Source organism: Pan troglodytes, chromosome 10 (genome assembly GCF_028858775.2).
Source record: "Pan troglodytes isolate AG18354 chromosome 10, NHGRI_mPanTro3-v2.0_pri, whole genome shotgun sequence".
In the NCBI taxonomy this organism is placed as follows: domain Eukaryota; kingdom Metazoa; phylum Chordata; class Mammalia; order Primates; family Hominidae; genus Pan; species Pan troglodytes.
Window position 1 is genome coordinate 57,770,927 of NC_072408.2, and position 72,089 is coordinate 57,843,015.

The 72,089-nt window shown below is 41.0% G+C and overlaps 1 pseudogene; it reads left to right on the plus strand.

The window, feature by feature from the left end:
* The first annotated feature begins 33,155 nt into the window (after window positions 1-33,155).
* Window positions 33,156-56,119, plus strand: LOC129136614 (syncytin-1-like; annotated as a pseudogene).
* The last annotated feature ends 15,970 nt before the right edge of the window (window positions 56,120-72,089 follow it).

Sequence of the window (72,089 nt, forward strand, 5' to 3'; positions counted from 1 at the left end):
TGGAAAACAAAAAAAGGCAGGGGCTGCAATCCTAGTCTCTGATAAAACAGACTTTAAACCAACAAAGATCAAAAGAGACAAAGAAGGCCATTACATAATGGTAAAGGGATCAATTCAACAAGAAGAGCTAACTATCCTAAATATATATGCACCCAACACAGGAGCACCCAGATTCATAAAGCAAGTCCTGAGTGACCTACAAAGAGACTTAGACTCCCACACATTAATAATGGGAGACTTTAACACCCCACTGTCAACATTAGAAAGATCAACGAGACAGAAAGTCAACAAGGATACCCAGGAATAGAACTCAGCTCTGCACCAAGCGGACCTAATAGACATCTACAGAACTCTCCACCCCAAATCAACAGAATATACATTTTTTTTCAGCACCACACCACACCTAATCCAAAATTGACCACATACTTGGAAGTAAAGCTCTCCTCAGCAAATGTAAAAGAACAGAAATTATAACAAACTATCTGTCAGACCACAGGGCAATCAAACTAGAACTCAGGATTAAGAATCTCACTCAAAACCTCTCAACTACATGGAAACTGAACAACCTGCTCCTGAATTACTACTGGGTGCATAACGAAATCAAGGCAGAAATAAAGATGTTCTTTGAAACCAACGAGAACAAAGACACAACATACTAGAATCTCTGGGATGCATTCAAAGCAGTGTGTAGAGGGAAATTTATAGCACTAAATGCCCACAAGAGAAAGCAGGAAATATCCAAAATTGACACCCTAACATCACAATTAAAAGAACTAGAGAAGCAAGAGCAAACACATTCAAAAGCTAGCAGGAGGCAAGAAATAACTAAAATCAGAGCAGAACTGAAGGAAATAGAGACACAAAAAACCCTTCAAAAAATTAATGAATCCAGGAGCTGGTTTTTTGAAAGGATCAACAAAATTGATAGACTGCTAGCAAGACTAATAAAGAAAAAAAGAGAGAAGAATCAAATAGATACAATAAAAAATGATAAAGGGGATAGCACCACCGATCCCACAGAAATACAAACTACCATCAGAGAATACTACAAACACCTCTATGCAAATAAACTAGAAAATCTAGAAGAAATGGATAAATTCCTCGACACATACACTCTCCCAAGACTAAACCAGGAAGAAGTTGAATCTCTGAATAGATCAATAATAGGATCTGAAATTGTGGCAATAATCAATAGCTTACCAACAAAAAAGAGTCCAGGACCAGATGGATTCACAGCCGAATTCTACCAGAGGTACAAGGAGGAACTGGTACCATTCCTTCTGAAACTATTCCAATCAATAGAAAAAGAGGGAATCCTCCCTAACTCATTTTATGAGGCCAGCATCATCCTGATACCAAAGCCTGGCAGAGACACAACCAAAAAAGAGAATTTTAGACCAATATCCTTGATGAACATTGATGCAAAAATCCTCAATAAAATACTGGCACAATGAATCCAGCAGCACATCAAAAAGCTTATCCACCATGATCAAGTGGGCTTCATCCCTGGGATGCAAGGCTGGTTCAATATATGCTTTTTTTCTTTAAAACTTTCTCATCAAAGCTCTTTATGAATAATTATAATGTGTTTTCTTTGAAATGTTGCCCTAATTGTATCCAAACAATTCAAAATTCATGATTTTCGTGGATGCACAGTTAGAGTTGAAAATTGTAGTTATCTAGAATTCTTTTCTATGTTTATTCAGGATTTTATGGGTTAAAGTTTCTCTTCCTTATGTTTTGTATTTTATACTTCCGTATTTTTTAGAGTAGGCTGCCTCACATCAGTTGTGTTTCTAGTTTCTACCTATTTATTATGGTTTTGAATTACAGTATTCAAATCAGAATTTTGGGAGTTAATGTTAATTTTAACTTTGTTTGTAATTTTGTATTTCTGTGTTTCATTTTTTTAGGGTAGGCTACCTTACATGAGTTTACTGTTTTTAGTTTTAATTTATATGTTATAATTTTGTATGACAATATTCAACACTGTACACCTTAAGACAGTGTGGGACAAAAGTCAGCTATGAATCAGCCCTATGTCCTTTGTCAGTATAATTATCTAAATGTTTGTTTGCTTGTATAAATATTACACCTATTTTGTTTATTATTTGTATATTTTTCTTCTTGGCTCATGGCCAATAATTGATTCTGTCTAGGTGAGTAGTCATGGAAATATTGTCTTAATTTCAACATCTTTATCTTATATTATCTTAGTGTGAAAGAAAGAGTTTTGTGGTTTGAAGGTAATTTTTCAGAAAGTTTATAACTCTGTCTCTATTAGGTGTCTTATTTATTTATGTTTTTTAAGAGAGAGTCTTGCTCTGTCGCCCAAAGTGCAGTGGCACAATCTCCACTCACTGCAACCTCCACCTCCCAGGTTAAAGCAATTATCCTGCTTCAGCCTCCTGAGTAGCTGGGATTAAAGACATGTACCACCAGGCCTGGCTAATTTTTGTATTTTTAGTAGAGATGGGGCCAGGCTGGTCTTGAATTCTTAAACTCAAGTGATCTGCACACCTCGGCCTCCCAGAGTGCTGGGATTACAGGCCTGAGCCACTGCACCCTGCCCTCAGGTGTCATTTTTAATTTTAATTGTGGTAAAAATATGTAACATAAATCGAGAATCTTAAATATTTTTTCTTATACAGTTTAGTCATGTTAAGTGTATTTTCATTGTTATGCAACATATCTATAAAACTTTTTTATGTTGCAAAACTAAAACTCAGTATGCGTGAAATAAATTAGTAATACCCATTTTTTTTTACCACCTGGCTCCTGATAAAAACCATTCCATTTTCTGTTTCTAAGAGTTCCAATACTGTAGATATTACATATAAGTGGAATCATAGAGTATCTGTTTTATTGTGGCTAGGTTTACTTAGCATCATATGCTCAAGGTTTATCTTTATTGTGGATGTCACAAGATTTTTTGCTTTGGAAAGCTGAGTAGTTTTCCATTACTTTAATATTACAAATTGTATTTACTCATTCATTCAGTGAAGAAAGTTTGTTTTGCTTTCAAATATTGGCCTTTGTGAATAATGCTTCAATGAATATAGGTGTTCCAATAACTATTTGCCCATATGTGCGAGGTTTGCATCTGTGCTACATTGTGTTTTATTGGAAAACTAGTCTGTCTTTATGCCAGAACCAAATTGTTTTTATTACTGTAGCTTTTAATGTGCTTTGAAATCAGAAAAGATGAGGTCACTAACATTATTTACTTTGTTAAACATTTTTTGGCTCTTTATTGTCCCTTGAGATTCCATATAATTTGTTGGTTGCTTATTGGGGTAAATTCAGCCAGATATCGGGCAAAATTCACCCCCGATATTTCACATAGGTTCTTTTCTATTTTCCCCAAGTGCCAGCTGGTTTGAGAAATAAAGGGACAGAGTACAAAAGAGAGAAATTTTAAAGTTGGGCATCCAGGGGAGACATCACATGTCGGTAGGTTCCGTGATGCCCCACAAGCCACAAAACCAGAGAGTTTTTATTAGGGATTTTCAAAAGGGGAGGGAGTGTACGAATAGAGTGTGGGTCACAGAGATCACTTACTTCACAAGGTAATAGAATATCACAAGGCAAATTGAGGCAGGATGAGATCACAAGACCACAGGACCGGGGTGAAATTAAAATTACTAATGAAGTTTCGGGCACCATTGTCATGGATAACATCTTATCGGGAGACAGGGTTTGAGAGCAACCAGTCTGACCAAAATTTATTAGGCAGGAATTTCCTCATCCTAATAAGCCTGGGAGAACTATGGGAGACTGGGGCTTATTTCACCCCTACAGTTTCAACCATAGAAGATGGCCACACCCAAGGGGGCCATTTTAGAGGCCCACCCTCAGGGGCACATTCTCTTTCTCAGGGTTGTTCCTTGCTGAGAAAAAGAATTCAGCGATATTTCTCCCATTTGCTTTTGAAAGAAGAGAAATATGGCTCTGTTCCGCCTGGCTCACCAGTGGTCAGAGTTTAAGGTTATCTCTCTTGTTCCCTGAACTTTGCTTTTATCCTGTTCTTTTTTCAAGTTGGCCAGATTTCATATTGTTCAAACACACATGCTCTACAATTTGTGCAGTTAATGCAATTATCACAGGGTCCTGAGGTGACATACATCCTCCTCAGCTTATGAGATGACAGGATTAAGAGACTAAAGTAAAGACAGGTATAGGAAATCACAAGGGTATTGATTGGGGAAGTGATAAGTGTCCATGAAGTCTTCACAACTTATGTTTAGAGATTGCAGTAAAGACAGGCATAAGAAATTATAAAAGTATTAATTTGGGGAACTAATAAATGTCCGTGAAATCTTCACAATCCACATTCTTCTGCCATGGCTTCAGCTGGTCCCTCCATTTGGTCCCTGACATCCCACAACAGTTGATTTTCCTATTTTTTTTTTTTTTTAAAAAAGGTAATTTAAAAGGGATTGCATTGAATCTGTAGCACACTAGGAAGTATGAACATCTTCACAATATTAAGTCTTACAACCCTTGAACATGAGCATGCTCAAAAGTGAGTTGTTTAATTTCCATATATGTTGACATTTTTGTTTTCTTGTTATCAATTTCTAGTTTTATTCTATTTTGGTCAGAAATAATATTCTTTAAGATTTCTATTTTTAAAAAATTGTTAAGTCTTGTTTTGTGGCCTAATAGGCGGTGTGTCTAGGAGAATGTTTTATGAGCTATTGAGAAAATTGTGTGTTTTGCTGTTGTTGTATATTTTGTATATTCCCATTAGGTCTAATTTTTCTCTAGTGTTTTCAAAACTTTTGTTTTCTTATTAATATTTAGGCTAGCTTTATTATTTATTATTAAAAGTTTGTATTAAAGTATTCTACTATTATTTTTCTGTCTATTGTAATAATTATTTCAGTGTTTGCTTTATACATTTGGAAACACTGGTGTGAGAATTTTATATATATACACACACACACACACACACATATATAATAAAATTTCGTAAGTTCTCAGTGAATGAGCCCTTTTATTATTTAATGTCCTTCTTTGTCTCCTGTGACAGTTTAGACTTAAAGTTTATTTATTTTTATTTATTTATTTATTTATTTATTTATTTTTTTGAGGAAGAGTCTCACTCTGTCACCCAGGCTGGAGTGCAGTGGCGCAATCTTGGCTCACTGCAAGCTCCACCTCCTGCCTCAGCCTCCTGAGTAGCTGGGACTACAGGCACCCACCATCACGCCTGACTAACTTTTTGTATTTTTAGTAGAGACAGAGTTTCACCGTGTTAGCCAGGATGGTCTCCATCTCCTGACCTCGTGATCTGCCTGCCTCGGCCTCCCAAGTGCTGAGATTACAGGTGTGAACCACCGTGCCAGCAGACTTAAAGTTTATTTTATGAACTGTGACTAAAATGTATTTTGCCTAACAAAGCTGTGACCAGCACTGCTCTCATTCGATTTCCATTTACATCTAAAGTCTATGTTCATCTTGCTACTTTCAGCCTAGTTTTGACATTAGATCTAAAGTGAGTCACTTATGGAGAGGATAAAGTTGGGTTTTATTTTATTAATCCCTCTATTCAATTTACATGTTTTGATTGAAAAGTTTAGTTCTTACATATTAAAATATGTTTTTGAAAGTGAAGAGCTTACTTTTGTCATTTTTTATTATACTTTAAGTTTTAGGGTACATGTGCACAACATGCAAGTTAGTTACATATGTATACATGTGCCATGTTGGTGTGCAGCACCCATTAACTCTTCATTTAATATTAGGCATGTCTCCTAATGCTATCCCTTCCCCCTCCCACCACCCCACAGCAGGCCTTGGTGTGTGATGTTCCTCTTCCTGTGTCCATTTGTCATTGTTTTCTCTGATTTTTATAGTAATGTTGTCCCCTTTACCCACTCCTTTTAATCATCCCTCTTGTCTTGATTTTTGTAGTGACATACTTTAATGTATTTGTGTGTGTGTGTGTCTCTAAATATTTTCCTTGTGGTTACCATGGGGATTACATAAAACCTCTTTTTTTTTTTTTTTTGAGACGGAGTCTGACACTGTCACTCAGGCTGGAGTGCAGTGGTGCGATCTCAGCTCACTGCAACCGCTGCCTCCTGAGTTCAAATGATTCTTCTGCCTCAGCCTCCCCCAGAGCTGGGATTACAGGTGCCCACTGCCACACCTGGCTAATTTTTGGTATTTTTAGTAGAGACGGGTGGGTTTTTTACCATGTTGGCCAGGCTGGTCTCAAACTCCTGATGTTGGGATTTGCCCACCTTAGCCTCCCAAAGTACTGGGATTATAGGCGTGAGCCACCATGCTTAGCCCATAAAACCTCTTAAAGTTACAATATATTTTAAATTGGTAACAACTTAACTTTTTTTTTTTTTTTTAAATCAGAGTCTCTGTCACCCAGGCTGAGTGCAATGGCATGATCTCAGCTCACTGCAACCTCTGCCTCCCGGGTCCAAGTGATTATCCTGTCTCAGTTTCCCGAGTAGCTGGGATTACAGTAGCCCACCACCATGCCCAGCTTATTTTTTGTATTTTTAATAGAGAAAGGGTTTCACCATGTTGGCCAGGCTGGTCTCAAACTCCTTACCTCAGGTGACCCACCTGCCTCACCCTCCCAAAGTGCTGTGATTACAGGCGTGAGCCACCACGCCCGGCCAGTAACAACTTAACTTTAGTTGCATACAAACATTCTTTCTCTTTCCATCTGCCTCAACTGTATATTATTGATGTCACTAATGTCTTTTTATATTATATATCATTAACAAATGTTGTTGAATATTTTTCAGCTTTTTAAAATTATGTAACATAATTACATATGTTTTATGAACCATCATTTGAATTTATCAGAAGTTTATTTTTGTGCCTGTATATGCCTTTTCAGAGAGTTACATACTTTCATGTAATTTTGTGATGCTGTTTAGCATCACTTTATTTTTCATGAATAAACTCTCTTTAGCATTTCTTGTAGTGCAGGCCTAGTGGTGATATGGTATTGTAGTATGTGGTCATCATGAAAGGACTTTACTTTTTCTTTCTCTTGATAAATAGTTTATCTGGATATAGTATTCTTGCTTAAAAGTTTCTGTTCTTTCAGCACGTTGACTCTATTACCCATGTCCCTTCTGGCCAGCAAGATTCCTGCAGCTAGATGCACTTGTTATCTCATAGAAGCACCCTTATAAATGACACATAGCTTTTCTTTTTTGGCTTTCAAGATTATCTACTAGTCTATGACTTTCAAAACTTCGCCTATAATTTTTCTTATTATAAAACTTTTTCTGTTTATCCTGGTTAAAATTTGTTGAACATTTTAATGTTTACGTTTTTTTCCTTAAGCTTAACAATTTCTCAGGAATTGTTTCTTTTTATATTCTTCAACTCCATAATTTGCTTTTTAATATTTTTTATCTTATTGTTTATGTTCTCATTTTCCTGATTTTATTTAGTTGTCTGTGCTCACATTTTGCTCACTGAGCACCATTTACATAATTATTTTTAAAATTTTTAGATAATTTATACATCTCTATTTCTTTAGGGTAGTTTTCTGGATATTTATCTTGTTTTTCTTATTGGGCAATATTACCCTAATACTTTGTATATACTGTAATTTTTGGCTGATTATATTATATTACATTATATATGTCCATTAAACTTGGGCATTTAAAAAAATCACTAGTCACAATTTTCACATAGTGGCTTTGTCCAGAGAGAGTCTGACACAAACTGGTTGGCTTAGAAATTCTGAATGTCTCTCAAACCTTTTCTCAAGATTCATTTTCTTTTATTACCTTTGGTATCAGCCAAACTAATTTGTCATTTAAAGTATACCACCATGTCTTTGAGCATTCTGAAGCCAGGAGCTGGGAGTCCACTCCTAGATGCACCATGCTGTATTGGGAAGGAGAAAGAACTGTGGTGTGTAAATGTAACAAACATTCCTTTTTTTTTTTTTTTTTTTTTTTTTTGAGACACGATTTCATTCTTGTTGCCCAGGCTGGAGTGCAATGGCATGATCTCGGCTCACTACAACCTCTGCCTCCTAGGTTCAAGCAATTCTCTTGCCTCGGCCTCACGAGCAGCTGGGATTACAGGCATGCACCACCACGCCCGACTAATTTTGCATTTTTAGTAGAAATGGGTTTTCTCCATGTTGTTCAGGCTGGGCTCAAACTCCTTACCTCAAGTGATCCACCTGCCTTAGCCTCCAAAAATGCTAGCATGACAAGCATGAGCCACTGCACCTGGCCACAAACATCCCTTCTTGTGAGTGTGGAGGACATGCATGTCCCTGACAAAAAAAGTTTTAGACTTTAAAAAAATTTGATATGGGGTTGAGGGTAATCTAACCACTAATACCTGCAAGAAATCCTCATGGAATTTTGTCAACTGTGAAGCAACAGCACCCGTCCATATTAATAGGCTGTATAAAGTGTGTTTTCCCACTGAGTTCTCCAAAAATGTCCTCAGTGTAGAGATGAGTAAACACAGGCTTCGCAATTTCAAATGGCTGCTGAACAGCACGTGGGTCAGAACTAAGAACCTTTCACAGAGAGGGCTGCATGAAATTCCCTCTAAATTACCTGAAACATAGTGGCTTCTGACGTTGCGTGCAAGAACCTGGAGAAGCCTTATTTCCTCTTCATTTTGGAGACAGTGAAAAGGGCAAGACAGCTTAGAAGAACACTTTGAATTAAAGAAATATATTGTTTTTCTTTCTTTAATATTAAAGAAAGTCTTAAGAAACAGACACAACATTTTCAGACCTGGTAAGAAGACAAATGCTGGCAGACTCCAGGATTAATGACAGAGCCAAAGATCTGAGGGGGTAACTGGAGGAACAGAAAACCCAAATCCATATTTAAAATAACAACTAAAAAGTGACTCAAACATATCAGTTGGAAAACTGGAAATAAAAGGACCAATGTGTTTTTATCGGCCCCACAGACATGAGATTGTCAAAAAATTAAAAGAATGTTAACATCCAGGAGAGGCTGGGTCCAGAGAAGCAGCTATATTCAGGGACTGTTGATGACAGTGTAATTGACACAGACCTTGTGGAAAGTCACCTGGCTGTAGCTATAAAAATTTTACGTATATACATATGTATATATGTGATCACCTAGTATTTATTACTAGAACATATATTAGATTACACCTAATATATGTAATCACCCAGTAATCACCTTCCTGGCAATCTACCATTAATGCATATTATGTTCTAAATTGTGTCCCTTCTCCCAAATTTATATGTCGATATTCTAATATTTATATGTTGACATTCTAAGGCATATATAATGTAATCAGCCTCAAAGTGTGAGTGAGTGTTTGGACATATGGTTTTTAAAGAAGTGACTGTGATTGAGTAAGTTCAGTAAAGTGGACCCTAATCTAACAGGACTGGAGTCCTTTTAAAAAGAGTAAAGACCCAGAGGCTCAAGGGAAGACCCTGTGAAAACAGAAATAGAAGGTAGTCAACTAATCTCAAGTAGAAAGCGGCATTAGAGAAACCACTTCAGCCAATAGCTTGATGTTCAATTTCTAGCCTCCAGAATTATGAGAAACTCAGTTTCCATTAAGAACTTCAGTCCACCGAACTGGGTTATGGAAACCCAAGCAAACTGTTACAGCCAATCATGACACACAGATAATGTTTTCTGCATTACAGCTAAAATGAAAATAGAATGTTATCATGGCAGGCTCCACCAGCATTGAAAGGCTAACCCACTTTGGGAAATGATCTCCTTTTATAGAACATAACAAAGACATGTGAAAGCATAGCTTCTGCCCTGATGGGCTACAGAGATGAGTTCTCTGAGATGACACATTGCAGACAAATGCAGGGAACAATGTAAATTTATTTTATGTAACCTCTTTCCTATTTTTGTGTAAAAAGCTCCCTAGTAATAGTCGTGGATTTTTCATCTCAGAGAAAGTCTGGCAGTACAGTGAAGCTGCCTACTACAGAAGATACTTTGGGTAAATAGTTAAAACAATACAAACTATAGCAACATGAATAAATACAGCCTACTGTAAAGTAAAAACAACACAAAGGGCTTCTCTGGTATTTCTACAAGTATGTAAACAGGGACTTTACACCTAACCAAGTTGGCATTGGGATTAATGAAGGCCAGAATTTTGACGGCAGAACTTTGGTTCACTCAGAGACAAAAGCACTAAGACAGAGCCCAGAGGGAGTCCATGTTTGGGTCTGGGTTTTGGGCCCATCCTGGCCTTGTCAGGCCCCTGTCTCTAGAGACTCCCATGTGCCTGCTCTCACCATAGCTCACTGTGGGCCATGCTTGGTGGTATTGTGATCCTACCCCTTGTCCAAGGAGATGGGGAGTTGAACCCATTAAACAGCTGCTCACTGATTTTATTTATTTATTTATTTATTCAGGATTTTATTTCAATTTATTTATTTAGTGTACATTTCAGATGTACAGCATGATGTTTTGATACTCTTACACATAGTAAAATGACTACTATAGTGAAGCAAATGAACATATCCATCATCTCACATGGTTAACCACCCCTACTTTTTGTGACAAGAGCACCTATAATTCATAGTATTAGCAAAAATCGTGACTACAACACAATATTATTAACCTAGGGTCCTCACATTGTGAATTACACCTCTGGACTTATTCGCCTTACATATCCTTACATATCTGCAACTCTGTGTCCTTTGACCAACATCCCCTCATTTCCTCTCACTCCCAAACCCCTGTCTCTGTTAACCACAGTTTTATTTTCTATTTCTATATATTTTGGGAGATTTTAAGAAAGGTGGCAGTAGGATTTTCCTCTCTCCCTGAAAAGATTGTGCTAGCTGTGTTGGAGTGTGCTAGCTGTCTGGAGGCGGGCAGTGCAGCCAGGAAGCTGTGCAGGTGGACGGGGAGCAGGTGGGGCTTGGAGGTAGCTGCTCCACGCGTGCTGGCCCACAAACTATCGGCTACCTGTCTACAGTGAGGTATTGACAGAAATTTACCACTTAGAAACACAGCAATTTGGCAGAGTAATTTTATGTCTGTTGAGTCTAATAAGTAAACGTGGGGCTTATAGTTTGTATATCTAATTTGTCTGATAATTTGTATTTTTTTTCTTTTTTTTCTTTTATTATTATACTTTAAGTTTTAGGGTACATGTGCCCATTGTGCAGGTTAGTTACATATGCATACATGTGCCATGCTGGTGCGCTGCACCCACTAACTCGTCATCTAGCATTAGGTATATCACCCAATGCTATCCCTCCCCCCTCCCCCCACCCCACAACAGTCCCCAGAGTGTGATGTTCCCCTTCCTGTGTCCATGTGATCTCATTGTTCAATTCCCACCTATGAGTGAGAATATGCGGTGTTTGGTTTTTTGTTCTTGTGATAGTTTACTGAGAATGATGATTTCCAATTTCATCCATGTCCCTACAAAGGACATGAACTCATCCTTTTTTATGGCTGCATAGTATTCCTTGGTGTATATGTGCCACATTTTCTTAATCCAGTCTATCATTGTTAGACATTTGGGTTGGTTCCAAGTCTTTGCTATTGTGAATAGTGCCGCAATAAACATACGTGTGCATGTGTCTTTATAGCAGCATGATTTATAGTCCTTTGGGTATATACCCAGTAATGAGATGGCTGGGTCAAATGGTATTTCTAGTTCTAGATCCCTGAGGAATCGCCACACTGACTTCCACAGTGGTTGAACTAGTTTACAGTCCCACCAACAGTGTAAAAGTGTTCCTATTTCTCCACATCCTCTCCAGCACCTGTCGTTTCCTGACTTTTTAATGATTGCCATTTTAACTGGTGTGAGATGGTATCTCATTGTGGTTTTGATTTGCATTTCTCTGATGGCCAGTATTCTTATACACCAACAACAGTCAAACAGAGAGCCAAATCATGAGTGAACTCCCATTCACAATTGCTTCAAAGAGAATAAAATACCTAGGAATCCAACTTACAAGAGATGTGAAGGACCTCTTCAAGGAGAACTGCAAACCACTGCTCAAGGAAATAAAAGAGGATACCAACAAATGGAAGAACATTCCATGCTCATGGGTAGGAAGAATCAATATCGTGAAAATGGCCATACTACCCAAGGTAATTTACAGATTCAATGCCATCCCCATCAAGCTACCAATGCCTTTCTTCACAGAATTGGAAAAAACTACTTTAAAGTTCATATGGAACCAAAAAAGAGCCCGCATCGCCAAGTCAATCCTAAGCCAAAAGAACAAAGCTGGAGGCATCATGCTACCTGACTTCAAACTATACTACAAGGCTGCAGTAACCAAAAGAGCATGGTACTGGTACCAAAACAGAGATATAGATCAATGGAACAGAACAGAGCCCTCAGAAATAACGCTGCATATCTACAACTATCTGATCTTTGACAAACCTGAGAAAAACAAGCAATGGGGAAAGGATTCCCTATTTAATAAATTGTGCTGGGAAAACTGGCTAGCCATATGTAGAAAGCTGAAACTGGATCCCTTCCTTACACCTTATACAAAAATCAATTCAAGATGGATTAAAGACTTAAACGTTAGACCTAAAACCATAAAAACCCTAGAAGAAAACCTAGGCAATACCATTCAGGACATAGGCATTGGGCAAGGACTTCATGTCTAAAACACCAAAAGCAATGGCAACAGAAGACAAAATTGACAAATGGGATCTAATTAAACTAAAGAGCTTCTGTACAGCAAAAGAAACTACCCTCAGAGTGAACAGGCAACCTACAAAATGGGAGAAAATTTTCACAACCTACTCATCTAACAAAGGGCAAATATCCAGAATCTACAATGAACTCAAACAAATTTACAAGAAAAAAACAAACAACCCCATCAAAAAGTGGGCAAAGGACATGAACAGACACTTCTCAAAAGAAGACATTTATGCAGCCAAAAAACACATGAAAAAATGCTCACTGATTTTAATGCAGCTCTGTGAAGAGAATGCCCAGCACCTAAGCCAAGCCCCCCACCCCAAAAAAATAGTTAATCGTCTCTCTTGTTTTTACCACAAGGTGACATCTCCATTAGAAATTCTGCTCCCCAGATCAGACACATAGGAGCATCTGCATAGACCCCCAGCCCATGAGGAAAACAGAGGACAGCCTAAGGCCTTGGGATTTACATCTGAGTAGATACACTTGGTCCCCAACACTCAACTTTTTATTCAACTAGCCATTATCTGGGTGTGAACATGACAGACCCACCAGGGTTCCAGCGCCTGACAACCTGCCCATGTCAGGAAGAGCCTCCTCCTTTCCTGCTCCCCATGCAACAAATGGTTATGGTAGGCCAGGTGAGGGTTCCCAGATTAGGTGACAAGAGAGACCTGGCATGGTCAGACCTGCCCTGGGCTACACTGTGTTACCTGTGGGTGCCTCTTGCTAAATGGACAGAGGCGTCAATGATGCCAGCTGAGCCAATGTCTATATTATTAGAAAAGGCTCTCACTTGGACCTTTCTAAGGCAAAACCTTAGGAATGTCACCATACAACAAGAACATAGTGTTCTCTTAAGCATCTCCCATGAAATGAGCCAGGTACAGGGCTGTCTCTTGAATGTGGGTGTCTGGTTTTCAAAGTTCTAAATTTTGTCAGGTTCTGTCACAAGAGAAGTGTGTTAATTCTTCAAGGTTCCATCATCCCCTGAGTCCTTTTCTTCCATAAATGTATGCAAAGGCCCGGCACAGCTGCTGATTACTCACCCTCCTCTCCCATGTCAACTCTTCACCTGTAAACAATTATACAAACACAAGCCCCTTACCCCCTGAAAACATCTAAATGTAGCCAGGGCCCCAGGCTTGAGGGAACAGAGCTGGGTTAGAATATTCTTTTTCTTCTCATTTCTGTGATCATATAAAAGTCATTGTGTGTTTCAGGTCTCCCCAGCCCTGAAATATGCACAATGGGGATTATGCTAGCATCGACTTCCAAAAAAACTCTTTGAGTATATATGAGATAGAGTGAATAAAATTAAGTTAGGTGCAGTGGCTCATGCCTGTAATCCCAGCACATTAGGAGGCCAAGGCGGGTGGATCAACTTAAGGCCAGGAGTTCGAGACCAGCCATGGCCAACATGGCAAAAACTCAGGAGGCTGGGGGCAGTGAGTCACTTGAACCAGTGAAGTGGAGGTTGCAGTGAGCCGAGATTGCGCCACGGTGCTCCAGCCAGCCTAGGTGACAGAACGAGACCCTGTCTCAAAATGATAATAATAATAATAATAATAATAATAATAAAGATTATCTTGGCATAGTGGTGCATGCCGCTAGTCCCAGCTACTCGGGAGGCTGAGATAAGGAGAAGATCACTTGAGGCCTGAAAGATTGAGGCTGCAGTCAGCAGTGACCCACCTTAACCTGGGAAATCCTGTGAGAAAGAAAGAAAAGAAAGAAAAAGAAAGAAAGAAGAAGAAAGAAAGAAAGAAAGAAAGAAAGAAAGAAAGAAAGAAAGAACCAAAGGCAGGTGGATCACTAGGTCAGGAGATCAGGACCATCCTGGCCAACATGGTGAAACTCTGTCTCTACTAAAAATACAAAAATTAGCCAGGCGTGGTGGTGCTTGCCTGTAATTTCAGCTACTCAGGGGGCTGAGGTAGCAGAATGGCTTGGACCAGGGATTCGAAGACTGCAGTGAGCTGAGATCATGCTACAGCAGTCCAGCCTGGTGACAGAGCTAAAAAAAAAAAAAAAAAAAGAAAACTGTAATTCAAGCTTGGTAACCATCCCATGTGCATCTCATACTGAATCTACCCATTTGTCAACTCTAAGATCTATATTTTCCATATTTTCCATCTTTCTTTCCTTCTTTCTTTCTTTCTTTCTTTCTTTCTTTCTTTCTTTTTTTTTCTTTTTTTTTTTTTTGAGACGGAGTCTCCCTCTGTCACCCAGGCTGGAGTGCAGTGGTGCAAGCTCGGTTCACTGCAACCTCCACATCCCGGGTTCAAGCGATTCCCCTGCCTCAGCCACCCGAGCGGCTGGGACTACAGGAGTACACCACCAAGCCTAGCTAATTTTTGTATGTTTGGTAGAGACGGGGTTTCACCATATTGGTCAGGCTAGTCTTGAACTCCTGAGCTTGTGATCCACCTGCCTCGGCCTACGAAAGTGCTGGGATTACAGGTGTGAGCCACTGTGCCCGGCCTCATCTTTCTTTTTTTGAGACAGGTTCTCACTCTTTCACCCAGGCTGGAGTGCGGTGGCTCGAATTAGGATGGCTGCTACCTCCGCCTCCTAGGCTCAAGTGATTCTCATGCCTCGGCTTCCCTGAGTGGTCTTCCCCAGCGTGTGCCACCACGCCTGGCTGATATTTGCATTTTTAGTAGAGACAAGCAGGGTTTAGCCATGTTGGCTAGGCTGGCCCACTAGTCCTTTTGTTTGTTTGTTTGTTTTTAATTCATTTTTTTGGAGACGGAGTCTTGCTCTGTCCCCCAGGCTAGAGTGCAGCGTTCCATAATCTTGGCACACTGCAATCTCTGCCTCCTGGGTTCAAGTGATTCTCCTGCCTCAGCCTCTCCAGTAGCAGGGATTACAGGCTCCTGCCACCGCGCCTGGCTAATTTTTGTATTTTTAGTAGAGACGTGGTTTCACCATTTTGGTCAGGCTGGTCTTGAACTCCTGGCCTCATGATCCACCAGCTTCAGCCTCCCAAAGTTCTCGGATTACAGGCGTGAGCCACCACCCCCGGCCTCACTCATCTTTAAGATGACAACACTGTACAGTAATTTAAGAAAACAGGATCCGTTTACCAAATCCTACACACGTTCCTTCCTTTTGGGTTTGTGTACTTTTAGTCACCAGTCAAGGAGATACGCCTCCCCCCACCTTTTTCTTTTTCTTTCTTTCTTTTTTCAATCCTCCCGCCTTGGATTCCCAAAGTGCTGGGATTACTGGGGTGAGCCACCATGCCCATCTGGCCTAAAGAGACATCCATTGAAAGTAAGAAATAGAGAGCTCCTTTCAGTGATTTGATTGATTGATTTAGAGACAGCGTCTCACTCTGTCACCCTGGCTGGAGTGCAGTGGTGTCATCATAGCTCACTCATTGCAGCTTGGACACATCTTAGCTCAAGTGATCTTTCCTCCTCAGCCTCCATAGTAGAGTACCTGGAACCACAGGTGAAAAGAGCCGTGCACATTCCTCACCCCCGGGCTCAAAACAAACAAGCCCAGTACAAACACATCCCATCCTCCCATCCCACCACATATCACCATATATCTCTTAAACTTCCCCCGGGCTCAAAACAAACAAGCCCAGTACAAACACCACCAGGAAAGTCTCCAATAAGGGGACAGATGAGGGGACAGCCGTTCAAAGTTTTACTGAAAGAGCGGGAACCAAAAGAATTCCTTTGTTCCCCTGTAACTTTCAGGCTATAAAAAAAGCAAACACTCGCATTGTTCGGGGCCCTCTTGTATGCGGTGAAACGGAGGGACCAGGTTCGAACTTGTAGTAAAGATCCTTGCCACTTGGCTTTGACTCTGGACTCTGGTGGTCTTCTTTGGGGAACAAACGGTCTGGGCATAACATCTGGGGGCCTGTCCGGGATTCCCCAAGCCCACCAGACCCCTGGTCAACGGATCTGCTAGGATCGATCTACTGATAGGTGAGCTGGCTCGTCTCCGTTTGTCTGTCCGTGTCTGTTCTGAATCCGAATCTGTGACTCGCGAGGTCTGAAACTGGAGCTGGCACAGTCCTGGCGGACGTGCTATAGGACGGCCAGCGGAGACCGGTGGGAGACGTCCCCTGGCTCTCATCTGATCTATATTGCGATCTGAGCTGCCCCAGTTTGGCGGGCAGCAGCCGTATCTGAGCTGCCCGGTTGATCGGGCAGCATCTGTCTCTGATCTGAGCTGCCCCGGTTTGGCGGGCAGCAGCCATATCTGAGCTGCCTGGTTGGGCGGGCAGCAGCTGTCTCTAATCTGGGCTGCCCCAGCACAACCGCGATCCAGGCAGCTGACTCTGACCCGGGCTTCCGGTGCGCACTTGCGATCTGAACTGCCCCAGTTTGGCGGGCAGCAGCCATATCTGAGCTGCCCGGTTGGGCGGGCAGCAGCTGTCTCTAATCTGGGCTGACCCAGCGCGACCGCGATCCAGGCAGCTGACTCTGACCCGGGCTTCCGGTGCACGCTTGCGATCTGAACTGCCCCGGTTTGGCGGGCAGCAGCTGCCTCTGACCAGGGCTGCCAAAGTGCGCCTGCGATTAGATATCATTAATAAGTAAGTCAGATCAGATTTCCTTTACAGGGATTCAAACCCACATTCCTTTACAGGAAGAGACTACAAATTATTACAGGATGGGTAATACCCAGAGCACTCCTCTATCTCTCCTTACGAGTAATTTCAAAGAAGTTAGAGCAAGGGGCCATGATCTTGGTATAGAAATCAGGAAAGGAAAGCTAATTACTCTGTGTCACTCCGAATGGCCTGCCTTTGATGTGGGGTGGCCGCCCGAAGGGACCTTCCGACTTGCTGTCATCACTAGGGTAAAGTCCAAGATTTTCCTACCTGGGCGTGCGGGCCACTTAGATCATATCCCATATATCCTCATATGGCAGGACCTTGTTGAGAACCCGCCTCCTTGGCTGTCCCCTTTCCAATTGGCCTCTGAACCCTGTAAGGCACTAGTTGCTCGACCACTAAAATCCAAGCAACCAACTGCCCCCCCCATCCTGTTTTACCTGACAGCGGGGACCCACTGTTCACAGAACCACCTCCGTACCCCTCTGGGCCCCAGGCCCCAGCCCCCCTGGCTGAGCTGCGGGAGGGAGCAGGCAGACGGGAGGTGGCCGGCACTCACGGGCCCGCTGAAAGGGAAAGTAACTTTGAAGGGCCGGTGGGGAGGACGTGAGGGCGCACTTCGCGGACTAGCCCCCCTCAGCCGCCTGACTCCACGGTGGCTTTACCCCTTCGGGAAATAGGACCCCCGGATGACACAGGGATCCCCAGGCTCTAGTACTGGCCATTCTCCACCAGTGATCTGTATAACTGGAAAACTCAGAGTGCTCGGTTTTCAGACAACCCCAAAGATTTACTGGCTTTACTAGATAGTGTCATGTTCACCCACCAGCCCACTTGGGATGATTGTCAGCAGCTTCTCTGAATTTTGTTCACCACGGAAGAGCGAGAGAGAATACAGATAGAAGCTAGAAAGCTGGTCCCAGGGGACGACGGTCAACCGACTGCCAACCCCGACCTCATAAACGCAACCTTTCCTCTGACCAGGCCGGCGTGGGACTACAACACGGCAGAAGGTAGGGGACGGCTACACCTTTATCGCCAGACTCTAATGGCAGGTCTCCGGGCAGCTGCTCGCAAGACCACTAATTTGGCTAAAGTATATTCTATTCTGCAGGGAAAGACAGAGAGCCCAGCTACCTACTTAGAAAGATTAATGGAAGCTTTTAGACAGTACACCCCAATAGATCCAGAGGCTCCAGGAAGTCAGGCAGCTATTGTAATGTCTTTCATAAATCAGGCAGCCCCAGATATTAAGAGAAAACTCCAGAAATTAGAAGACTTGGAGGGAAAGCAGATTCAGGACCTCCTTCAGATAGCCCAGCGGGTTTACAATAACAGAGATACTCCAGAGGAAAAGCAATTTAAGGCCACTGAAAAAATGACTAAGGTCCTGGCAGCAGTGGTACAGAAAGAGCATCTACAGCCAGAGTACACCCAACCTAGGCGGCCCCCCCGGCATGATAATCTGAGCAAAGACCAATGTGCCTATTGTAAGGGGGCTGGCCACTGGGTAAGAGACTGCCCCAAAAAGAAACCACGAGGACAGGGACCCGGAACCCCTAGGTCTACACCCGTAGTAGTCACTCAAGATGAAGACTAGGGAAGATGGGGTTCAGACCCCCTCCCCGAACCTAGGGTAACTTTGCAAGTGGAGGGGTCCCCAGTCCAGTTCTTGGTTGATACGGGAGCACAGCACTCGGTCTTAGTTAAAACTAATGGGAAATTATCCTCCAAATCCTCGTGGGTACAAGGGGCCACAGGAGTTAAGAAATACCCATGGACAACACAAAGAACAGTAAACCTCGGAGCCAAGAATGTAACCCATTCTTTCCTGGTCATCCCTGAGAGCCCCTGTCCCCTACTGGGGAGAGACCTGCTAACTAAAATGGGAGCACAGATCCATTTCCTCCCTGAGGGGCCCGTCGTGACCAACCCCCACAATCGAACCATGTCCATCCTGACTATAAACCTAGAAGATGAGTACCGGCTCCACCAGGAGAAAGCGGCCCCTGACCAGGACATAGCAACTTGGCTCCAGCAGTATCCAGAAGCGTGGGCGGAAATGGGGGGCTTAGGTCTAGCAAAACACCGTCCTGCCTTATTTATTGAACTTAAGCCTGGGACAGACCCCATGCGGGTACGCCAATACCCATGCCCCTAGAGGCCAAGAGAGGGATTGCCCCGCATATCCGCCGGCTCCTTGACCAAGGGGTCCTACGCCCATGTCACTCACCCTGGAATACTCCATTGTTGCCGGTACGAAAACCTAATAGTGGAGAATACAGACCTGTACAAGACTTAAGAGAAATCAACAAGAGGGTTGTGGACATACATCCAACTGTACCTAACCCGTATACCCTCCTAAGCACCTTAAACCCTAAACATCAATGGTACACTGTTTTAGATTTGAAAGATGCTTTCTTTAGTTTGCCTTTAGCCCCTCAGAGCCAAAAGCTCTTCGCCTTCGAGTGGAATGACCCTGATAGGGGCATAAGTGGCCAACTGACATGGACCAGGCTGCCGCAGGGATTCAAAAACTCTCCTACCCTGTTCGATGAGGCCCTCCATGAAGACCTGGGTGAGTACCGACGTAAACACCCTGAAATAATTTTACTCCAGTATGTTGATGACCTCCTGATTGCTGCTGAGACCCAAGAAGCTTGCATCCAAGGGACCAAGGGTCTCTTACAAGCTCTAGGGAATCTAGGCTACCGAGCCTCGGCAAAGAAAGCTCAAATCTGTAAGACAGAGGTAATATATCTAGGGTACCTGCTTAAGGGAGGGCAGCGCTGGCTAACAGATGCCCGGAAACAAACTGTTCTGCAGATCCCCAGGCCACAATCCACCCAACAAGTGAGAGAGTTCCTGGGGTCGGCAGGATTTTGCCGACTATGGATACCTGGGTTCGCAGAACTGGCTAAACCCTTGTATCAGGCAACACGGGGGCAACAACCATTTAATTGGACAGATGAAGCCGAGTTGGCCTTCCAACAGATTAAAACCGCCCTACTCTCCGCACCTGCACTAGGACTACCTGATGTTACCAAGCCCTTCCACTTATACGTGGATGAAAATAAGGGTGTTGCCAAGGCGGTAATAACTCAGAACTTAGGCCCCTGGCGGAGGCCAGTTGCCTACCTGTCAAAGAAGTTAGACCCAGTAGCTGCCGGGTGGCCCCTTTGTCTCTGAATGATTGCGGCCATGGCTCTGATGGTGCGAGATGCTGATAAACTTGTCATGGGGCAAGAATTGCGGGTCGTTACTCCACATGCCATCGAAGGTGTACTCAAACAGCCACCTAATCGATGGATGAGTAACGCCCGGCTCACCCACTACCAAGGACTACTACTAAATCCTCTCAAGATAATTTTCCTGCCCCCAACGACCTTAAACCCTGCCTCACTGCTGCCCAACCCAGACCTGGACGCCCCACTCCATGACTGCACCGAGATACTAGCTCAGGTGCATGGAGTTCGAGAAGACCTGCAGGACCGCCCATTTCCTGACGCCGACCTCGTCTGGTTCACTGATGGGAGCAGCTTCATGCATCAAGGCCAGAGGTATGCTGGGGCGGCAGTAACTTCAGAGACTGAGGTAATCTGGGCGGAACCCCTGCCCCCGGGGACCTCGGCCCAGAAGGCCGAACTGATAGCGCTCACCCAAGCTCTTACCTTAGGGGCGGGGAAAAAGCTGACAGTATATACAGACAGCCGATATGCTTTTGCAACGGCGCATATACATGGGGCCATTTACAGGGAGCGAGGGTTACTGACGGCTGAAGGAAAAGAGATAAAAAACAAGCAAGAGATCCTAGCCCTGCTAACAGCCCTATGGAGGCCAGAAAAATTAGCCATTGTACATTGCCCAGGGCATCAGAAACTAACTACTCCAACTGCTCAAGGCAACTTTCTGGCAGACCAAACTGCAAGAAATGTGGCGAAGGCTCCCAGCCAACTCCTTGCACTCCAGCTCCCTGACCTGGGCCCCCGGGACTTGCCATATTTCCCTGAATATTCAGAACAAGATCTCCAGTGGATTGACAAACTTCCCCTGAAACAAATCCAGAATGGGTGGTGGACTGATACTAATGACCAAACCATCCTACCAGAAAAATTAGGACAACAGGTGTTAGAACACATCCACCGAACCACCCACCTGGGGGCCCGGCGGATGATAGACCTGATCAGACGCTCCAAGCTCAAAATCAGACATATAGCTGAGACGGCCAGCAGTATCGTGACAAGTTGCAAAGTCTGCCAGCTTAACAACGCATACCCCCAATCTCAAGCTGCAGCAGGAACAAGGCTCAGGGGAACCAGGCCCGGTATCTACTGGGAAGTAGATTTTACTGAAATAAAGCCAGGAAAGTACGGGTACCGGTACTTACTTGTCTTTGTAGATACTTTTTCAGGGTGGACTGAAGCATTCCCAACCAAAAGAGAAACTGCTCAGGTCGTAGCAAAGAAAATTCTGGAAGATATCCTCCCCAGGTATGGCTTCCCCATCCAGATAGGGTCAGATAATGGGCCCGCTTTCGTCGCTAAGGTAAGTCAGGACTTGGCTTCCATCCTTGGGGCAAATTGGAAACTACATTGCGCTTACAGGCCCCAGAGTTCAGGACAGGTAGAAAGGATGAATCGGACCTTAAAAGAGGCCTTAACTAAATTGACTATAGAGACTGGCGCTAATTGGGTAGTCCTTCTCCCCTATGCTCTGTTCCGGGCCCATAATACCCCTTACAAACTGGGCCTCACCCCTTACGAAATCATGTATGGCAGACCTCCACCCCTGGTTCCTAGCTTAAAAGATGACCTGCTTAAGTCTGAAACAGAAAATGTCTCTGAATTCTTATTTTCCTTACAAGCCTTACAGAAAATTCACCAAGAAATCTGGCCCAAGCTGAGAGAGCTATATGAGACCAGTCCCCCACCGACACCCCATCCATACCAGCCGGGAGACTGGGTCCTGGTTAAGCGACACCGACAAGAGACCCTAGAGCCCAGGTGGAAAGGACCACTCCAAGTACTCCTGACCACACCCACCGCCCTGAAGGTAGAAGGCATTGCGTCGTGGATCCACTACACCCACGTCAAGCCAGTGGACCCAACCTCCGACCTTCTGGGGCCAATCACGGCGGCGGCGGCTGAAGCACCGGACACGTGGACTGTGGACAGAGCTAAGAACAACCCCTTAAAACTCACCCTGCACCGGCAGCATAACTCACTGCAAACATGCAGTTAGGTAGTCTAACTCTAACATTAGTCGCCCTAGTGGCCGCTGGGGAAAACATAAAGCCAGCTCCTAATCCCTTTGTCTGGAGATTCTGGCTTTATGAAAACCAAACCCACCCTGGGCAACCTCATAAGCCCGGGAAATTAGTGGCCAGTGCAGATTGCCCCTCCTCAGGGTGCAATAGCCCAATTTTACTAAATTTTACCAATTTCCCAGTAGCCAAACCAGTGGCACCAATAATATGCTTCGAGTATGATCAGACTGAATACAATTGTAAGCACTATTGGTGGCACCAAAGTGCCGGCTGCCCTTATAACTATTGTAATATCCATAAATACCAATGGTGGGCTGGAGAAGAACAGATAGATCCCAGATGGCCCTTCCATCGCAGACGAGATAGAGACCTTTCATATACATGGATAGTTAGAGACCCCTGGAACTCCCGCTGGACCACGCCTCAACACGGGGCTGTATACTACTCCTCCGCCTCCACATGGCCTAGCAGTCACCTCTATCTGTGGCGGGGTCTAGTGCAGGTACGGCCCCTGGTCCATGGAAATATCCAGCAACAAGAAAACCGCCTGACACAAGATTTACGTCCTTTTTCCTGGTTAAAATTATTGCAATAAGGATTAGAACTTGCCAACCTTACAGGACTTCACAGCCTGTCTGGCTGCTTTCTATGTGCCACTCTAGGGCGTCCACCGCTAACCGCTGTCCCCCTGCCATGGGGATCATCCACCTCTGCCCAAGCTAACAACCACCAAAACCTCTCATATGCCCCTATCCCTAACGTGCCACTATACCTAAACCCCAGTCAAGAGAAGTTTCCCTATTGTTTCTCAGGAACTAATTCCAGCCTCTGCAACATCACTGCAACGCCCCCTAACGTCACCTTAAGGGCTCCGTCAGGCATATTCTTCTGGTGTAATGGAACATTATCTAAAAACCTATCAAGCCCCTCTGTTACCAACCTACTGTGTCTTCCTGTCACATTAGTTCCCCTGTTAACTCTACTTACTGCCGGCGAGTTCCTAGGGTATACCAGTAACTGGACTAGTGCTGTTATTCACCCAGACCCTAGACCGAGACCTGCACGAGCCATATTTCTCCCCCTCATTGCAGGAATCTCCCTCACCGCATCCTTCATGGCGGCCGGACTGGCTGGGGGAGCCCTAGGTCACACCCTTATAGAAAGTAACAAGCTGTACCAACAATTTGCCGTTGCTATGGAGGAGTCAGCTGAGTCCCTTGCCTCCCTCCAGCAGCAGCTCACGTCCCTAGCACAGGTAACCTTGCAGAACCGGAGGGCCTTAGACCTACTCACTGCTGAAAAAGGGGGAACGTGTATGTTTCTAAAGGAAGACTGTTGTTTCTACATAAATGAATCAGGACTCGTGGAAGACAGAGTCCAACAGTTACGCAAGTTAAGCACAGAAGTAAGAACACGGCAGTTTGCTTCAGCTGCAGACCAGTGGTGGAACTCATCTATGTTTTCTCTGTTAGCCCCCTTCCTTGGACCCCTGCTGAGTCTACTATTTCTGCTTACCATACCCAAGATTGGCTCTAAAAAAAAATACCTGGAAAGAAAGGGGGGGAATGAAAAGAGCCCTGCACATTCCTCAGCCCCGGGCTCAAAACAAACAAGCCCAGTACAAACACATCCCATCCTCCCATCCCACCACATATCACCATATATCTCTTAAACTTCCCCCGGGCTCAAAACAAGCCCAGTACAAACACCACCAGGAAAGTCTCCGATAAGGGGACAGATGAGGGGACAGCCGTTCAAAGTTTTACTGAAAGAGCGGGAACCAAAAGAATTCCTTTGTTGCCCTGTAACTTTCAGGCTATAAAAAAGCAAACACTCACATTGTTCAGGGCCCTCTTGTATGCGGTGAAATGGAGGGACCAGGTTCGAACTTGTAGTAAAGATCCTTGCCACTTGGCTTTGACTCTGGACTCTGGTGGTCTTCTTTGGGGAACAAACGGTCTGGGCATAACACAGGCACGTGCCTCTGTGCCCAGATCACTTTTAAATTTTTTAGAGTCTCATCACTTCATTGCAATCCTCCTGATTCAGCGTCTCAAGGTGCTGGAATGATGAGCGTGAGCCACTTCGCCTGGCCTCAGGGGAATGATTCACAACCACAACTAGTCTACTATTTTTTTTTCCTTTTTTTTTTTTTTTTTTTTTTTAGAACGAGTCTTGCTCTGTGCCAGGCGAGGCGCATCACTTTGGAAGCTACAGCACCGCGTTCCAAATCCCCATTAAAATGCACAAAGCTTTGTTCCCTTCCTGGAGTCAGAGCTGGTGACTTCCATAGCCTCAGGCCTCTCTCCATTCAGAAGCTTTTGCAGGCACCACCCCACCAGAAGCCTGGCTGCTGGCGACTGGGGGGTGGGGTGGGGCTAGAAAGTCAGTCCCCCACCTTTGCTAGTTTGGCCAGGACATACCCCGCCCCCCACCGCTTGCTCACCCTTTGAGATTCCCCGCCTCCACCGCTTTGGAGGCTGACCTTTACTTTCTTTCTTCCTTTTTTGAGCTTGAGTAGGGGGTACAGGGGTGAGGGTGTGTGTGGGGAGGGGGTGTGGGGTGAGGACGGAGGGGAGTGTCCTAAGGGTCGATTTAGTGTCATGCCTCTTTTATCACCATCACCGAAGATGAAACCAAAAATAATTAATACCTAGTGTTCTCATCTATAAGTGGGAACTAAATAATGAGAACACTTGGGGAGAAAGGGGGACGACAGACACGGGGCTCTACTTGAGGGAGGAGGAGTGGGAGGAGAGACAGTTTCAGATAAAAACACGAAAACTGTCAGGTATTGCGCTGAGTACCCGGTTGATGAAATAATCCGCACACTGAACCCCCAGTCAGAAGTTACCTATATAACAATCTTGCACATGTATGCTTGAACAAGAAATAAAAGTTGAGAGAGAGAGAGAGAGAGAGAAATAAAACCAAACACCACCTCCTTGACCTGAGTCAGGGTTTATCCGGCCTTGTGGGGGACTTTCAGCGGCAATGGAAGAAAGCCACAGTTAGCCCCATGGAATATTTTCTGCCTCTTAAGGGATCAGAAACTGCAAACCACTGTAGTTTCTGAAGGGGAAAAGGGAAGGAAGGCGGGGGAGTATTTCAGTCTTTTTTTTTTTTTTTGGAGACTGAGTGTCTTGCTCTGCTGCCCAGGCTGGGGTGCAGTGGCGCTGTCTCGTCTCACTGCAACCTCTGCCTTCCGGATTCCAGCGATTCTCCTGCTTCAGCCTTCAGTAGCTGGGATTACAGGCGCACACAGCCACTCCCCGCTAATTGTTGTATTTTTAGTAGAGACGGGGTTTTGCCATGTTGGCCAGGGTGGTCTCAAACTCCTCACTTGAAGTGATCCACTCTCCTGGGCCTCCCAAATTGCTGGCATGACAGGCGTGAGCCGCCCAGATTTTAGCCTTTAAAAGCGCGTGTTCTGCCGCCTTTCACTGCGGCCCTTATGCTCTGAATGATGTGTAATTTTTGCTATAGGTCGACTTCCTGAGTCCCCTCTCCCCGTTAGTTACTCAGTTAAGTAAGTTAGTTTTGTTTTCTATCTTCTTCGCTTTTAGACAGTGTGATCGCCACGCCTGTTGTCGGTGGCTAGCAGACTGTGTGTCGCCCCAAGACGGATGTACGGAATCCCACTGGGAGGGGAAAAACGGATCGGGGTATCTGGTGACCTTGGCCTGGGGAGACCGTCATTTTCCCTGCTCACAAAAAGGTCACGTGGGGGCAGAGGGAGCACTTTGCCTTTGGCCCTCTGAAGTTTCACCTGAAACCTCAACTCGTCAGAGGCAGATGAATAAAAGAATAGGCAGACATGTTTCTGGGACCTGTCTTCACAGGAGTCTGCAGAACGAAGGCCCTGAGATGACAGGGAAATTGTCTGTGTATATGCTTGGGTTCCATAGGGTGTGTCTGGTTTGACCGTAGGTCCTGAGACCCCCGTTCCGGGGAGGGCCCTGCCCCTTCTATGAAAGGAAGGAGCACCGTGCTTAGAGAGGACGAGAGGAATCTAGACAGACGGGCCTTGCTGGGCTTCCCCACTCGGTGTATGATTTGGGGAGGTCGAGGCCAGGTCTCAATTTGGATGAAAGGGGCATTTTCAGACTTTCCCCCCGTCACTTGTGGCATCTATACTTCTCATATTTCCCTGACAAACTCCTCCACTTAAAAATAAACGGTTAAAGAAAATTTTACCTAGTGAAACCAATTGTGAAGGTGCCGAGGAAGAAAGCTCATTATTGTGGCATAAAATTCTATACACATGGTGGGGTGCAGTGGCTGATGCCTGTAATCCCAGTACTTTGGGAGGCCGAGGTGGGTGGGTCACCTGAGGTCAGGAGTTTAAGACCAGTCAGACTCACATGGAGTAACCCTGTCTCTACTAAAAATACAAAATTAACTGTTCGTGGTGGCACATGCTTGTAATTCCAGGTACTTGGGAGACTGAGGCAGAAAATTCGCTTGAACCTGAGGGACAGAGGTTTCAGTGAGCCGAGATAGTGCCACTACACTCCAGCCTGGGCAACAAGAGCGAAACTCCGTAGAGTGATTTCTAATAAATGCCACAGTGTCGCTACCAGGCTAGGACGGCAGTGATGTTATTGTGGCGAGACACTGTGTGGAGCGATGTGTAGTGTGCGGACTCCGATCTTAGAGGTCGGATGTGGATGTTTTGGGATTCACCGAACTAGATTCCTGACTGATTCACCACAGGGTGGACTTTGGGGAACACGACTGAGAAACGGGTACTACGTCAGTGAAAACTGGCCCCAGAACAGGAGGGAGTGTGGTGCCAGCTGTCCTCTCTGTGAAATCCACGCTGTGTCCGGGAGCGTGGATTTCATGGAATTCCTCCCTTTGTGACAGGTATTGCCACTCTGAGGTCGTGGGTCTGGAGTATACTCTGAAACGCTATGGACTGGTCTTCTGCCTTAGATAGGTCCCACCTCGGGACCTAGTCTCAGTCCGCACGCCCGTGCTCTGGTGGTCCTCTTTTCTCTCTGGCGGGAAGGAAGTTCCAGACGATCCCATGAGCAGAAAGGTAGGCTGTGTCCCCTGAAGGCTCTGGTCGACTAGTCGTGGGCATCGGCTGGGAGGACTCCCTGGGCCCAGAAACGACCTGGACTGAGAGGGATGGGCAAGAGGTCAGGGAGTGGGTGTGCCTCTGCCGCCCCCCTCCCCAACCTCCACCGGGACCCAGAGAGATCCTTTGTTCGCTTCTTTTCCGTGCACACACTTGCAAGCATCGGTTGTCTTCCGGCGTCACCTAGCGGCCACTGTTATTGAAAGTCGAAGTGGCACGAAGGGAAGTCTGGCCGACTTTACAAAGCCTGGGGCAACTGGTTTCTCTCCCTCCCTTCTGGAGGCCCCTCCCTCTCTCCCTCGTTGCTTAGGGAACCTCAGCCTTGGCGGGGCCCCTATTGTTCTTTTACCAGCACTTTATTTTTCTTCGTGTGTTGGTTTCCTTAATGCGCATAGGCTCTTCCACTTTAGCTTTATGTGGAGTCACTTTAAGTCTCCCCCGGCCCCCCATGCCCCTTTACCTTAATTTAGTGTTAGTTAGGTGGGTTTCCCCCAACCCCCCGCCTCCCAGCATCCTGCTTGGAAACGTTCCAGAACCACTCTTGCTTGTCTCCGTCTTCTCTCCCCTTCCCCTACCCCTCACCGGCGATCTCATTCTGGCCAGGCTGACATTTGCATTGGTGGTCGTCAGGCATCACTCATTGGCCACCGTTTTTGAAGATGGGGGCGGCACGGTTCCACTTCCCCAGAGGCAGCTTGGGCAGATGGCATAGCCCTTGACCCGCCTGGGCAAGCCGGCTGGCGGGCCGGACTGCAGTTGTGGGTTTTTCCCCCTTCCCTCCTCAGGCCTCCCTACCTAGGAAAGCTTCATCCTGGCTGGGTCTCAAACAACTTGTCAAGATGTTTTATTTTCTCCTCCCTCAGGCTAGCATATTTTCAAAATGGAAAGGGTGTCACAGCTCTACCCTGGGCCTTATTAGTATTTGCCCAAAATAGAAACACTTTCTAAAACGCGTTTTGCTCATTTAAGATTTCCAGAGACGATGCATTGGCCCATGTTTCTTTGCTTGTTTATTTTGTTTTGTTTGTGTCTTTCCTTTTTCTTATTTATTTCTTTTCAGGTGAAGTAGAATTCACCAATTTTTAGGAAGACCGTATATTTTCCCCAGGACATGTTAGCTGCTGTTTTCTTCTGTTGTTAACTAGCGCTTTTGCGAATCTCTGAATGTGTAGTCAGAGCCAGTTAATGTAAACTGTAGTTCATAACATCTTATTTTCTAGAAATTCGTAAGTGAGTGCTGCTGCTGCCGCTATTGTTTTTGACGTTGTTGTTTTCGAAGCATACTCCGGCCACCATTTATGGCATCAAAGCTTTATAAAATATGTGTAATTATTTCTTGAGTACCCCCTTCCTCTTCCTCTCTCCATCTCTCTGTCTCTCTCTCTCTGTCTCTGTCTCTCTCACTCTGTCCCTTTCCTTGTCCCTCTCTCTCTGTCCTTCTCTCTCTCTCTCTGTCTATGTCTGTCTGCCTGTTTCTCTCTCTTCCTGTCTCTGTTTCTTAGTCTGTGTCTCTCTCTGTCTTCTGTCATTCTCTCTCTCTTTCTTTATCTCTGTGTGTCTCTCTCTCTGTCTCTCTTTGTCTCTGTCTCTCTCTGTCAGTCTCTTTCTCTGTCCATCTGCCTCTCTCTTTCTCTGTGTCTCTCTCTTTTTCTCTTTCTTTTTTTATGTCATCTCTCTCTGCCTTTGTCTCCCTCTTATTCTCTCTCTCTCTCTCTCTGTCTCTCTCTCTGTATCTTTCTCTCTCTGTCTTATTCTGTCCCTCCCTGTCTTTTTTTCTAAAATAGGCTCAGGTAGATCTAATCTAATCTATTACCAAAGGTGAATTCTTAACTTTAGAAATCCCAGATTTGATCTCCATACAGAATCCTGTACAGAACTGGTGAGTTGATTTCTGGGCTTGGATACCTCATAGATATTACATATTAATAAAGATCCAACCCTAAAATCTGAGTTTGATTCTCCCTCGCTTCAGCTGTGACCCAGAATTACTGTCTTGATAAATCATACCTCTGTTCACCTAGGATGCTAGGAGGGTTTTCTCAATCTGTATCACCCCATGTCCTAAACAACCCATGACTGAGCCCTGTCTGTTCTGTCTTAAATATGTATCACCAAACACTTTTCTCCATTTCCAAAACTACTCATGGCCCCTTGTTGAACCACTGGCTCTTTGAAAAACCTCCCAGAAGTGGTTTCAGCTTTTTGGCTAGGAGGCCTAAGCCTGCTGAGAACTTGCCTTGCCAGGATTCTGTGTGAACACAAGTGTCTCTGCTGGGGAGCTGTGATCCTCGAGACCATGCTTGCTAGCTCCCTCTGGAAGGATGCATGGGACTCCACAAAGCTGACCACTCCCAACGAGGTCAAATGCATAACTCTACATTGGCCCTTGGCCTCCACCTTGGCCTCTCACCATCACCATCAGCATTCTTGTGAGCCTGCCCAAGCCACCCACTCCAGGGAGATATTTGGGAGGGCTACCTTCCTCTGCTTAAGTCCAGCACGACAGCAACCTCCACCCACATGGTCTCCACTGCACTGTGAAGATGTGGAGAGTAGGGCAGACAGAAGAGCAGGAGGGGAGACGTCCTGACAGGTGATGAGTTCCCTAGACTCTGACCAATCCAACCACGTCCCATGTCTCTGGCACCACCCGGACACTGCCACTCTTTCCCCTCCTCTGTCTACAGCGTCCCACACCAGCACACACGTTGGAGGTTACAAAACCACACGGTGTGAGTAGAACCTTACGCTCTCCTTATGCGAGTGTCCGGAGCACATAGATGGGACGTTTGTTTGATCTTGGCATCATCTTTAACCTGTGGCTGCTTGCTGGGAAACAGATTCTCCCATTTTTATTGAATGGAGCGAGAGCCCATTTCACAAGGGGTTCTGTAGAGAGCCTGATTCTCCAGCATGGGTGGCTACAGGCTAGAAATGAATATGGCTTCTTGAGCGGAGGGAATTTCTTAGGCCGCCACTTGTGTGGGACTACCTCTCAAACCCTCCCTTGAGGCCACAAAATAATTTCCACCCCACCCCCTGACATTTCCCCGGGTGCTGGATGTATCCTGTCAGGAGACCTGAGTGTGACACTTTGAGTTAAACACCTTCATTGGCTTTGCCTGTTTGTTTGTTTCTGAGATGAAGTCTCACTCTGTCCACCAGGCTGGATTTACAGTGGCTCCGCCTTTTGGGTTCAAGCAATTCTCCTGCCCAGCCTCCTGAGTAGCTAAGATTACAGGCACACACCACCACACCCAGTTAATTTTTGTATTTTTAGTAGAGATGGGGTTTCACCATGTTGGCCAGGCTGGTCTCACAATCATGACCTCGTTATCTGCCTGCCTCAGCCTCCCAAGGTACTGGGATGACAGACATGAGCCACTGCACCCAGCCACCTTCACTGGTTTTAACTGGAGATTCTAGATTCAAACCACACCTCATTCTATGCCACAGAATGACCTTTATCCTGCCAATTTAGGAATGTCCGGCCCCTTGTCATCCATTTCAAACCACGAGTCACCTCATGTTTGGAAAATGGGTCTGCTCTCAACTTCAGTGGAGGGATGTGGCATGTAGGATGAGGGACTGTTCCTTCTGACTTGGTCTGTACAGTGGGGCCTAGGACTAGAACTCACTGAGGACCAATGGCTCCCTCTACCCTGGATTGCATCAACCCCACCATGGGACATAGGCCTTGGCAGATCCTGGCCTGTAAGACACTGTCAGAAACCCCATCCCTTGCTCGGATGCCCCGAATGACTGTGGCTTGTGCCTCTACAGAAACATTTGAAATCTATCCTCTACAAGTGGCCATGTAAAACCACAGGAGTGCGGCACAGTCGGCCACCAACCACCCCCACCCTTTCGGGAGAGAATGCTGAAAGTCTCTGGTTGACACTCCCTTGACTTGAGTTCTTCACGGGCATGTGTTCAAGATACAGTGAGACCAGATATATTAAGTCAGCCTGGGTGCAGTGGCTCACGTCTACAACCCCAACACTTTGGGAGACTGAGGCAGTAGGAATGCTTGAACCTAGGAACTCGAGTCAAGTCTTGGACAACACAGCCAAAACCTGAAGTACATGCCTGTGGTCCTGGCTACTTGGGAGGCCAAAGTGGGAGAATCACCTAACCCTGGAGAGGTTGATGCTGCAGTCACCCATAATGGTGTCACTGCCCTGCAGCCTGGATGACAGTCAGAGTGAGACCCTGTCACAAACAGATGGACAGACAGACAGACAACAGCTATATTATGTTTTTCTCAGGGTAGGAAGCAAAAATAACAGAATACAGCATTTAAGATTTTTTTATTTTAAATTTTAATCTATTTATTTATAATTTTGAGTCCAGATTATGAAACCAACTAATGTTTATATTTTTGTAGAGAGGAGGTTTCACCATGTTGCCAAGGCTGTTCTGGATTGCCTGGGATCAAGGGATTCACGAGCCTTCAGGTTCCCAAAGTGTGGGGATGACAGGCATGAGCCACTGCCCCTGACAGCATTGTTTTTGTTTTATTTCCTTTTTCAATCGCTTGTCCTTATGAGAGTTTCACTGCAGAGTGTTTGGCTGGCTTGTTTAAATTCAATCTAAATAGAAATTGAGGATGTCAGCTTCTGGCCTTATAGACTCTGAGGTGATGAGTCCCCTGGTCTGTCTATCACAGGATGGTACACGTGATGAGTAAAAAAAGTAACATTTACAATAAGTAATTTCATTATACAGAAATACACGGATGCACCCAAAACAAAGAAATGATTCTTTTAAAAATTGTCTTAGTCCTAGTGGGTGTGCCGGTGATTCTTTTAGGCTTGAACCTTGACTGAGAGAATTTCCAGTCTGTCTCTCATCTCTGAATGGAAGTTCCAGGTGATCTAATGACTGGGGACTTAGGCTGTGTTTTTCAGGGACCCTCATTGATTAGCTGTGGGGACCACCTTGGAAAGTATGGCTACCCACTGTGCTGTGGGGGCCTCTATCCTTCTCTTCCTCCCTCATTCTGGGCGATCTCAATTCACTCCAGGCTTACACTCTCATTGGCAGATGTCGGGCATCACCTAGAGGACACTGTTACTCTGAAAACTGAGGCCTCAAGGAGGAAGGAAGCTCAGGCCACCTGCCCACAGTCCAGGGCAACTGTGTCTTCCCCACTGCCCCTGCCACAACTTCCAAGTTCCTCCCTCCCTTGTTGCCTAGAAAATTGCCGCACTGATGACTGAGTCAGATTGTTCTTCGCTCATATATAAAAAATATAGGCAAGTCACGGTGGTCCACACCCATCATCCCAGCACTTTCGGAGGTCAGGTGTTCGAGACCAGCCTGGCCAGCATGATGAAACCCTGTTTCTACTAACAATACAATAAATTACTCGGGCGTGGTGGCATGCACCAGTAATCCCAGCTACCTGGGAAGCTGAGGTAGGAGAATTGCTTGAACCCGGGTGGCGGAGATTGCAGTGAGCTGAGATCACAGCACTGCACTCCAGTCTTCGTGACACAGCGAGACTCCATTTCAGAAAAAAAAAAAAAAATCTCAACTCACCAGGAAGGGAACAAAACAGCATGGCCAATGAGTTTGATGGACTGACAGAAGTCGGCTTCAGAAGATGGGGAATAACAAACTCCTCTGAGCTAAAAAAGCATGTTCTAATGCAATGCAAGGAACCTAAGAACCTTGAAAAAAGGTTAGACAAACTGATAACTAGAATAACCAGTCTAGAGAAGAGCATAAATGACCTGATGGAGCTGAAAAACAAAGCACAAGAATTTCGTGATGCATCAATAGCTGAATAAATCAAGTGGAAAAAAATCAGAGATTGAAAATCAACTGGTCGGGCATGGTGGCTCATGCCTGTAATCCCAGCACTTTGGGAGGCCAAGGCAGGCGGATCGGGAGGTCAGGAGATCGAGACCATCCTGGCTAACACAGTGAAACTCCATCTCTACTAAAAATACAAAAAAATTAGCCGGGCATGGTGGCAGGTGCCTATAGTCTCAGCTACTTGAGAGGCTGAGGCAGGAGAATGGCATGAACCCGGGAGGCAGAGCTTGCAGTGAGCCGAGATAGTGCCACAGCAGTTGGCCTGGGTGAAAGAGTGAGATTCTGTCTCAAAAAAAAAAAAAAAAAAAAAAAAAAAAAAAAAAAAAAAAAAAGAAAGAAAAGAAAAGAAAATCAACTTAATGAAATAAAGTGAGAATACAAGATTATAGAAAGAAGACTAAAAAGAAAAGAACAAAGCCTCCAGGAAATATGGGACTATGTGAAAACACCAAATCTACATTTGACTGGTTACCTAAAAGTGATGGGGAGGATGGAACCAAGCTGGAAAACACTGTTCAGGATATTACCCAGGAGAACTTCTCCAACCTAGCAGGACAGGCCAACCTTCAAATTCAGGAAATACAGAAAACACCACAGAGATATTCCTCGAGAAGAGTAATCCCAAGGAATATACATAATCACCAGAGTCACCAAGGTTAAAATGAAGAAAAAAATGTTAAAGACAGCCAGAGAGAAAAGTCAGGTCACCCACAAGGGGAATCCCATCAGACTAATATCGCGGGATATTCAGTTTTTCACTACTGGCTTCAATGGGCTCTGAAATGTCCCTTCATAGATTCTACAAAAAGAGTGTTTCCAACCTGCTGAATCAAAAGAAAGGTTTAACTCCATGAGATGAATCCACACATCCTGAAGTTGTTTCACAGATACTTTGTTTATATTTTTTATCATGGGAAATTCTGTTTTTCCCTATAGGCCTTAATGGGCTCTGAAATGTCCCTTTGTAGATTCTAGAAAAATAATTTTTCCAACCTACTGAATCAAAGGAAAGGTTTACCTCTGTGAGATGAATCCACACATCATTAAGTGGTTTCACAGATAGCTTGTTTCTTGTTTTTAATGCAGGTTACTCGGTTTTTCCCTATAGGCCTTAATAGGCTCCAAATTGTCTCTTGGTGGATTCTACATAAATAGAATTTCCAGCCTGCTGAATCAAAAAAAGGTTTACCTCTGTGAAATGAATGAACACATTGCAAAGTGATTTCACAGAGAGCTTGTTTTTAGTTACTGTCTTGGAATATTCAGTTTTTCACTATAGGCCTCAATGGGTTCCAAAATATCCCTTCGTAGATTCTAAAAAAAGATGATTTCTAACGTGCTGAATCAAAAGAAAGGTTCAACTCTGTGAAATGAATCCACACATTCCAAAGCAGCTTCACAGACAGCTTATTTCTATTCTTTATCTCCAGATATTCGATTTTTCACAATAGTTCTTAATGTGTTCTGAAATTACCCTTTGAATATTCCACAAATAGAGTGTTTCCAAAATGCTAAGTCAGAAGAAAGGTTTATCTCTGTGAGATCAATCCACACATCATGCCATTTCGCAGGTAGATTATTTCTCATTTTTATCATGAGATATTCGTTTTTTTTCCAATAGACTTCATGGGCTCTGAAATGTTCCTTCTAAGGCTCTACTAAAAGAGGTTTACAACCTACTGCATCAAAAGAAAGGCCTATCTCTGTGAGATGAATCCACACATCGCATAAAGGTTTCACAGAGAGCTTGTTTGTTTCTAGATTTTTTTTTTTTTTTTGAGAAGCAGTTTTGGTCTTGTTGACCAGGTTAAAGTGCAATGGTGTGGTCTCTGTTCACCAAAACCTCCACCTCCTGGGTTTAAGCAATTCTCCTGCCTCAGCCTCCTGAATAGCTGGGATTTGAAACATGCACCATAATGCCCAGAGCAATTTGTATTTTTATTAGAGACTGGGTTTCTCCATGTTGGTCAAGCTGGTCTTAAACTCCTCACCGCAGGTGATCTGCCCACCTTAGACTCATAAAGTGCTGGGATTACAAGTGTGAGCCACAGTGCCTGCCCTTGTTTCTAGTTTTTATTGTGGGATATTCAGTTTTTCAAAATAGGCCTCAATGGGCTTTGATATGTCCCTATAGAGATTCTACTTAAAGAGTGTTTCCAACCTGCTGAATCAAAAGAGAAGTTTAGGTCTGTGAAATGAATCCAAATATGACATAATTGTTTCATAGCTAGCTTGTTCTAGTTTGCATAGTAGGATATTCGGTTTTTCATTATTGGCCTCAATTGGCTCTGAAACGTCACTTTGCAGATTCTACAAAAAGAGTGTTTTGAACTGGCTGAATCAAAAGAAAAGCTTAACTCTGTGAGATGAATCCACATATCACAAAGCTGTTTCACAGATTTATTGCAGAATATTCAATTTTTCACTGTAGGATTCAATGGGCTCCAAAATGTCCCTTAGTAGATTTTTTTTTTGAGATGGAGTCTCAATCTGTCACTCAGGTTGGAGTACAGTGGCATGATCTAGGCTCACTGCATGCTCCACCTCCTGCATTCATGTCATTCTCCTGCCTCAGCCTCCTGAGTAGCTGGGACTACAGGCACCCACCACCAAGCCCTGCCTTTTTTTTTTTTTTTTTTTGTATTTTTAGTAGAGACAGCGTTTACCGTGTTAGCCAGGATGGTCCCCATCTCCTGACCTCATGATCCACCCACTTCAGCATCCCATAGTGCTGGAATTACAGGTGTGAGCCACTGTGACTGGCCATCCTTTAGTAGAGTCTAAAAAAAGTTTCCAACCGGCTGAGTCAAAGAAAGTTTTAACTCCGTTAGATGAACTCACACATTGCCAAGCAGTTTCCCAGATAGCTTGTTTCTAGTTTTTATTATGTGATAATCTGCTTTTCACTATAGTTCTTGATGGGCTCAGAAATGTCCTTTGTACATTCCACAAGAAGAGTGTTTGCAGAATCAAAAGAACTTTTTAACTCTGTAAGGTGAATCCACACATAGCAAAGCAGTTTTACAGATATCTTGTTTCTAGTTTTTATCATGGGATATTCAGTTTTTCACTATACACCTCAATGGGCTCCAAAATATAACATTGTGGATTCTAAAAAGAGAGAGTTTCCAACCTGTTGAATCAAAAGTAAGTTTTAACTCTGTGCAATAATTGCACACATCATAAAACCATTCAACAGAAAGTTTGTTGCTAGTTTTTGTCATGGAATATTTGGTTTTTCACTACAGGCCTCACTGGGCCTTGTAATATCCCTTCACATAGTCTACAAAATGAGGGTTTCCAACCAGCTGAATCAAAAGAAAGATTTAACTCTGTGAGCTGAATCCACACACCACAAAGCTGTTTCACAGATAGCTTTTTTCTAGTTTTTATCACAGGATATTCCGTTTTTCACTATAGGCCTCAGTGGGCTCCAATATATTCTTTCACAGATCCTACAAAAAGAGTGTTTCCACCCTGCTGAATCAAAAGAAAGGTTCAACTCTGTAAGCTAAATCCACACACACAAAGTGGTTTCGCAAATAGCTTCTTTATAGTTTTTATCGTGGTATATTTGGAATTTCACTATAGGCCTCATTAAGTTCTGAAATGTCCATTTGTAAATTCTATACATAGAGTGCTTTCAACCTGCTGAAACAAAAGAAATGTTTATCTTGGTGAAATGAATCTGCACATCCCAAAGCAGCTTTACAGTTAGACTCTTTCTAGTTTTTTTTTTGCAGGATATTCCATTTTTCACTATAGGCCTTAATGGGATCTCAACTGTCCCTTTGTAGATGCTTCAAAAAGAGGGTTTCTGACATGCTGAATCAAAGGAAAGGTTTAGCTCTTTAAGATGAATTCACACATCACAAAGCAGTTTCACAGATAGCTTCTTTCTAGTTTTTATGGTGGAATATTCGGTATTTCAATATAGGCATCAGTGGACTCCGAAATGTTCCTTTGAAGATTCTAGAAAAAGAATGTTTTCAACATGCTAAATCAAAAGAAAAGTTTAACTTCTGGAATCCACATGTTGCAAAGTGGTTTAACAGATAACAATTTTCTAGTTTTCATTGCAGCATATTCTTTTTTTTAAAATATAGGCCTCAATGGGCTGCAAAATGGCTCCTTGTAGACTATACAAAAATAATGTTACTGAGCTGCTGAATCAAAATCAAAGTTTCGCTCTTGGAGATGAACTTACACATTGCAAAGCAGTTTCACAGATAACTTCTTTCTTGTTTGTATTGCGGGATATTTGGTTTTTCACTATAGGCCCTAATGTGCCTTGAAATATCTCTTTGCAGATTCTACAAAAAGAGTGTTTACAAACTCCTGATTCAAAAGAAAGGTTTAACTCTCTGAGCTGAAACCACATATTACAAAACAGTTTCACAGACAGCTTTTTTCTAGTTTCTATTTCAGGATATTTGGTTTTTCACTGTAGGCCTCAATGCCCTTTGAAATGTTTTGATGCACAATCTACAAAAAGACTGTTTCCAAACTGCAGAATCCAAAGTAAGGTTTAATTCTGTGAACTGCATGCATGCCTCATAAAACAAGATCACAAATAGCTTCTTTCTTGTTTTTCTTTTGGGATATTTTGTTTTTCACTATAGGCCTCAGTGGGCTCTAAATTGTCCCTTTGGAGATTCTGCAAAAAGAGTGTTTTTAAACTGCTGAATCAAAAGAAAGGATTGACTCTGTGAGATGAATGCAGACATCACAAAGCAGTTTCACAGATAGCTTCTTTCTAGTTTTTATCATGGGATATTTCCAAACTGCTGAATCAAAAGAATGGTTTCACTCTGTGAGCTGAATCTACACATCACAAAGCAGTTTCACGGATAGCTTCTTTCTAGTTTTTATCATGGGATATTCATTTTTTTACTATAAGCCTAAATGCCCTCCAAAATTTCCATTCGCATATTCTACAAAAAGAGACTTGCCAATCCGCTGAATCAAAAGTAAGGTTTAACTCTGTGAGCTGAATGTACATATCAGAAAACAGTTTCACAGATAGCTTCTTTCTAGTTTTTATCACAGGGTATTAGGTTTTTCACTACAGGTCTCACTGGACTCTGAAATGTCCCTTGGCTGATTCTACAAAAAGCATGTTTCCAAACTGCTTAATGAAAAGAAAGGTTTAACCCTGAAAGCTGAATCCACACATCAGGAAGCAGTTTCATGATAGATTCTCATTTTTATTTTTGGATATTAGTTTTTTCACTTTAAGCCTCAGTCAGCACTAAAATGTTTCTTTGCAGATACTACAAGAGGGGTATTTTCAAACTGTTGAATCAAATGTTACATTGAAAACTGTGAACTGAATGCATATGTCACAAAGCAGTTTCACAGATAGGTTCTTTCTAGATTTTATTTTGGGATATTCAGTTTTTCACTATAGGCCTCAGTGGGGTCTGAAATGTCACTTTGCAGATTCTACAAAAAGAGTGTTTCCAAACTGCTGAATTGAAAGTAAGTTATAAATCTTTGACCTGAATGTACACATCACAGAGCATTTTCACAAATAGCTTCTAGCTAGTTTTGATTTTGCAACATTCTGTTTTTCACTGTAGGCCTCACTGTGCCCTGAAATGTCCCCTTGTAGATCCTAGAAAAAGAGTGTTTCCAATCTGCTGAATCAAAAGAAAGGTTTAACTCTGTGAGCTGAATGCACACATCACAAAGCAGTTTAACAGCTTCTTTCTAGTTTTTATTTCAGGATATTTGGTTTTTCACTATAGGTCTCAGTGGGCTCTGAAATGTTTCTTCACAGATTCTATAGTGAGAGTTTTTAAAAACATCTGATTCAAAAGTAAGGTTTAAATTTGTGAACTGAATGCACAAGTCAAAAGCAGTTTCACAGATATCTTCTTTCTAGGTTTTATCTAGAGATGTTCAAGTTTTCACTATAAACCTCCAAGTGCTCTGGAATGTCCCTTTGCAGATTCTACAAAAAGAGTGTTTCCAACCTGCTGAATCAAACAAAAGGTTTCACTCTGTGAGCTGAATGCACAAATCCCAAAGCAGTTTCAAAGATAGCTTCTACTAGGTTTTATTGTGATATATCCTGTTTTACACTATAGGCCCCAATGCTCTCCAAAATGTCCCTTCATAGATACTATAAAAAGAGTGTTTCCCTTTTTGCTATAGGCCTCAGTGCATTCTGAAATGTCCCTTAGTAGATTCTACAAAAAGAGTGTTTCCAAACTACTGAATTAAAGGAAAATTTTAACACTGTGAGATGAATCCACACATCACAAAGTAGTTTTGCAGATAGCTTCTTTCCAGTTCTTATCACAGGATATTCGGTTTTTCACTATAGGCCTCACTGCACTCCAAAATCTCCCTTTGCTGATTGTACAAAAAGAGTGTTTCCAAACTCCTTAAACAAAAGAAAAGTTTAATTCTGTGAGTTGAATGTACACATCATAAAGAAATTTCTCAGATAGCTTTTTTTCTAGTTTTTATCACATGATATTTGGTTAGTCACTAAAGGCCTCAGGGGGCTCTGAAATATCCCTTCACAGATTCTACAAAAAGAATGTTTCAAAACTGCCAAATCAAATAAAAGTTCAACTGTGTAAGGTGAATTCACAGATCACAGAGCAGTTTCACTGATAGCTTCTTTCTAAATTTTATGTTGGGATATTCAATTTTTTACTATAGGTCTCAGTGAGGTGTGAAATGTCCCTTCATTGATTCTACAAAAAAGGTGTCTCTAACCTGCTGAATCAAAGGTAGGTTTAACTTTCTCAGCTGGATTCACACCTCACAAAGTGACTTCACAGATAGTGTCTTTCCCATTTTTATAGCTGGATATTCTGTGTTTTACCATAGGCCTCAGTGGGCTGAGAAATGTTTCTTAGCAAATTTTATAAAAATAGTGTTTCCAACATGCTGAATCAAAAGAAAGGTTTAAATCTGTGAGCTGAATCCACACATCACAAATAATTTCACATATAGCTTCTTTCTAGTTTTTATCAAGGGATATTCAGTTTTTCATTATAGGCCTCAATGCCCTTTGAAATGTTTTGAAGCACAAACTACAAAAAGAATATTTGTAAACTGCTGAATCAAAAGTAAGGTTTAACTCTGTAAGCTGAATGCACAAATCACACAACAGTTTCACATATAGCTTCTTTCTAGTTTTTATTTATGGATATTCAGTTTTTCACTTTTAGTTCTCAGTGGGCTCAGAAATGTCCCTTCACAGATTCTACAAAAAAAGTGTTTCAAAACTACTGAATCAAAAGTAAGGTTTAACTCTGTGAATTGCATGCACACATCACAAAACAGGTTCAAAAACAGCTTCTTTCCTGTTTTTAGCTTGGGATATTTGGTTTTTCACTATAGGGCTTTGCAGTCTCTAAAATGTCCCTTTGCAGATTCTATAAAGACAGCATTTACAAACATCTGATTCAAAAGTAATGTTTAACTCTGTGAAGTGAATGCACACATCAAAAGCAGTTTCAGAAGTATCTTCTTTCTAGGTTTTATCTAGAGATATTTGGGTTTTCACTATATGCCTCAAAGGGCTCCGAAACACCCCTTAGCAGATTCTACAAAAAGTGTGTTTCCAACCTGCTGAATCAAACAAAATGTTTCACTCTATAAGCTGAAGTTACATATCACAAAGCAGTTTCAAAGATAACTTCTTCTAGCTTTTTATTGTGGTATATTCGGTTTTTCACTATAGGCATCAATGCCCTCCAAAAAGTCCCTTCACAAATACTACAGGAAGAATGTTTCCAACCTGCTGAATGAAAGGACAGGTTTTCCTCTTTGAGCTGAATTCACACATCACAAAGTAGTTTCACAGATATATTTTTGGAGTTTTTGTCTCAGGATATTCAGTTTTTCACTATATGCCTCAGTGCATTCCTAAATGTCCCTTTGCAGATTCTACAAAAAGACTGTTTCCAAACTGCTGAATTAAAAGAAAGGTTTAACTCTGTGAGCTGAATCCAGACCAGATAACTTCTTTCCAGTTTTTATCAGAGGATTTTTGGTTTTTCACTATAGGCCTCAATATTCTCATAAGTGTACCTTCTCAGATTCTACAAAAAGAGTGTTTCCAAACTGCTGAATTAAAAAAAAAAGGTTTCACTCTATAGTTTAATGCACACATCACAAAGCAGTTTCACTGATAGCTTCTTTCTAGTTTTTATTGTGGGATATAGTGTTTTTCAGTACAGGCCTTCTGGGCCTTGAAATATCCTCTCACAGATCCTACAAAAAGTTGTTTTCAAACTGCTGAATCAAATGTAACACTGAAAACTGTGAACTGAAAGCACATGACACAAAGCAGCTTCAGATATCTTCTTTCAAGTTTTTATTTTGGGATATTGGGTTTTTCACTATTTGCCTCAGTGGGCTCCTAAATGTTGTTTCACAGATTCTACAAAAAGAGTTTCTGTCTGGGTGCAGTGGCTCATGCCTGTAATCCCAGCCCTTTGGGAGGCTAAGGTGGGCAGATCACTAGGTCAGGAGATCAAGACCATCCTGGCTAACATGGTGAAACCCCATCTCTACTAAAAATACAAAAAATTAGCCAGGTGTGGTGGCAGGTGCCTGTAGTCCCAGCTACTCTGTAGGCTGAGGTGGGAGAATGATGTGAATCAGGGAGGTGGAGCTTGCAGTGAATCGAGATCCCACCACAGCACTCCAGCCTTGGTGACAGAGTGAGACTCCATCTCAAAAAAAAAAAAAAAAAAAAGAGTATTTCCAAACTGCTGAATCAAAGGTAAGGTTTAACTCTGCAAGCTGAATGTACATATCATAAAGCAGTTTCACAAATAGCTTCTTACCAATTTTTATTTTAGGATATTCTGTTTTTCACTGTAGGCCTTACTGTGCCCCAGAATGTCACTTCATAGATTCTACAAGAAGAGTGTTTCCAATCTGCTAAATCAAAAGAAACGTTTCACTCTGTGAGCTAAATACACATATCACAAAGCGGTTTCACAAATAGATTCTTTCTAGTTTTTTTTTTTTTTTTTTTTATGGAGTTTCACTCTGTCACCCAGGCTGGGGTGCAAAGGCTTGATCTAGGTACACTCACCCTCTGCCACCCTAGTTCAAGCGATTCTCCAACCTCAACCTATAAAGTAAGTAGCTGAGATTATATGCTCCTGCCACTGTGCCTGGCTAATTTTTGTTTTTATAGTAGCGATGTTGTTTCGCCATCTTGGGCAGGCTAGTCTTGAACTCCTGACCTCATGATCTACCCACACAGGCATCCCAGAATGCTAGGATTACAGGCAAGAGTCACCATGTCCAGCAATTTTTTTCTAGTTTTTATAGTGGAATATTCATTTTTTCACTATAGGCCTCCAATGCCCTCTGAAATATCCCTTCACAGATTTTAAAAAAAGAGTGTTTCCAAACTGCTGAATCAAAAGTAAAATTTAACTTTGAGCTGGATGCACACATCACAAAGCAGTTTCACAGGTAGCTTCTTTCTAGTTTTTATTTTGGGATACTCCATTTTTCACTACAGGAAATGTCCCTTTGCAGATTCTATAAAGAGAGTGTTTAAAAACATCTGATTAAAAAGTAAGGCTTAATTCTGTGAACTGAATGCACATGTCACAAAGCAGTTTCACAGATATCTTCTTTCTAGGTTTTTCCTAGAGATATTCAGGGTTTCACTATAGGTCTCAATGGGCTCCAAAATGTTCCTTTGCAAATTCTACAAAAAGAGTGTTTCCAACCTACTGTATCAAAAAAAAAAAAAAAAAGTTTGACTCTGTGAACTGAATGCACATATCACAAAGCAGTTTCAAAGATAGCTTCTTCTAGGTTTTATCATGGTACATTCAGTTTTTCACTATAGGCCTTACGGAGCCTCAAAACGTCACTTTGCAGATTCTGAAAAAAGAGTGTTTCCAAACTGCTGAATCAAAAGTAAAACTTAATTCTGTGAGCTGAATTCACACATCACAAAGCAGTTTCACAGAAAGCTTCTTTCTAGCTTTTATCAGGGGATATTCAATTTTTCACTATAGGCCTTAATGCCCGCTGAAATGTTCCTTCACAGACTCTACAAAAAGAGGGTTTCCAAACTGCTGAATTAAAAGAAATGTTTCACTATGTGAGTTTAATCCACGTATCACAAAGCAGTTTCACAGATAGCTTCTTTCTCGTTTTTATTGAGGGATATTAAATTTATCACTATAGACCTTACTGTGCCTTGAAATATCCCTTTGCAGACTCTACAAAAAGAGTGTTTTCAAACTCCTGAATCAAAAGCCAGATTTCACTTTGTGAGCTCAATTCACACATCACAAAGCTGTTTCACACACAGCTTCTTTCTAGTTTTTATCACAGGAAATTTTGTTTTTCAGTATATGCCTCAATGCCCTCCCAAATGTCCTTTCACAGATTCTACAAAAAAGTGTTTCCAAACTGCTGAATCAAAAGTAAGTTTCAACTCTGTGAGCTAAATGCAAACTTCACAGAGAAGTTTCATGGAGTGCTTCTTGCTTGTTTTTATTTTGGGATATTTTGTTTTTCACTATAGGCCTCACTGGGCGCAAAAATATCCCTTCACAGATTCTACAAAAATAGTGTTTCCAACTGCTGATTCAAAGGAGTAGTTTCACTCTGTGAGCTGAATCCACATATCAAAAGTAATTTCACAGATAGCCTCTATCTAGTTTTCATTGCAGGATATTCAATTTTTCACTGTAAGCCTCAAAGCCCTTTAAAATATTTCTTAACAGATTCCACAAAAAGTGTGTTGCCAAACTGCTGAATAAAAAGTAAGGTTTAACTCTGTGAGCTGAATACACAAAGCACAAAGCAGTTTCACAGATATATTCTTTCTAGTTTTCATTTCGTGATATTCCATTTATCACTGAAGGTCTAAGTGAACCCCCAATTGTCCCTTTGCAGATTCTACAAAAAGAGTGTTTCCAAACTCCTGAATCAAAAGAAAGGTTTAACACTGTGAGCTGAATCCACTCATCCAAAGCAGTGTCACAGATAGCTTCTTTCTAGTTTTTATTGAGGGATATTCGGTTTTTCACCATAGTCCTCAATGCCTTCTAAAATGTCCCTTTGCAGATTATAAAAGAAGAGTGTTTCCAAACCGCTAAATCAAAGAAAAAGTTTAACTCTGAGAGCTGAATCTATACATCACAAAGAAGATTCACAGATAGCTTCTTTTCAGTTTGTATTGAGGTATATTCGATTTTTCACTAGAGGCCTCAGTGAGCTCCAAAGTGTCCCTTTGCAAATTCTACAAAAAGAGTGTTTCCAACCTGCTGAATCAAAAGAAAAATTTCACTTTTGAGCTCAATGCACACTTCACAATGCAGTTTCACAGATAGCTTATTTCCAGTTTTTATTTAGGGATATTCCTTTTTTCAATAATGGCCTTACTGTGCCTTGAAATGTTTCTTCATAGATCCTACAAAAAGAGTGTTTCCAAACTACTGAATCAAAAGAAAGATTTAAATCTGTGAGCTGAATCCACTCATCACAAAGCAGTGTCACAGATACCTTCTTTCCAGTTTTTATCATGGGATATTTTGTTTTTCACTATAGGCCTCAATGCCCTCCAAAATGTCCATTCCCAGACTCTACAAAAAGAGTGTTTCCAAACTGCTGAATCGAAAGTAAGGTTTAACTCTGTGAGCTGAATGCACACATCACAAAGCAGTATCACAGATAGCATCTTTCCAGTTTTTATCAAGGGATAATCTGTTTTTTTACTACAGACCTCAGTGGGCTTTGAAGTGTCCCTTTGCAGATTGTACAAAAAGAGTGATTCCAACCTGTTGAATCAAAAGTAATGTTTAGCTCTTTAAACTGAATGAGCATGTCACAAAGCAGTATTTACAGATAGCTTCACTCTAGTTTTTACCTAGATTTATTTGGATTTTCAGTGTAGGCCTCAGTGCATTCCAAAATGTCCCTTCACAGATTCTACAAAAAGAGAGTTTCCAACCTGCTGAAGAATCTAAAGACAGTTTTGACTCTGTGTGCTGATGTGCACATCATAAAGCAGCTTCATAGATAGCTTCATTCTAGTTTTTATTTCTGGATATTTGGTCTTTGCTATAGGCCTCAGAGGGCTCCAAAACCTCCCTTTGCAGATTCTACAAAAATAGTGTTTCCAGCATGCTGAATCAAGAGAAAAGTTCAGCTCCATGAGCTGAATACACACATCACAAAGCACTTTCACAGATGGTTTCTTTCTGGTTTTTATCACAAGTTGTTTGGTTTTTCACTATAGGCCTCAGTGCATTCTGAAATGTCCCTTTGCAGATTCTACAAAAAGATGGTTCCAAAAAGCTGAATAAAAAGTGAGGTTTAACTCTGTGGGCTGAATTCCCACACCACAGAGAAGTTTCACAGCTGGCTTCTTTCCAGTTTTTGTCTAGAGATATTTGGCTTTTCACTATAGGCCTCAGTGGGCTTCAAAATGTCCCTTTGTAGATTCAACAAAAAGAGTGTTTCCAACTTGTTGAATCAAAGGAAGGTTTCACTCCATGAGCTGAATGCACACATCACAAAACAGTTTCAAAGATAGCTTCTTTCTAGTTTTTATTTCAGGGTATATTCGGTTTTTCACAGTAGGCCTCAATGTTCCCTGAAATATCCCCTTGCAGATTCTACAAAAAGAGTGTATTCAAACTTCTGAATCAACAGAGAGGTTTCACTCTGTGATCTGAATGTACACATCATAAAGCAGTTTCACAGATAGCTTCTTACAAGTTTTTTTTCCAGGGATATTCAATTTTTCACTACTGGCCCCAGTGGACTTTGAAATTTCCCTTCACAGATTCTATAAAAAGAGTGTTTCCAAACTGCTGAATCAAAAGTAAGGCTTCACTCTGTCAACTGAATGCACACATCACAAAGGAGTTTCACAGATAGTTTTTTGTCATTTTTATCATGGTATATTTGGGTTTTCACTAAGATTTTAGTGCATTCCACAATGTTTCTTTGCAGATTCTACAAAAAGAGCGTTTCCAACCTGCTAAATCTAAAGAAAGGTTTAACTCTGTGAGTTGAATGCACACATCACAATGAAGTTTCACAGAGAGAATCTTTCTAGTTTTTATCACAGGATATTCGGTTTTTCACTGTAGGCTTCAACGTCCTCCAAAATGTCCCTTCACAGATTGTTCAAAAAGGGTGTTTCCAAACTGCTGAATCAAAAGACAGGTTTAATTCTGTGAGCTCAATCCACATGTCACAAAGTAGTTTCACAGATTGCTTCTTTCTAGTTTTTATAGTGAGGTACTCTGTTTTTCAAAACAAGCCTCAATGTAGTTCGAAATGTCCCTTCCCAGATTCTACAAAAAAAAAAAAGTGTTTCCAAACTGCTGAATCAAAAGTAAGGTTCAACTCTGTGAGCTGAATGGACACATCATAAAACAGTTTCACAGATAGCTTCTTTCTAGTTTTTATTTCAGGATATTTAATTTTTCACTATAGCCTTTAGTGGGCTCCTAAATCTCCCTTTGCAGCTTCTACAAAATGAGTGTTTCCTTCCTGCCAAATCAAAATAAATGTGTCACTCTGTGAGCAGAATGCACACATCACAAAGCAGTTTCACATATAGCTTCTTTCTAGTGTTTATATGGGGATAATCTGTTTTTCACTCTAGGCCTTGATGCCTTCCAAAATGTCACTTCACAGATTCTGCAAAAAGAGTGTTTCCAAACTGCTGAATAATAAGTGAGGTTTAACTCTGTGAGCTGATTGCACACATCACAAATAAGATTCACAGATAACTTCTTTCTAGGTTTTACTTCAGGATATTCTATTTTTAATTTTATGATTATACTTTAAGTTTTAGGGTACATGTGCACAACGTGCAGGATTGTTACATATGTATACATTTGCCATGTTGGTGTGCTGCACCCATTCACTCATCATTTAGCATTAGGTATATCTCCTAATGCTATCCCACCCCACTCCCCCCCACCACAGTCCCCAGTGTGTGATGTTCCCCTTCCTGTGTCCAAGTGTTCTCATTGTTCAACTCCCACCTATGAGTGAGAACGTGCGGTGTTTGGTTATTTGTCCTTGCGATAGTTTGCTGAGAATGATGGCTTCCAGCTTCATCCATGTCCCTACAAAGGACATGAACTCATCATTTTTTATGGCTGCATAGGATTCCATGGCGTATATGTGCCACATTTTCTTAATCCAGTCTATCATTGTTGGATATTTGGGTTGGTTCCAAGTCTTTGATATTGTGAATAGTGCCTCAATAAACATATGTGTGCATGTGTCTTTATAGCAGCATGATTTATAATCCTTTGGGTATATATCCAGTAATGGGATGGCTGGGTCAAATGATATTTCTAGTTCTAGATCCCTGAGAAATCACCACACTGACTTCCACAATGGTTGAACCAGTTTACAGTCCCACCAACAGTGTAAAAGTGTTCCTATTTCTCCACATCCTCTCCAGCACCTGTTGTTTCCTGACTTTTTAATGATTGCCATTCTAACTGGTGTGAGATGGTATCTCATTGTGGTTTTGATTTGCATTTCTCTGATGACCAGTGATAATGAGCATTTCTTCATGTGTTTTTTTGGCTGCATAAATGTCTTCTTCTGAGAAGTGTCTGTTCATATCCTTAACTCTCTTGTTGATGGGATTTTTTTTTTTCTTGTAAATTTGTTTGAGTTCATTGTAGATTCTGGATATTAGCCCTTAGTCAGATGAGTAGGTTGCAAAAATTTTCTCCCATTTTGTAGGTTGCCTGTTCACTCTGATGGTAGTTTCTTTTGCTATACAGAAGCTCTTTAGTTTAATTAGATCCCATTTGTCAATTTTGGCTTTTGTTGCCATTGCTTTTGATGTTTTAGTCATGAAGTCCTTGCCCATGCCTATGTCCTGAATGGTATTGCCTAATTTTTCTTCTAGGGTTTTTATGGTTTCAGGTCTAACATTTAAGTCTTTAATCCATCTTGAATTAATTTTTGTATAAAGTGTAAGGAAGGGATCCAGTTTCAGCTTTCTACATATGGCTAACCAGTTTTCCCAGTACCATTTATTAAATTGGGAATCCTTTCCCCATTTCTTGTTTTTGTCAGGTTTAGTCAAAGATCAGATAGTTGTAGATATGTGGCATTATTTCTGAGGGCTCCGTTGTGTTCCATTAGTCTATATCTCTGTTTTGGTACCAGCATCATGCTGTTTTGGTGACTGTAGCCTGGTAGTATAGTTTGAAGTCAGGTAGAGTGTTGCCTCCAGCTTTGTTCTTTTGGTTTAGGATTGACTTGGTGATGCGGGCTCTTTTTTGGTTACATATGAATTTTAAAGTAGTTTTTTTCCAATTCTGTGAAGAAAGTCACTGGTAGCTTGATGGGGATGGCATTGAATCTGTAAATTACCTTGGACAGTATGGCCATTTTCACGATATTGATTCTTCCTACCCATGAGCATGGAATGTTCTTCCTTTTGTTTGTATCCTCTTTTATTTCATTGAGCAGTGGTTTGTAGTTCTCCTTGAAGAGGTCCTTCACATCCCTTGTAAGTTGGATTCCTAGGTATTTTATTCTCTTGAAGCAATTGTGAATGGGAGCTCTCTTGTGATTTGGCTCTCTGTTTTTCTGTTGTTGGCGTATAAGAATGCTTGTGATTTTTGCACATTGATTTTGTACCCCGAGACTTTGCTGAAGTTGCTTATCAGCTTAAGGAGATTTTGGGATGAGATGATGGGGTTTCCTAGATATACAATCATGTCATCTGCAAACAGGGACAATTTGACTTCCTCTTTTTCTAATTGAATACCCTCTATTTCCTTCTCTTGCCTGATTGCCCTGGCCAGAACTTCCAACACTATGTTGAATAGGAGTGGTGAGAGAGGGCATCCCTGTCTTGTGCCAGTTTTCAAAGAGAATGCTTCCAGTTTTTGTCCATTCAGTATGATATTGGCTGTGGGTTTGTCATAGATAGCTCTTATTATTTTGAGATATGTCCCATCAATACCTAATTTATTGAGAGTTTTTAGCATGAAGGGTTGTTGAATTTTGTCAAAGGCCTTTTCTGCATCTATTGAGATAATCATGTGGTTTTTGTCTTTGGTTCTGTTTATATGCTGGATTACGTTTATTGATTTTCAAGTGTTGAACCAGCCTTGCATCCCAGAGATGAAGCCCACTTGATCACAGTGGATAAGCTTTTTGATGTGCTGCTGGATTCGTTTTGCCAGTATTTTATTGAGGATTTTTGCATCAGTGTTCATCAAGGATATTGGTCTAAAATTCTTTTTTTTGGTTGTATCTCTGCCAGACTTTGGTATCAGGATGATGCTGACCTCATAAGATGAATTAGGGAGGATTCTCTCTTTTTCTATTGATTGGAATAGTTTCTGAAGGAATCGTACCAGCTCCTCCATGCACCTCCGTTAGAATTCGGCTGTGAATCCATCTGGTTCTGGACTTTTTTTTGGTTGATAAGCTGTTGATTATTGCCTCAGTTTCAGAGCTTGTTATTGGTCTATTCAGAGATTCAACTTCTTGCTGGTTTAGTCCTGGGTGGATGTATGTGTCAAGGAATTTATCAATTTCTTCTAGATTTTCTAGTTTATTTTCATAGAGTTGTTTGTAGTATTCTCTGATGGTATTTTTTATTTCTGTGGGATTGTGGTGATATCCCCTTTATCATTTTTTATTGCATCTATTTGATTCTTCTCTCTTTTATTCTTTATTAGTTTTGCTAGCAGTCTATCAATTTTGTTGATCTTTTCAAAAAACTGGCTTCTGGATTCACTAATTTTTTTGAAGGGTTTTTATGTCTCTATTTCTTCAGTTCTGCTCTGATCTTCGTTATTTCTTGCCTTCTGCTAGCTTTTGAATGTGTATGCTCTTGCTTCTCTAGTTCTTTTAATTGTGATGTTAGGGTGTCAATTTTAGATCTTTCCTGCTTTCTCTTGTGGGCATTTAGTGCTATAAATTTCCCTCCACACGCTGCTTTCAACGTGTCCCAGAGATTCTGGCATGTTGTGTGTTTGTTCTTGTTGGTTTCAAAGAACATCTTTATTTCTACCTTCATGTCATTATGTACCTAGTAGTCATTCAGGAGCAGGTTGTTCAGTTTCCATGTAGTTGAGTTGTTTTGAGCGAGTTTCTTAATCCTGAGTTCTAGTTTGATTGCACTGTGGTCTGAGAGACAGTTTGCTATAATGTCTGTTCTTTTACATTTGCTGAGGAGAGCTTTACTTCCAATTATGTGGTCAATTTTGGAATAGGTGTGGTGTGTGCAGAAAAGAATGTATATTCTATTGATTTTTGGTGGAGAGTTCTGTAGATGTCTATTTGTTCTGCTTGGTGCAGAGCTGAGTTCAATTCCTGGATATCATTGTTAACATTCTGTCTCATTGATCTGTCTAATGTTGACAGTGGGGTGTTAAACTCTCCCATTATTTTTGTGTGGGAGTCTAAGTCTCTTTGTAGGTCTCTAAGGACTTGCTTTATTAATCTGGGTGCTCCTGTATTGGGTGCATATATATTTAGGATAGTGAGCTCTTCTTGTTGAATTGATCCCTTTACCATTATGTAATGGCTTTCTTCGTCTCTTTTGATCTTTGTTGGTTTAAAGTCTGTTTTATCAGAGAGTAGGATTGCAACCCCTGCCTTTTTTGTTTTCCATTTGCTTGGTAGATCTTCCTCCATCCTTTTATTTTGAGCCTACGTGTGTCTCTGCATGTGAGATGGGTTTCCTGAATACAACACACTGATGGGTCCTGACTCTTTATCCAATTTTCCAGTCTGTGTCTTTTAATTGGAGCATTTAGTCCATTTACTTTTAAGGTTAATATTGTTATGTGTGAATTTGATCCTGTCATTATGATGATAGCTGGTTATTTTGCTCATTAGTTGATGCAGTTTCTTCCTAGCCTAGATGGTCTTTACAATTTGGCATGTTTTTGCAGTGGCTGATACTGGTTGTTTCTTTCCATGTTAAGTGCTTCCTTCAGGAGCTCTTTTTGGCCAGTCCTGGTGGTGACAAAATCGGTCAGCATTTGCTTGTCTGTGAAGTATTTTATTTCTCCTTCACTTATGAAGCTTAGTTTGGCTGGATATGAAATGCTGGGTTGAAAATTCTTTTCTTTAAGAATGTTGAATATTGGTCCCCACTCTCTTCTGGCCTGTAGAGTTTCTGCCTAGAGATCAGCTGTTAGTCTGATGGGCTTCCCTTTGTGGGTAATCCGACCTTTCTCTCTGGCTGCCCTTAACATTTTTCCCTTCATTTCAACTTTGGTGTATCTGACAATTATGTGTCTTGGAGTTGCTCTTCTCGAGGGTATCTTTGTGGCATTCTCTGTATTTCCTGAATTTGAATGTTGGTTTGCCTTGCTAGATTGGGGACGTTCTTCTGGATAATATCCTGCAGAGTGTTTTCCAACTTGGTTCCATTCTCCCTGTCACTTTCATGTACAACAATCAGATGTAGATTTGGTCTTTTCACATAGTCCCATATTTCTTGGAGGCTTTGTTTGTTTCATTTTATTCTTTTTTCTCTAAACGTCTCACTTCATTTCATTCATTTTGTCTTCCATCACTGATACCCGTTCTTCCAGTTGATCACATTGGCTACAGAGGCTTCTGCATTCATCACTCAGTTCTGAGCCTTGGTTTTCAGCTCCATCAGGTCCTTTAAGGACTTCTCTGCATTGGTTATTCTAGTTAGCCATTCATCTAATTTTTTTTCAATGTTCTTAACCTCTTTGCCATTTGTTTGAACTTCCTCCTTTGCCTCATAGTAGTTTGATCATCTGAAGCCTTCTTCTCTCAACTCATCAAAGTCATTCTCCATCCAGCTTTGTTCCATTGCTGGTGAGGAGCTGTGTTCCTTTGGAGGAGGAGGTGTGGTCTGATTTTTAGAGTTTCCAGTTTTTCTGCTCTGTTTTTTCCCCGTCTTTGTGGTTTTATCTACCTTTGGTCTTTGATGATGGTGACGTACTGATGGGTTTTTGGAGTGGATGTCCTTTCTGTTTGTTAGTTTTCCTCCTAACAGTCAGGACCCTCAGCTTCAAGTCTGTTGGAGTTTGCTGGAGGTCCATTCCAGACCCTGCTTTCCTGGGTATCAGCAGCAGTGACTGCAGAACAGTGGATATTGGTGAACCACAAATGTTGCTGCCTGATTTTTCCTCTGGAAGTTTTGTCTCAGAGGAATACCCGGCCGTGTGAGGTGTCAGTCCGCCCCTATTGGGGGTGCCTCCCAGTTAGGTTACTCGGGGTTCAGGGACCCACTTGAAGAGGCAGTCTGCCTGTTCTCAGATCTCAAGCTGCATGCTGGGAGAATGACTACTCTCTTCAAAGCTGTCAGACAGGGACATTTAAGTCTACAGAAGTTACTGCTGCCTTTTGTTTGTCTGTGTCCTGCCTCCAGAGGTGGAGCTTACAGAGGCAGGCAGGTCTCCTTGAGCTGTGGTGGGCTCCACCCAGTTCGAGCTTCTGGGATGCTTTGTTTACCTACTCAAGCCTTGGCAATGGTGGGTGCCCCTTCCCCAGCTTCCCTGCCACCCTGCAGTTTGATCTCAGACTGCTGTGCTAGCAATGAGTGAGACTCCATGGGTGTAGGACCCTCTGAGCCATGTGTGGGATATAATCTCCTGGTGTGCCGTTTGTTAAGCCCATTGGAAAAGCTCAGTATTATGGTGGGAGTGACCCGATTTTCCAGGTGCCATTGGCCACCCCTTTCTTTGACTAGGAAAGGGAATTCCCTGACCCCTTGCACTTCCTGGGTGAGGTGATGCCTTGCCCTGTTTTGGCTCATGCATGGTGCACTGCACCCACTGTCCTGCACCCACTGTCCAGCACTCCCCAGTGAGATGAATGCAGTACCTCAATTGGAAATGCAGAAATCACCCATCTTCTCCTGCACTCACCCTAGGAGCTGTAGACTGCAGCTGTTCCTATTCGGCCGTCTTGGCTCCTCCCCACCAGGATATTCTTTTATTTTGCCATAGGCCTTAGTGGGCATGAAAATGTTTCTTCACAGATTCTATAAAAAGAGTGTTTCCAGACACCTAATTGAAAAGTAAGGTTTAAATCTGTGAACTGAGTGAACCATTCCCAAAGAAGTTGCACAGATAGCTTCTTTCTAGTTTTTATCTAGAGATACTCAGTTTTTCAATGTAGGCCTCAGTGGGCTTGGAAATGTGACTTCACAGATTGTAAGAAAAGAGTGTTTCCCAGCAGGTTAAATACTTAGGGCTAAAATTATCCAAAGGCACCAGGGTCCTCTGTGAGTAACTTATCCAGCCTATACTGGCTTATCCTTATCCCGAAACCCTAAAGCAACTAAAAGTGTTCCTTGGCATAACAGGTTTCTGCTGAATATGGATTCCCAGGTATGGCAAAATAGCCAGACCAATATATACACTAATTAAAGGAACTCAGACAGCCAATACCCACTTAGTAAGATGGACACCTGAAGCAGAAGAGGCTTTCCAGGCACTAAAGAAGGCCCTAACTTAAGCCCCAGTGTTAAGCTTCCCAACAGGGCAAGACTTTTCTTTATATGTCACAGAGAAAAACAAGAATAGCTCCAGAAGTCCTTACATAGGTCTGAGGGATGAGCTTGGAACCCGTGGCATACCTGAGAAGGAAATTGATGCAGTGGCAAAGGGTTGTCCTCATTGTTTATGGATAGTGGCGGCAGTAACAGTCTAGGTATCTTTAGCAGTTAAAATAATACAAGGAAGTGATCTTACTGTGTGGACATCTCATGATGTGAACAGCATACTCACTGCTAAAGGAGACTTGTGGCTGTCAGACAACTTTTTACTTAAATATCAGGCTCTATTATTTGAAGTGCTAGTGCTGTGAATGCGCACTTGTGCAACTCTTAATCCAGCTACATTTCTTCCAGACAATAAAGAAAAGATAGAACATAACTGTCAACAAGTGATTGCTCAAACATACACCACTAGAGGGGACGTTTTAGAGGCTCCCTTCACTGATCCCAACCTCAACTTGTATACTGATGGAAGTTCCTTTTTAGAAAAACGACTTTGAATAGCAGGGTATGTGGTGGTCAGTGATAATGGAATACTTGAAAGTAATCCCCTAACTCTAGGAACTAGTGCTCAGCTGGCAGAACTAATAGCCCTCACTTGGGCACTAGAATTAGAAGGAAAAAGGGTAAATGCATATATACAGATTCTAAGTAGGCTTTCCTAGTCCTCCATGCCCATGCAGCAATATAGAGAGAAAAGGAATTCCTAACTTCTGAGGGAACACCTATCAAACATCAGGAAGCCATTAGGAAATTATTATTGGCTGTACAGAAACCTAAAGATGTGGCAGTCTTATACTGCTGGGGTCATCAGAAAGGATAGGAAAGGGAAATAGCAGGGAACCACCAAGTGGATATTGAAACCAAAAGAGCCACATGACCCCTAGTATGGGGTAATCCCCTCTGGGAAACCAAGCCCCAGTACTCAGAAGAAGAAATAGAATGGGGAAACTCATGAGGACATAGTTTCCTCCCCTCAGGATGGCTAGCCACTGAAGAAGAAAAAATACTTTTGCCTGCAGCTAACCAATGGAAATTACTTAAAACCCTCTGTACCTATGCTCACCTGGTAAGCCTATTTAATACCACCCTCACTGGGCTCCATGAGGTCCCAGCCCAAAACCCTACTGTTGGATGTGCCTCCCCCTGCACTTCAGGCCATATATTTCAATCCCTGTACCTGAACAATGGAACAACTTCAGCACAGTAATAAACACCACTTCCATTTTAGTAGGACTTCCTGTTTCCAATCTGGGAGTAACCCATACATCAAACCTCACCTGTGTAAAATTTAGCAATACTATAAAGACAATCAACTCCCAATGAATCAGGTGGGAAACTCCTCCCACGCGAATAGTCTGCCTACCCTCAGGAATACTTTTTTTTGTCTGTGGTACCTCAGCCTGTCGTTGTTTGAATGGCTCTTCAGAATCTATGTTCTTCCTCTCATTCTTAGTGTCCCCATGACCATCTACACTGAACAAGATTTATACAATCATGTACCTAAGCCCCGCAACAAAAGAGTACCCATTCTTCCTTTTGTTATTGGAGCAGGAGTGCTAGGCGGACTAGGTACTGGCATTGGCGGTATCACAACCTCTGCTCAGTTCTACTACAAACTATCTCAAGAACTAAATTGTGACATGGAATGGGTTGCTGACTCCCTGGTCACCTTGCAAGATCAACTTAACTCCCTAGCAGCAGGAGTCCTGCAAAATCAAAGAGCTTTAGACTTGCTAACCCCTGAAAGTGGGGGAATCTGTTTATTATTAGGGCAAGAATGCTATTATTATGTAAATCAATCTGGAATCATGACTGAGAAAGTTAAAGAAATTTGAGATTGATTACAACATAGAACAGAGGAGCTTCAAAACACGGGACTCTGGGGCCTTGTCAGCCAATGGATGCCCTGGGTTCTCCCCTTCTTAGAACCTCTAGTAGCTATAATATTGCTACTCCTCTTTGGACCCTGTATCTTTAACCTCCTTGTTAAGTTTGTCTCTTCCAGAATCAGAGCTGTAAAGCTACAAATCATTCTTCAAATGGAGCCCCAGATGCAATCCATGACTAAAATCTACCAGATTCCTGGACTGGCCTTCTAGCCCATGCTCTGATGTTAATGATATGGAAGCCACCCCTCCTGAGGAAATCTCAACTGCACAACCCCTACTATGCTCCAATTCAGCAGGAAGCAGTTAGAGTGGTCGTTGGCCAACCTCCCCAACAGCACTTGGGTTTTCCTCTTGAGAGGTGGAACTGAGAGACAGAACTACCTGGATTTCCTAGGCTGACTAAGAATCCCTAAGCCTAGCTGGCAAGGTGACTGCTTCCACCTTTAAACATGGGGCTTGCAACTGAGCTCACATCCAACCAAAAAGATAGTAAAGACAGCTCACTAAAATGCTAATTATGCAAAAACTGGAGGTAAAGAAATAGCCAATCATCTATTGTCTGAGAGCACAGCAGGGGGGTCAATGATCAGGTTATAAACCCATACATTCAAACTGGCAATGTCTACTCTCTTTGGGTCCCCTCCCTTTTTATGGGAGCTCTGTCTTCACTCTATTAAAGCTTGCAACTGCAAAAAAAAAAAAAAAAAAAAAAGGAAAGAAAAGAAAAGAAAAGAGTGTTTCCACCCTGCTGAATCAAAAGAAATGTTTCACTCTGTGAACTGATTGCACACATCACCAACCAGTTTCTTTTCTTTCTTTCTTTTTTTTTTTTTTGAGACAGAGTCTTGCTCTCTTGCCCAGGCTGGAGTGCAGTGGCACAATCTTTGGTCACTGCAAGCTCTGCCTCCCAGGTTCACGTCATTCTCCTACCTGAGGCTCCGAAGTAGCTGGGACTACAGACACCCACCACCACACCCGACTAATTTTTTTTTTTTTTTTAAGTAGAGACAGGGTTTCACTGTGTTGGCCAGGATGGTCTCGATCTCCTGACCTCATGATCTGCTCACCTCAGCCTCCCAAAGTGCTGGGATTACAGGCATAAGCCACTGTGCCTGGCCACAAACCAGTTTCATAGAAAGCTTTTTTCTAGTTTTTATCGTGGCATATTTGATATTTCACTATAGGGCTTACTGCACTTGAAATGTCCCTTTGCAGATTCTACAAAAAGAGTGCTTCCAAACTGCTGAATCAAAAGAAAGGTTTAACTCTGTGAGACGAATCCACACATCACAAAGCAGTTTCACAGATAGCTTCTTTCTAGTTTTCATCTAGAAATATTTGTTTTTTCATTATAGGCTTCAGTGGGCTCTGAAATGTCCCTTCGCAGATTCTACAAATATTGTTCCCAACCTGCTGAATCAAAACAGAAGATTCACTCTGTGAACTAAATGCACACATCACAAAGCATTTTCACAGATAGCTTTCTTCTAGTTTTTATTTTGGGATATTCAGTTTTTCACTGTATACCTCAATGGCATCTGAAATGTCCCTTTGCAGATTCTACAAGAAGGGTGTTTCCAAACTGCTGAATTAAAAATAAGGTTTCATTCTGTTAGTTGAATGCACACATCAAAAATCACTTTCACGGAGAGATCCTTTCTATTTTTTATTTCAAAATATTCTGTTTTTCACTAAAGACTTCAGTGGACTCCAAAATATCCCTTCACCAATACTACAAAAAGAGTGTTTACAAACTGGTGAATCAAAAGTAAGATTTAACTCTGTGAGCTGATTGCACACATCACAAAGCAGTTTCACAGATAGCTTCTTTCTGGTTTTGAATTCAGGATATTTGGTTTTTCACTATAGGACTTAATGCCCTCCAAAATATCCTTTCACATTTTCTATAAAAAGATTGTTTCCAAACTAGTGAATCAAAAGAAAGATTTAATTCTGTGAGTTGAATGCACTCATTGTAAAGCAGTTTCAAGATAGCTTATTTCTAGTTTTTATTTCAGGATATTCAGTTTTTTACTATAGGCCTTATTTGGCTCTGAAATATCACTTCACAGACTCTACAAAAAAAAGTTTCCAACCTGCTGAATTGAAAGTAAGGTTTAACTCTGTGACCTAAATGAACAAGTCACAAAGCAGTTTCACAAACAGCTTCTTTCTAGTTTTTATCTACGGTAATTCAGCTTTTCTGTATAGGCCTCAGTGGGCATCAAAATGTCCCTTCACGGACTCTACAAAAAGAGTATTCCCACCTGCTGAATCAAAAGGAAGGTTTCACTCTGTGAGCTGATTGCACACATTACAAAGCAGTTTCACAGATAGCTTCTTTCTAGTTTTTATTGTGGGATATTCTGTTTTTCATTTTTGGCTTTATAGAGCCCCAAAATGTCCCCTTGCAGGCCCTACTAAAATAGTTTTGAATTCACACATCACAAAGCAGTTTCACAGATAGCTTCTTTCTAGTTTTTATCTGGGGAAATTTGGTTTTTCACTATAGATCTCAATGGGCTCCCAAATGTTCCTTCACAGATTCTCCAAAAAGAGTGTTACAAACCTGCTTATTAAAAAGAGAGGTTTAGATCTGTGAGCTGAATCCACACATCACAAAGCAGTTTCACAGACAACTTCTTTCAAGTTTTTATCGTGGGATATTCAATTTTTCAATATAGGCCTCAATATTCTCTGAAATGTCCCTTTGCAGATTCTACAAAAAAGTGTTTTCAAACTGCTGAATCAAAAGTAAGGTTTAACTTTGTGAACTGAATGCACACATCACAAAGCAGTTTCACAGATAGCTTCTTTCTATCTTTTATCAAAGGATGTTTGGTTTTCACCACAGGCCTCAATGCCCTTTGAAGTGTCCTTTTGCAGATTCTACAAAAAGAGTGAACAATCAGCTGGATCAAACTAAGATTTAACTCTGGGAGCTGAATGCACACATCACGAAGCAGTTTCACAGACAGTTTCTTTCTAGTTTTTATATCAAGATATTTTGTATTTCACTATAGGCCTCAGTGGGCACTGAAATGTCTTTTTGCAGATTCTACAAAAAGAGTGTTCCCAAACTGGTGAACCAAAAGCAACGTTTAATTGTGTGAACTGAATGAACATGTCACAAAGCAGTTTCAAAGATAGGTTTTTTTCTAGTATTTGTGTGTGTGTGTGTGTGTGTGTGTGTGTGTGTGTGTGGTGGGGGGGGATATTCGGTTTTTCAGTATAGGTCTTACTGTGCCTCGAAATGTCCCTTCACGGATTCTAGAAAAATAAATGTTTCCAATCATGCTGAATCAAAAGAAAAGTTTAACTCTGTGAGCTGAATCCACACATTAGAAAGCAGTTTCACAGGTAGATTCTTTTTATTGTGTGATATTCTGTTTTTCACTGCAGGCCTCAATGCCTTCTGAAGTGTCTCCTATGCAGATTCTACATAAAGAGTGTTTCCATACTGCTGAATTAAAAGTAAGTTTTAACTCTGTGAGCTGAATGTACACATCCCAAAGCAGTTTCACAGACACCTTCTTTCTAGTTTTTATTTCAGAATATTCAGTTTTTCACTGTAGACCTCATTGCACTTTGAAATATCCTTTCAGATTCCACAAAAAGAGTGTTTCCAAACTGCTGAATCAAAAGAAAGGTTTCACTCTATGAACTGAAAGCACACATCACCAAGCAGTTTCACAGATAGCTTATTTTTATTTTTTATCATGGGATATTCATTTATTCACTGTAGGCCTCACTGCACTCCAAAATGTCTCTTTGTAGATTTTACAAAAAAAGTGTTTCCAAACTGCTGAATCAAAACAAAGATTTAACTCTGTAAGGTAAATACAGACATCATGAAGCAGTTTCACCAATATTGTCTTTCTAGTTTTTATCCCAGGATATTTAGTTTTTCACTATAGCCCTTACTGTGCTCTGAAATGTCCCTTAGCAGATTCTACAAAAAGGTTGTTTTGAAACAGTTGAATCAAAAGAAAGGTTTAATTCTGTGAGCTGAATACAGACATCACAAAGCAGTTTCACAGATAACTTCTTTCTACTTTTTATCTAGCGATATTCAGTTTTTCAATATAGGCCTTATAGCACTCTGAAATGTCCCTTTGCAGATTCTACAAAAAGAATGTTTCCAACCTGCTGAATAAAAAGAAAGGTTTAACTCTGTGAGCTGAATGCACATATCAACAAAGCAGTTTAGCCGATTACTTCTTATAGCAGGGTAGAACACTTACTGTTCACTGAAATGTCCCTTCACTGATTCTACAAAAAGAGTGTTTTCCAACTGTTGAATCAAAAGAAACCTTTAACTCTGTAAGTTGAATCCACAAATCACAAAGCAGTTTCACAGGTAGTTTCTTCTAGATTTTATAGCAAGATATTCGATTTTTCCCTATGGGCCTAGTGGGCTTTGAAATGACCCTTAGCAGATTCTAAAAAAACATTTTTTCCAATCTGTGGAATAGAAAGAAAGGATAACTCTGAGAGCTGAATGCAGTGATCACAAAGTAGTATCAAAGATAGGTTCTTTTTATTTTTATCATGGCATATTCTGTTTTTCACTGTAGGTCGTAGTGGGCTCTGAAACGTCCCTTTGCAGATACTACATAAAGAGTGTTTCCAAAGTGCTGAATCAAAAGAAAAGTTTAATGCTGCAAGCTTAATCAACACATGAAAAAGCAGTTTCACAAATAGCTTCTTTTGAGGTTTTATCATGGGATATTCAGTTTTTCACTATAGGCCTAGTGGGCTCTGAAATGTCCCTTCACATATACAGAAAAAGAGTGTTTCTAAACTGCTGAATCAAAATAATGGTTTAATTATGTGAACTGAATCCACATCCCACAAAGCATTTTCACAGATAGATTCTTTTTAGTTTTTATTGTGGGATATTCTGTTTTTCACTATAGACCTTACTTTACTCTGAAATGTCCCTTTGCATAATCTACAAAAACAATGTTTCCAACATGCTGCATCAATAGAAAGGCTTAGCTCTGTTAGCTGAATGCACACATCACAAAGTAGTTTTACAGATAGCTTCTTTACAGTTTTTATCACAGGATATTTGTTTTTTCATATAAGCCTCACTGTGCTTCGAAATGTCTCTTCACACATTCTACATAAAGAGTGTTTCCAAACTTCTGAAAAAAGGAAAGGTTTAACTCTAGAAGCTGAATGCAGACATCAGAAGCAGTTTCACACATAATTTCTTTCTGATTTTTATCTAGGGATATTAGTTTTTTTATACAGGCCTTACTATGTTCTGAAATGTCACTTCGCAGATTCTTCAAAAAGAGTGTTTTCCAACTGCTGAATCAAAGAATGTTTTAACTCTGTGAGCTGAATCCACACAACCCAAAGTAGTTTTACAGATAGAGTCTTCCTAGATTTTATTGTGGGATATTTTGTTTTTCCCTATAGGTCTAGTTGGCTCTGAAATACCCCTTTGCAGATTCTACAAAAAGAGTGTTTCCAAATAGCTGAATCAAAAGAAAGGCTAAACACTGTGAGCTGAGTCCACACATCACAAAGCAGTATCACAGATAGCTTCTTACTGTTTTTTATCGTGGGTTATTCCATTTTCCCTATAGGCCATGATGTCCTCTGAAATGTCCCTTTGCAGATCCTATAAAAAGAGCGTTTCCAAACTGCTGAATGAAAAAAAATGTTTAAATGTGTGAGCCGAATGCACACTTCCCAAAGCAGATTCACAGATAAATTACCTCTAATTTTTATCACAGGACAATCCGTTTTTCACTGTTGACCTTATTGAACTTAAGAATGTCTGTTTGCAGATTCTGTGAAAAAAGTTTTTCCAAACTGCTGAATCTAAAGAACAGTGTAACTCTGGGAGCTGAATCCACATATCACAAAGTAGTTACACAGATAGCTTCTTTCTAGTTTTTATTTCTGGCTATTTGGCTTCACACTGTAGAGCTCACTGCACTCTGAAATGTCTCTTCACAGATTCTACAAAAAGAGTGTTTCCAAAGTGCCGAATCAAAAGAAAAGATTACGTCTGTGAGCTGAATCCACATATCACAAAGCAGTTTCACAGGTAACTTCTTTCAAGTTTTTATCACATGATATTTGTTTTTTTCACTATAGGCCTCCATACCCTCCAAAATGTCCCTATGCAGATTATACAAAAAGTGTTTTTCCAAACTGCTGAATTAAAAGTAATGTTTAACTCTATGAGCTGAATGCACACATCACAACGCAGTTTCACAGATAACTTCTTTCTAGTTTTTATCTAGAGATATACTGTTTTTCACTACAGGCCTTACTGCACTCTGAAATGTCCATTTGTGGATTCTACAAAACAGTGTTTCCAAACAGCTGAATCAAAACAACAGTTTAAGTTTCTGAGCTGAATCCACACATAACAAAGCAGTTTCACAGACACTGTCTTCCTGGATTTTATCATGGGATATTCAGTTTTTCAATATAGGCCTACTGGGCTCCAAAAAGTCCCTTTGGAGATTCCACCAAAAAGAGTGTTTTCAAACTGCTGAATCAAAAGAAAGGTATAACTCTGTGAGGTGAATGCAGTCATCACAACACAGTTTCACAGATAGCTTTTTTGTAGTTTCCATCATGGAATATTCAGTTTTTCACTATACGTCTTATTGTGCTCTGTAATGTCCCTTAGAAGATTCTACAAAGAGAGTGTTTCCAACCTGTCTCATCAAAAGAAAAGCTTTACTCTGTGAGCTGAATCCACATATCACAAAGCAGTTTCACAGACAGCTTGTTACTAGTTTTTATCCTGGGCTTTTCTGGTTTTTACTGTAGACCTCAATGTACTCTGAAATATCCCTTGGTAAATTCTACAAAGTCAGTATTTCCAAACCACTGAATGGAAAGAATGGCTTAACTCTGTGAGCTGCATGCACACATCACAAATCAGAGTTACAGGTAACTTCTTTATAGTTTTTATTGTGGGATAATCTGTTTTTCACTATAGGCTTTACTGCGCTTTGAAATGTCTCTCGCAGATTCTACAAAAAGAGTGTTTCCAAACTGCTGAATCAAAATAAAGGTTTGACACTGTGAACTGAATCCACACCTCACAAAGCAGTTTCACAGAGATTTTCTTTCAAGTTTTTATCGAGAAATAGTCGATGTTTCACTATAGGCCTCGATGCCCTCCCAAATGTCCCTTCACAGATTCTACAAAAAGAGTATTTCCAAACTGCTGAATCAAAAGAAAGGTTTAACTCTGTGAGTTGAATGCACACATCACAAAGCATTTTCCCAGATTTCTTCCTTCTAGTTTTTATCATGGAATATTCTGTTTTTCACTATAGGCCTTACTGTGCACAAAAATGTCCCTTCACTAATTCTACAAAAAGAGTGTTTCGAAACTGCTGAATCAAAAAACGGTTCAACTCTGTGAGCTGAATCCACACTTCACAATTCACTTTCACAGATAGCTTCTTTCTAGATTTTATTACAAGGTATTCAATTTTTTCCTGTAGGTATGGTGGGCTCTGAAATGTCTCCTCTTAGATTCTACCAAAAGAGTGTTTCCCAACTGAGGAATAAAAAGAAAGGTTTAACTCTGTAAGCTGAATGCAGACATAACAAAGCAGTTTTGCAGATAGCATCTTTCTGGGTTTTTTCTCAAGATATTCAGTTTTTCACTATAGGGTGTAGTGGGCTCTGAAATGTCCCACTACACAATCCACAAAAAGAGTGTTTCCAAACTGCTGAATCAAAAGAAAGGTTTAGCTCTGTGAGCTAAATTCACACAACACAAAGAAGTTACACAGAAAGCTTTTTTCCAGTTCTTATTGTGGGATATTCTGTTATCACTATAGGCCTTATTGTGCTCTGAAATGTCCCTTTGCATAGTCTACAAAAAGAATGTTTCCAATCTGCTGAATCAATAGAAAGACTTAACTATGTGAGCTGAATATACACATGACAAAGCGGTTTCACAGATAGCTTCTTTCTAGTTTTTATTGCAGGATATTCAGTTTTTTACTATAAGCCTTACTGTGCTTTGAAATGTTTCTTCACAGATTCTACATAAGGGGTGTTTCCAAACTGCTGAATAAAAAGAATGGTTTACCTGTGAGCTGAATGCAGACTTCACAAAGCAATTTCACAGATAACTTCTTTCTAGTTTTTATCATGAGATATTTGATTTTTCACAATAAGCCTTACTGCACTCTGAAATGTCCCTTAGCAAATTCTACAGAGTGTTTCCAAACTGCTGAATCAAAAAAAAAAAAAAAAAAAAAGTTTGGCTCTCTGAGCTGAACTTATACATCACAAAGCCATTTCACAGATAGCTTCTTTTTAGTTTTTTTCATGGGACATTCAGATTTTCACTACAGGACTTGTGCTCTGAAATGGCCCTTTGCATATTCTAAAAAAAGAGTGTTTCCTACCTGCTGAATCAAAAGAAAGGTTTAACTCTGTGAGCTGAATCCACACATCACAAAGTAGTTTCACAGAAAGCTTATTTCTAGATATTATCAAGAGATATTGGTTTTTCACTATAGGGCTAGGGGGCTGTGAAATGTCCCTTTGCAGATTCTATGAAAAGAGTGTTTCCAAACTACTGAATCAAAAGAAAGGTTAACTCTGTGGGCTGAATCTACACAATCCAAAGCAGTTTCACAGATAGCTTCTTTCTAGTGTTTATCCCTAGCTATTCAGTTTTTCACTGTAGGCCTCACTGCACTCCGAAATGTCTCTCCACAGATTCTACATAATGAGTATTTACAAACTGCTGAATAAAAAGAAAAGTTTAACTCTGTGAGCTGAATGCCAACATCACAAAGCAGTTTTACAGACAACATCTTCCCAGTTTTTATCATGAGATAATTGGTTTTTCACTATAGGCCTTACTGAGCTCTGAAATGTCCCTTCACAGATTCTACAAAAAGAGTGTTTCCAAACTGCTTGAATCAAAAGAAAAGATGAACTCTGTGAACTTAATCCACATATCACAAAGCAGTTTCAGTTAGCTTCTTTCTGTTTTTTTTTCATGGGATATTCAGTTTTTCACTATAGGCCTAGTGGCCTCTGAAATGTCCCTTCACAGATTCTACAAAAAGAGTATTTCCAAGTGTTGAATGAAAAGAAAGGTTTAACCCTGTGATCTGAATGCAGACATCACAAAGAAGTTTCACAGATAGCTTCTTCCTAATTTTTATCACGGGATATTGTGTTTTTTACTATAAGACTTAATGTGCTCTGAAATGTCCCTTAGCAGATTCTACAAATAGAGTGTTTCCAAACTGCTGAATTAAAAGAAAGTTTTAACTCTGGAAGCTGAATCCATACATCACAAAGCAGTTTCACAGATAGCTTCTTGCTAGTTTTTATCACGGGCTATTCAGTTTTTCACTGTAGGCCTCAATGTCCTCTGAAATGTGCCTTTGTAGATTCTACAAAAAGAGTGTTTCCAAAATGCTGAATAATAATAAAGGTTTATCTCTGTGAACTGAATTCAGACATCACAAAGCAGATTCACAGATAACTTCTCTAGTTTTTATTGCAGGAAAATTTGTTTTTCACTATAGGCATTGCTTTGCTATGATGTGTCCCTTTGAAGATTCTACAAAAGGAGTTATCCAAACTGCTGAATGAAAAAAATGGTTTCACTCTGTGAGCTGAATCCACACATCACAAAGCAGTTTCACAGGTAACTTCTTTGTAGATTTCATCACAGGATATTCAGTTTTTCAATATAGGCCTCAATAACCTCCAAAATGTCCCTTCACAGATTCTACAAAAAGAGTGTCTCCAAACTGCTGAATCAAAAGTAAGGTTTAACTCAGTGAGCTGAATGTGCACATCAGAAAGAAGTTCTATGATAACTTCTTTCTACTTTTTATCTAGGGATATTCGGTTTTTTTCTATAGGCCTTACTGTGCTCCAAAATGTCTTGTAGCAGATTCTGCAAGAGTGTTTCCAAACTGCTGAATGAAAAGAACAGTTTAACTTTGTGAGCTGAATCCACACATCACATCACAAAGTAGTTTCTCAGATAGTTTCTTTTGATATTGTATTGCAAGGTATTTGGTTTTTCACTATAGGCTTAGTGATCTCAGAAATGCCCCTTCACAGATTTTACAAAAAGAGTACTTCCAAAATTCTGAATCAAAAGAAAGGGTTAACACTGTGACCTAAATGCAGACAACACAAAGCAGTTGCACAGATTGCTTCTTTCTTGTTTTTATCACAGTATATTCAGTTTTTCACTATAGGCCTTACTGTGCTCTGAAATGTCCTTTAGCAGATTCTACAAAAAGAGTGTTTGCAAACTGCTGAAATAAAAGAGAGGTTTGACTCTGTGAGCTGAATCCCCACATTACAAAGCAGTTTCACACATAGCTTCTTTTTAATTATTATCTTGGAATATTCTATTTTGCACTATAGGCCATAATATGCTCTGAAATATCCATTCACATATTCTACAAAGAGTGTTTCCAACCTTTTGAATCAAAAGACAGGTTTAATTCTGTGAGCTGAGTCCACACATCACAAAGCATTTTCACAGATAGCTTCTTTCTAGTTTTTATGGTGAGATATTCGGTTTTTCAATACAGGCCTTACTGCACTCTGAAATTTCCCTTAGCTGATCCTACAAAAAGAGTTTTTCCAAACTGCTGAGTCAAAACAAAGATATAACTCTGTGATCTGACTCCACACATCACAAAGCAGTTTCACAGACAGCTTCTTTTTAGTTTTTATTGTAAGATATTCCGTTTTTCACTATAGGGCTCACTGTGCTCTGTAATGTTTTCTTGCATATTCTACAAAAATAGTGTTTCCAATCTCCTGAATCAAAAGAAAGATTTAACTCTGCGAGCTGAGTCTTCTCATCACCAAGCAGTTTCACACATAGCTTCTTTCTAGTTTTTCATTGCAAGATATTTGGTTTTTCACTATAAACTTCACTGTGGTCTGAAACATCTCTTCTACAAAAAAAGTGTTTCCAATCTGCTGAATCAAAAGAAAGGTTTAACTCAGTGAACTGAATCTACACATCACAGAGCAGTTTCACAGATAGCTTCTTTCTAGTTTTAATCACAAGGTATTTAGATTTTCACTATAGACTTAGTAGGCTCCAAAATATTCCTTGCAGATCCTACAAAAATTTATTTTTCCAAACTGCTGAATCAAAAGAAGGTTTAACTTTGTGAGACAAATGCAGATATTACAAAGCAGTTTCACAGACAGCTTCTTTCTAATTTTTAACACGAGATATTCTGTTTTTCACTATAGGCCTCACTGCACTCCAAAATGTCTCTTTGCAGATCCTAGAAAAAGTGTGTTTCAAAACTGGTGAGTCAAAAGAAAGATTTGGCTCTGTGAGGTGAATGCAGACATCATAAAGCAGTTTCACAGATAACTTTTGTTTGGTTTTTATCAGCGATATTCAGTTTTTCACTAAAAGCCTTATTGTGGTCTGAAATGTCTCTTCTCAGGTTCCCCAAAAAGAGTGTTTGAAACCTCCTGAATCAAAAGAAAAGTTTAACTCTTTGAGCTGAATCCACACATCACAAAGCAGTTTCAGATACCTTCTTTCTAGATTTTATTGTGAGATATTAGGTTTTTTACTATGGGCCTAGTTGTCTCTGAAATATCCCTTTGCAAATTTTACAAAAAGAGTGTTTCCAAACTGCTGAATCAAAACGAAGGTTTAATTGTGTGAGGTGAATGCAGATATCACAAAGCAGCTTCACAGATAGTGTCTTTTTAGCTTCTGTCATGGGATATTCGGTTTTTCACAGTATGTCTTACTGTACTCCAAAATATCTTTTAGCAGATTTCACAAAAGGAGTGTTTCCAATATGTGAATCAAAAGAAAGGTTTAATTCTGTGAGCTGAGTTGAGACATCACAAAAGAAATATCACAGATAGCTTCTTTAAGATTTTATGGTGAGATAGTCGATTTTACACTATCGGCCTGGTTGTCTCTGAAATGATCCTTTGCAGATTTTTCAAAAAGTATGTTTTCAAACTGCTGAATCAACAGAAAGATTTAACTATTTCAACTGAACACACACATCACAAAACAGTTGTGCAGATAGCTTCTTTTTGTTTTTATCTCTAGATCTTTTGTTTTTTTACTATTGGCCTTACTGTGCTCTGAAATGTCCTTTTGCATATTTTAGAAAAAGAGTGTTTCCACCCTGCTGAACCAAAGGAAACGCTTAACTTTGTAAGCTGAATCCACACATCACACAGCATTTTCACAGAGAGTTTTTACTAGTTTTTATTGCAGGCTACTAGGTTTTTTACTATTGTTCTCAATGTCCACCAAAATGTCCCTTTGCATGTTCTAAAAAAAGAGTGTTTCCAAACTGCTGAATGAAAAGAAAGGCTTACCTCTGTGAGCTGCATCCAGACAGCATAAAGCAGTTTCACAGGTAACATCTTTTAAGTTTTTATCATGAGATATTCAATTTTTTACTACAGGCCTCAATACCTTCCAAATTATACAAAATCAAAACCAAAAGTAAGGTTTAATTCTGTGAGCTGAATGCATACACCAGAAAGCAGTTTCACAGATAACTTTTTCTAATTTTTGTCTGGAGATATTTTGTTTTTCACTATAGGCTTTATTGAGCTCCAAAATATCCCTTCTCTGATTCTACAAAAAGAATGTTTATGAACTGCTAAATTAAAGGAACAGTTTAACTTTGTGAGGTGAATCTGCATATCACAAAGCAGGTTAACAGATAGATTATTTCTGGATTTTATCACAGGATATTCTGTATTTCACTATAGGTCCACTGGGGTCCAAAATGTCCCTTTGCAGATCCTACAAAATGAGTGTTTCCAAACTGCTGAATCAAAAGAAAGTTTAAAACACTGTGAGCTGAATGTAGACATCACAAAGCAGTTTCACAGATGGCTTCTTCCTAATTTTTACACGGGATATTCATTCTTTTCTACAGTCCTTACTGCACTCTGAAATGTCACTTTGCAGATTCTATAAAGAGTGTTTCCAAACTGTTGAATCAAAGATAGGTCTAAATTTGTGAACTGAATGCACACATCACAACGCAGTTTTGCATATAGCTTCTTTTTGTTTTTTATCATGGTATATTTTGTTTTTCACTATAGATTTTATTTTTTTCTGAAATGTCCCTTCATATATTCTGCAAGAAGAGTGTTTCCAACTACTGAATCAAGAGAGAGGCTTAACTCTGTGAGATGAATCCACACATCACAAAGCAGTTTCACATAGCTTCTTCTTACTAATTATTTTCACAGGCTATTCTTTTTTTCACTATAGGCCTCAATGTCCTCAGAAATGTCCATTCACAGATTCTACAAAAGGAGTTTTTCCAAACTGCTGAATGAAAAGAAAGGTTTAACTTTGTGAACTGAATGCACACATCACATAGCAGACTCACAGCTATCTTCTTTCTAGTTTTTATTGTGTGATAATGGGTTTTTCACTATATACCTTACTGCACTCAGAAATGTCTCTTCACATATTCTACAAAAAGAGTGTTTCCAAACTGCTGAGTCAAAAGAACGGTTTAATTCTTTTGAGCTGAAAGCACACATCACAAAGCATTTCAAAGATAGCTTCTTTCTACTTTTTATCATGGGATATTCACTTTATCATTATGGGGTTCACTGTGCTCCAAAAGGTCTCTTCAGAGATTCTACAAAAAGAATGTTTCCTAACTGATGAATCAAAATAAAGTTTAAATCTGTGTGTTGAATGCACACCTCAGGAAGCAGTTTCAATGATAAACTTTTTCTAGTTTTTATCTAGGAATATTCAGTTTCTCACTATAGGCCTGATAGCACCCTGAAATGTCCCTTTGCAGATTCTACAAAAAAAGTGTTTACAAACTGCAGCATCCAAAAAATGGTTTATTTTTTGAGCTGAATCCACAAATTGCAAAATACTTTCTCATATGGCTTCTTTCTAGATTTTATCATGGGATGTTCACTTTTTCACTAGAGGCCTAGTGGTCTTGAAATGTCCCTTCACAGATTCTACACAAAGAGAGTTTCCAAACTGCTGAATCAAAAGAAAGGCTTAACCTTGTGAGTTGAATGGAGGCTTGACAAGCATTTTCACAGATAGCTTCTTTCTAGTTTTTATCACAGGATATTTGGTTTTTCACTATAGGCCTTACTGTGCTCTGAAATATCCCTACACAGATTCTGCAAAAAGACTGTTTCCAAACCACTGAATTAAAAAAAAAAAATGGTTTAACCCTGTGAGCTGAAGCCACACATCACAACGTAGTTTCACAGGTAGTTTCCTTTTAGTTTTTATCATGGGATATTCAGTTTTCACTATAGGCCTTTTTCTTCTTTTAAATGGCCCTTCACAGATTCTACAAAAACACTGTATGTAACCTGCTGAATCAAAAGAAGGGTTTAACTCTGTGAACTGTATCCACACAACAAAAACCAGTTTCATAGATGCCTTTTTTCTAGATTTTATTGTGAGGTATTCGGTTTTCTCTATAAGCAAAATGGAATTCTAAATGTCCTTTTGCAGATTCTACAAAGAGAGTGTTTCCAAACTGGTGAAAGAAAAGAAAGGTTTAAATGTGTGAGATGAATCCACACATCACAAGGCAGTTTCACAGGTAGCTTCTTTCTAGTTGTTTAGCAGGATATTCCGTTTTCAGTGTAGGACTCACTGCACTCTGAAATGTCCCTTTGCAGATTTTACAAAAAGAGTATTTCCAAACTGCTGAATCAAAGAAAAGGTTCAACTCTTGGAGCTGAATCCACACATGACAAAGCCTTTTCACAGATAGCTTTCCTCTAGATTTTATCTCAAGACATTCTGTTTTCCACTATAGGCCTCAATGTGCTCTGAAATGTCCCTTCAAAGATTCCACAAAAAAAGTGCTTCCAAACTGTGGACTCAAAAGTATGGTTTAACTCTGTGAGCTGAATTCACACATCACAGAGCAGTTTCACAGATAACTTCTTTCTCATTTTTATTGTGGGATATTCAGTTTTTTATGATCAGCCTTACTCTGCTTCAAAATGTACCTTCGCAGACTCTACAAAAAGAGTGTTTCCAAACTGCTGAACCAAAATAAAGGTTTAACTCTGTGAGCTGAATTCCCACATCACAAAGCAGTTTCAAAGATAGATTCTGTTTAGATTTTTTGTGGGATATTTGATTTATCACTACAGCCCTTGTGGGCTCTGGAATGTCCCTTTGCAGATTCTACAAAAAAAGTTTTCAAACTGCTTAATCAAAAGAAATGTTCAACTCTGTGAGCCAAATGTGGACATTACAAAGTAGTTTCACAGATACCTTCTTTCCAGTTTTTATCACAGGATATTCTGTTTCTCACTATAGACCTTACTGCACTCCGAACTGCTTCTTCATAGATTCTACAAAAAGAGGGTTTTAAAACTGGTGAATCAAAAGGAACTTTTACATCTTTGAGCCAAATACAGACATCATAAAGTAATTTCACAGATAACTTCTTTCTAATTTTTATCACAGGATATTCAGTTTTTCATGATAGGTCTTCCTACACTTCAAAGTGTCCATCAGCAAATACTACAAAAAGATTGTTTCCAAACTGCTGAATCAAAAGAAAGGTTTAAGTCTGTGAGTTGATTCTACAAGAAACAAGGCAGTTTCACAGATAACTTCTTTCTAGTTTTTAATGTGGGACATTGTGTTTTTCACTATAGGCCTTACTGTGCTTCAAAATGTTCCTAAGCAGATTCTACAAAAAGAGTGTTTCCAAACTGCTGAATCCAAAGAAAGGTTTAACTCTATGAACTGAATCCACACATCACAAAGCAGTTTCACAGATAGCTTCCTTTTAGTTTTCATCGCATGATATTTGGTTTTTCACTATAGCCTTACTGTGCTGTGAAATGTCCCTTCACATATTCTGCAAAAAGAGTGTCTCAAAACTGCTGAATCAAAAGAAAGATTTAATGCTGTGAGCTTAATGCAGAAATCACAAAGCAGTTTCAAAAATACATTCTTCCTAGTTTTAATGTGAGGATATTCTGTTTTTCACTATAAGCCTTACTTCACTCAGAAATGTCCCTTCACAGATTATACAAAAAGAGTGTTTCCAAACTGCTGAATCAAAAGGATGGTTTAACTCAGTGAGTTGAATTCACACATCACAAAGCAGTTTTACAGATAGCTTCTTTCAAGTTTTTATTACAGGATATTTGGTTTTCCACTACAGGCACCAATGCCCTCAGAAATGTCCCTTCACAGATACTCCAAAAAGAGTTTCAAAACTACTGAATCATAAAAAGGTTTTAACTCTGTG